General features: G+C 54.1%; 1 protein-coding gene and 1 long non-coding RNA gene across 2 annotated transcripts; one reads left to right on the top strand and one right to left on the bottom strand.

Moving 5' to 3' along the window:
* Positions 1-20,489: 20,489 nt before the first annotated feature.
* Positions 20,490-54,736, bottom strand: LOC106864743 (potassium inwardly rectifying channel subfamily J member 12). Its single transcript, XM_088174276.1, has 2 exons — positions 54,139-54,736; positions 20,490-26,382 (listed from the first exon to the last, which is right to left on the bottom strand). Exon 2 carries the CDS (start codon positions 26,222-26,224, stop codon positions 24,935-24,937), a length of 1,290 nt encoding a protein of 429 aa, XP_088030402.1. The 5' UTR covers positions 26,225-26,382; positions 54,139-54,736; the 3' UTR covers positions 20,490-24,934.
* On the top strand, positions 50,903-54,355 carry LOC148221876 (uncharacterized). Its single transcript, XR_015807177.1, has 3 exons — positions 50,903-51,304; positions 52,956-53,011; positions 54,023-54,355. It is a non-coding gene; the product is annotated as an uncharacterized LOC148221876 (long non-coding RNA).
* Positions 54,737-65,534: the final 10,798 nt, after the last annotated feature.

Here is a 65,534-nt window from a genome sequence, read left to right as displayed (position 1 = left end):
GAAGCCTGCTGCTTAATGGGGGATAAGTGGATGTAATGCAGTCAGTCAATAACTTTATGCACACATGCAGAGCCCTTTGGATTACTGATTTCCAAAAGGCAGAGTCTCCCTCAAAAACCCTGCACCACACTGAGTCAGCCCTGAGCCTTTTGACTTAATATTTCCTTCTTCACCTGTGCTTTTATTCTTCCTCCCCTTATTCATTTTTTTCCCACTTATTCATTTTCCCCTCCAGAGAAGTTTTCAGCTTGTCAAACGACTCTCCCTCTCCCTGTCTCTTTTCTCTTTGCCTTTTGCAGTGGGAGGAAATATAATAATAAAAGGAGCAGTTTTCAAATAAGAAGCCCCACGTGTTACCTGGGAACTGTCTCTCAGCATCCAAATACCTGCTGGGGCAGAGAGCAATGAATCCCTGCTGCTGTTTTGTACCCACCAGACACTGTTTGTATTTTGTCACATGTTCCTGTCAGGTCTGTCACTTGGTACAAGCAGGACTGACTGGGCCCTTGTAAAGTAGGATTTCCCTTTACACCTCCCTGCCAAGCACTCCTCACTCCTTCCCTTCCTCCTCACAGGGAAAATTGCTGCTCCAGCTGCTGCCATGGTAGTTCCCAGGCTGGGGGAATGGGTTTGGGAGTGTTTGTGCTCTTTGCCTCATTACTCCAAAATTCTCCTCATCTTGGGGAGCCCTTTATTCCTGGCTTATGTCTCTGTGGGGAGGGAAGGCTGAGATGAAGGAGTTGCTGAACCGCTCTGTCCTCAGTCCCTGCTCAGCTTCAGGCTGAGCCCTTCACAGGTCCAGCACTTTTTATGGCCTTACGGAACTGCTCCTAAAAGGAGAAATTTGCAGGAGAAGGAGTTCCAAACCAAGGAATTCCTGTAAGACCAAAGGACCTGAAATGGCTCCCTTGCCCCGCCCCCCCCCCCAGATGGGGAAGTGCAGGAGGGAATGGCCCACGCTGCTGCATTTATCCCAGGCCTCTCTGTTCCTCCCCAGACTCCTGGCTAAAAGGCTCATCTGACTTTTATAGGGCTGGCGAGACCAAGCAAACAAAGCCTCAGGGTTTAGTCAGCGCCGGCGGGTACAGCACGTGCCTTTTCCTTCTCTCCCCTCCTTCCTTTCCTGCTGACAGCTTTCCTGAGCACATGTGGCTCAGCTCGGGAGCCTCTCCTCAGCAATGAGCCTCAGCACTGGGGCACGAGAGCATTTCTTACCATCCCGAGTGGAGGCTGCTCTCTCTTTCACCCCCAGGACTTCTCAATACCTTCTGAGAAACTGAGAAAGGCAGGGAAAGAAGGGGAGGGATGCTGGAAGTGTCTTGGAGCATGAAGATGCTCTGTTGGATGGAGAAGTGATTTAGGCACGAGCCCAAAGGTTTACAGGCAGGACTTTCTCTCCCTGCTCTTTCCCAGAGCTCTGACTTACAGCCACAGCCTGTTCCTTCCACACCACCAGCGCTGGGGGTCAGAGGGATTCACAGACCTCAGCTTGTGGTCCCCACACTCTCAGTGTCCCCTGAGCTGAGGAGCTGCAGCAGAAAAGCTGCTTTCCCCACACACTGCTGGGTTTGTTGGCTCTAATAAACCTCTCCCTTTGCTGCTGGGACTGTGCTCTGGGGCTGGGAGTGAAGCATTGCTCCTCCTGCTCATCCTTCCTTACAGGAGTTTTGGGAATCTTTGTAAATAAGCCAAGAACACGAGAAAGAGAAATTCCTCCCGTTCCAGGCCCTGCCTGACACTGCACAGATCCTTTGTTCTTGGCTTCTTTCTCCCTCCCAAGGCCTCAGAGAAGTTCTTCTACCAGCACAGCCCCCTGCTCAGCCTCTTCCACCAGTTAGCAGCTATCCATTAAGTGACCAGGAATAATTCCATCAATTAGCCTATCTCTCGAGTACTCTTTCCCCAGGTGCTGGCAATGCCACTTAAGCACCAACAGGGAAGGAGCATTCAAGAGCTATAAATGTATAGACATGTTTGTATAACCTCTTTGTTCTTCATAACTTTGTGGTACTCCTGGTTTCAGCTGGTCCACAGAGAGATCAGGCTCAGCCCTTATCCAACTTATTCCTTGGAGATCTGCATTCTGGTCTGTGCTCTCAAAGTGGAATCAGACCTTTCTGGCATCTGTTTTCTTACTTTTTTGGGGGGGGATTGTGTGAAGACACACAGGAGGCTTTGAAGCCACCCATCCTGTGATCAGGCCAGGCATGATGGATCCAGGGTGGTAAGAAATAGGCTGAATGTGTTGCAAAGGAGACTGTTCAATAAAATAAATATCTTCAAAGGAGAAGGAAAGTAGCAGGAATGAGTAGAAGAAAGGATGTTTTCAACCCTTGAAGGAGAATCTGGAGAGAGATCCTTTTTAAGGTGTAAAATGGTGTCAGTAGGAACATAGTACTGTTACTGCTTTGAAGAGAGCAGTTAGTTGAAAATGGGAGGATGTGCAGGTTATCCCTGAACAGAAAGTGGTGATGGAGCTGAGGGAAGTTCCTTTGAAGTTTTCTGATCCTACAAAGGAAGGACACACTCCTGCCCACCTGAACCCAGCAGGAATCAAAGCACAGAATCCTAGAATGGCTTGGGTTGAAAGTGACCTTAAAACTCATCTGGTTCCAACCCTGCCATGAGCAGGGACACCTTCCATTAGACCAGGTTGCAGGGAATGTGACAATGCTCTGCCCATCTCTTATCTGGGCCATATTCTCAGAGCCCTGCCCAGCTGAGCCTTGCTGCAGGGGAAATGATAGAAAATTGTAAATTAAGGATACCCAAACCTAGCCTAACGTGGAGGACAGTGAAGGGAAAAGGATGTGATGTTCTATTCACATCTACTTTTTTGCTGTGGTAGCAGGGACTGAAAGTTGGAGGGTTCAGGCTGTGCAGCACCAGGTGGTCTGAGGGGAGCTGCTTCCATCAGCCAGGAAAGGAGTGCAGGGCTTTAAGTGCCCAGATACCTTTTGAAAGCTTTTCTGTCCTTTCCCTCTTCACATGGCCAGTTATTTCCTCATTCCCTAAGGGAAATGCTAAAGAGAGATCCGAAATCTGGTGAGGGAGCTGCTGGCTCAGTGATGCCGTTCTCAGTTCTGCTCAGGTAGCACAGTGGCTGCAAATTAATTACTGTTAACGATGCCACCTTCCTGCAGAGAACAGCAATTTCTGCAGCGGGCACAAAGCTTGGTTTTGTCAAGTGCCCAGCCTGCAAGGAGACCTTCTGGCATCCCTGCACTGCCCATGAGCCCATCTGTTCCCAGTGGGAGCCACGAGGCCATCAGGCAGTGCCGGATGGAAGCTTGCTTTGACTCATGGGTCAGAGAAGTCTATCGTTCCCAGTCACTTCTTTAATTGACACAGTGAAAGAAGCCACATCTTCCTGCCTGATTCTGACCAGGTCTGTAATTGAATTCAGCTCAACATCTCCGCTTCAGCCCCCCAGGGACTTGTCAATTAATGATGGATTTTTTTTCTCGCCTTGGGAATTTCTCCTTGCTCCCATTTTTTTAGTTAATAGGATCTAGTGCTAAACCTGGCAGTAGTAAATCTCCCACCCCCCATTTCCTACCTTTCCTAAAGGTGCCTCAAGAAGAAAAGGTCTTGGGCATGAAAAGAGAGAAGAGTGAACTTCAGGGACTGAAAACATGTGCAGCTTTCTTGTCTTTTGTTCATTCATCCTTCCTCTCGCTCCTCTCAGGTCTTTTGTTTCTCCTTGCCAAAACTGCTTGTGCACACTTCACTCAGGATCTCATGAGACTGCTTTAGAAACTGCAAAGCTGAATTGGATCCTTCTTTTTCCCCTCTTGGAGCACAATGTCTGTTTAACCTTTCTCCCTTGGCATCTGTCTCTCCCAGCAACCTATTTGCAACTCATGGTGGCAGAGGAATCCCAGTGCTGACTGGGTTTGAAATGGGGGTTGCTGGGGGCATGGCCAGGAGTATGAGATAGCTGTAGGGTACAATTTCAGGCTGGCTGCAGGAGGCAGCTATTCCATGGATCTGCTCAGCCTCGTCTCTCCGAGCCCTGCCAAGACATAGAGGTTTTTTTCATTGCTCTTAGAAAGGCAAATTTGATTTGCATGTCAAAGAGTGAGAAAGGACAGGGGTCCTCAGTTCTCCAGCTTCTTTATCCTCCCCTAGTCCCAGCCTCTCCCACACCCCCTCCCCAGCCTTCCTTTTGGCATTCCCGACGCGTGATCGCTGCGTTAACGCACCCAGTCACCATGGCAGAGATCTTGGGGTTCCTTGAGCTGTTGGATCCCGTTGAACATCCTCGTTCAACTTCGCCCTTGCTGCTGCGTGCGGAGCTGCCCACGCAGACCAAAGTTCTGTCCCCAGCCCACCGGCTCTCCCCCACAGGCGCTGACGTACGAGGCTGTGCAGGAGGCGGCGAGGGAGGGAGGGAGGGTGTTTGGGAGAACGTGTCTCTGAACAGTGACTGTTTGGTGAATGTGCAGACAACTGGGGTTGGCAGGGAACCAGGTGAGAGCACAGCGTGTCCCCACTCTCAGGGGAAGCCCGCTGACCCTGCTCCTCGTCCTCACCAGATGGTGATGGGTGGGAGGAAGGAGTGCAAGGGGGGAATCCCTCCCTGACCCTCCCCTTTGGTGGATGGACCTCTTGTGCTGCTTTTCTTGTGTGGGAAGGGGTGAAGTTGCCCAGGCTTTATAGAAGATCTGGATCTCTTGGGCTTGAGGCCTGCCTGAAGAACTAGAAGGCAAAGAGCTTTTCCTCTCCTTCCCATCACTCTGTGATTCTTTCCCAGTTTCCAAAAGCTTTTCTGGTTTGTTGTTGGACTTGTTTCATTCCTTGATGGCTTTTTTTTACATGTGGGTCAGACCACACTTCTCTGTGGAGATCCACATTCACTTCCTGGATCTTCTGAAGTGGGAGAATGAGGAAGATGCTCATACACAGCTGGGAAGAGTGTATAAACCTCAGGACGTTGCTTCCAGCCCCCTGCTCCTGAGACCATCAGGACAGTACCTTCACCTGATGCTGAGTCTGGTTACACCAAGAGCTCACAGAACAATTCAGCTCTGCAGAAACACCAGTGCCCACCACGACTGGCCAGAGGAACAGAACCACAGAGTGGTTTGGGTTGGAAGAGATCCTAAATTCCAACCCCCTGCCATGGGTAGGGACACCTTCCACCAGACCAGTTTCTCCAAGCCCCATCTAACACCCTCCTCTCTGTGCTGAGACCCTCTTTTAGCTGAAAACAACAGTCCTGCATGCAGGGACAGTCATTCCACCATGTGCTCGTGTCCTGCCTCCACCAGCTGTGAGGAGGAGGAGATCCTCGTTGTTAGGGTGTGCTGAGACATCACTGGGATCACTGGCTTAGGGACATTTAAGCCTTTGTTTTCTATTCACAGTGTCTCACTTTTCCAGGCCTGGCAGAGAGCAGGGAAGAGTCATCTGCAGCCCAGGCTGAGATCAGTGGGAGCAGGGCTGTCATCCTGCTCCTGTACAGGGCTGTTCTCACGCCCCATTTCCTCTGTGGACAGAAAGAAGAGTTATCAGGAGCCTGCACCTGCTTCCAGCTGAGGAGAGGAAACACTTCTGGAGGGAGCAGAGAGTGGTGGTGGTATCTCAGGAATCCAGGAAGGATCAGGGCTCTGTTGGGCTCAGCACAGTAGAGGTTGACACTGTGAGCTTGTGGTCAGGGTGGTTGGAAAAATCATTGCCTGTGCAGGAGAGGACTCGGAATTAAAGTCATCACCCTGATGGTTTGTAAAACTGAGCTGCTGGTGTGAGTGAGAGCTGCCCCAGGCCACAGAGGACACGTTCCCCAGCCCATGGATCAGTGAGGGCTGTACCTTCTCTCCTGCTCTCTCTGTGGCTGGCTGTTCACAGGTGAGGAGCACCTGGCCGGTGCCCAGCTGCCCCATCACCCTCCTGGCTGCCTTTGGGCATGGCTGGGGCTCTCTGCTCCATCCCACAGCAGTGATGTAGTCCTGGGGACACACAGTTCTGTCCTGGCTGTGTCCCAAAGGCCCTGGAGAGCTAAAGGTGTCCAGGCAGCTAAGATGCATGGCCTGATGGAAGGGAGAGCAAATACATCCGAGTTAAGTAGTGATCATGTTAATGTGGTGCATTAATGAGGAAATTGGAATAAAGGACTTCATCAGAGATGTAAAGTGAATCGGTGGCAGGCTGGAAGTCTCCTAATGAGTGTTGTCCCCTGAGTTTTCTACCCTTTTGTGAAGCCAGAATGAGCTGTTTTGAAATAGTGCATTAACTCGAGGCACTAAGAGGCTTCCAAGAGGTGGGAGGGGAGGAAGGAGCCAGGAGATGGGAAGGAAGGAGCCAGGAGATGGAGGGAAGCACTAGAGACAGCGATGCTGAGAGATGCAGCTCAGAGCTCATCTGGCATCTGAACTCCCCTGTGACTTTGGGCAGGACCAGGAGCCTGCACACCCCAGCACAACGAGATGTTGACTCAGTTCTGGACACAAGCCCAGCCCTTCCCTCACACCAACATGTCCTTGGAGGCACCTTTCCACATGAGGAGCTGGGCAACAGCACCACCAGGTCCCCTCCAGCACGGGGCACCCAGCAGCTCCACTTACCTTTGTGTAATGAGGTTAAATCACTGCCTCATTAGAGCCCTCAAATTAAGTCCCCACCTTGGTGGATCGATAGCATTTTCCATGATGTGCTTGTGACACTCAGCCTGGAGGATGGATTGATGCTGGGAGCCTGGAGGGGAGCAGAGTCAGACCAGCACTGAGCAGGGCTTGTTGTCGGGGGAAAAAGGGCAAATTTCCATGGAGAGCAGCAGCTGATGGCAGGGACAAGAGGTGTGGGGGAGTGGGGGCATGAGGACAGTGCCTGTGTCTCCTGGCACCTCGTGGGGTTTGGTGCTGGTTCCCAGTTTAGACTCTCAGGGCTGTTACAGGAAAAAGGTCCTGTCTGTGAGAAGCTTGTGGCAGAAATGGTCTCCTCTAGGTGTGTCTGCATTGGGATTATGGTCTAAAATGGGCTGTTCTTTCTACTCCCCATTCTCCTTCCCTCTGAGCAAGGTCTGGGAGAGGAAAGGCTGAAGGAGCAACCCCCATAGGGTTGGTTGCAGTGACATGAGGGTGCCTGGGCCTGCCCAGAGCCATGCTGACCCTCTGCACAGGGGGCACAGCCTTCCCAACCCAGCAGCCACATCACACCAGCTCCCTGTCCCACTGTCCCCAGGAACTGCCACCCTGCACTGACTGGGATGGGACCAGAAGGAGCCTCCAGCTGCCTTGAGCCTTCTGGAAAGATCTTAACAGGTGTCTCCCACCTGTTAATGGGCTCAGCTGGGGACTGGATCCAAGAGAGGAGCCCTCAGGGCTGAGTGTGAGGTGAGTTGGGGCAGTTTGGGATCCCAGGTGCCAGATCACTTTTCTCTGAGCTGCAGCCAGGCCAGGAAAATCTGTGGCCAAAGTGAATCCTGGCAGTCCCAAATCCCACCTCTGGAATGTTTGTACTTCTGCCAGCTCCCCACACATGGAGGCTTAGAAGGGACCTCTCTGATGAGGACCAGAGACCACCCACCTCATCCCAGCCACCTACCCCACTCCAGGTGCCAGGGTTAAGGTCACCTCTTCATCTCTTTTCCCCATCTCCCTCACCCAGTGCCTTTCCCACCTCCCTCACCCCCCCTTGCCCCTCAGGACCACTAAGCCCACGATCCCCCAGAGCTGGGTGCTTGTTCAGCTGGCTGGAGGAGCAGGAGGGCAGCTGGTGGGTGGTCAGAGCAGGGGCTACAACCCCTTCTTCCTGCTGCTGCAGCTGGACACCACAGGGCTGGGTGATGGGGAGGGGAATGGGACCAGTCTGCTGCATGAACTGGGTGAATTTAACTCTTCCAGGTTAAGCCTGGCTCTCTTGAATAGCTCTGTGCAAAATCAGAGCCTGCCTTTCCCAGCCCCCTCCTTGGGAGCAGGGGGTAATTTAGAGGAGCAATCACAGCCCTAAAACCATTCCTCACCCTCCAAACCCAAACACCTCCTGCCTGCAGGATGCCCACATTGCTGCCAAACCAGAACTCCTGGGTGCTGGCTGTATTTCCTTTCTAAATCTGTAACAGCACAATTTATTCGTTATATTTGGCATTTAAAAGTGGGATTCCTCCTGTTAATCCCTCTGCAGACACGCCTGGAGGTGACCTGGGGGCTGTCACAGCCTTTTAGTTAGGTAGAGGTGGAGGAGTGGGTTCCAGGCAGAGGCTGCTGCCCACCCCAAGGCATGAGGGGTGAGTGGGTGCCTTGGAATAAAACACAAAAGCAACAGGAGGAGGGCAGAGCTGATAAAAATGCCCAGAGCAGCTGTGGCAATGTGGGCAATGCGGTGACACCACAATTGGCTGTCACTTATTTTGAGGCTTAGCATCTCTGCTTTGTTTAAGAAACCTTGTTTTTCTATCCCACGAGCCTTCTGAGGAGCTGAGGCATTTGTGCAGCCCAAAAGTCTCTGACCTGCTTTCAGCAGGGATGCAGGAGAAACTCCAGGGTTTCAGGACAGAGCCCTAGTGAGGAGTGGGGGCTGCTGCCATTTGGGCTGAAAAGGTCTGATTTAAATGTGAGAGGAAGGAAGAGACTTTCCTGTGTCTCTGGCTCATACAGAGAGCAGTTCGTGAGTTGATCCCCACTCTTGGGAGCTCATCCCTGACCTGGAGAGCAGGGAGAGGAGAGGGCACACAGCTCGTGTGGGTGCTGCCAGGGCAGTGGGGCTGTCTCTGTGAGGCAGAGAGCTGAGCTCTTTGTTCATCCCTGCTACGAAGCAAGAGAAAAACACTCCTGCCGAGTGCATCCAGAAATAACCCAGGCCTCCAGCAGCCAAAAAGCTTCCAAGGGGGAATTTTAAAGTGCTGGGAATTTGGCCTCTCAGCCTTGTGCTTGGGGCTCCTCTGCTGTTGCAATGTCCCAGGCAGGGAAAGGCAGACCCTGAACACAGCCCTGATTCTGAGGTCCAGGAACCCTCATCTCAACAGAGAACAACTCACTCCTGGCCCTGGTGATGGGCACTTTCCATGTGGGATGTGTTCCAGAGGTCATGGTGCCCCAAAATCCCTCAAAAGCCCCTGACTTTGCTGTATTCCTGAAATGAGACCTCCTTGCAGGGACAGCCCTCTTGCTGGTGTGGCCAAGATTTTGGGAATCTGGAAGGAGAATATAATAAGGATGAGAGGTTCCATTGCCTGCAGAAGGGAAGAGCTGGGGGAATTTAAAAACAGGCCTTTCCCTGTCTCTGGAAAGGACAGCAGATTCCTGCACTATCCATCTGGGATTTGAGTCACCTCGTGAAGAGAACGGTCCCTCCCGTGACACATGTCAGAGGCTGCAGGGAAGATAATGTTGCTTCATTGCTCTGGCCCCACGGTTTGTTCACCCACAAGGATCTCCTGGCCAGCTTTTCCATGTGTCAGCATCTCCTCAGCACCCCAGAGCAAGGGCATCGTGTGGCAGATGCTGCACGGAGGGACAGACACCTCGTCACAGAGCAGCAGCTCGGGGCTGCTCCATGCCTTCATTTGGGGCTGAAAGCCAGCACATCGCTCAGCTTCCAGCATCCACAGGCAGGCTGCAACTTCTGGAAACCTCCTGGGCCCCTGATCTGATCCTGCATGCCCCAAACTGCTCCTCTGGGGCAGGACACCCACAGGGGATGACCTGAGTGGTCTGGGCACATGCAGGAGGTCGCTGAAGTTGTGTTGCCTTTGCAGGGTAGATCCCGTGATGGATACAGGATCATCTGTTTATTTTAAGTTTTACAGGGGGCATTTTCCCTTGCCAGGAGTCGGAGAATAGAGGGCCTGGGTACCATCTGCCCAGGGGACTGGTGAATCATCCTATTTTCCAGTTAACAGCACTTGTTTGCTTTGGGAGATCTCCAAGTTAAGGGGGAAGAAAAAGAAAACCCAGCCCGTGGATCTTTTCCCACACAATAAGAAAAATGCCTTGTTTTCTTTTTTTTTTTTTCCCCAAAAGCCAGTGTTAATTCTGCTTTTACTTAGCAGTGGGCTGGATATAAATAGACAGTGAAATCATGACGCCTTCGGAAGAACCAGGTATGGCCTGGGGAGAGGGGGTGAGAGGAGACAGGCTTTGGGGACAGGGACAAAACCCAGCACGATGCAGGCAGGCAGGGCCTGTCCCCTGAGAGCTGCTGGTTACCCCAGAGTCTTGTGACTTCCCTGGCACGTTGCTGGGAGGGGCAGGAGCCTGTTTGGTGGATGCTCCAGAGTTCAAGCTGCTGCGGATGGGGCTGCAGCCCAGAGAACACCAGGAGATCAGCTCTGTGCAAAGCCAAGGCATTCGGAGCTGGAGGCACTCTGGGAAGCAAGGGGAAGCAGCAGGCAATGGAAGCCAAGGGGTTGTGCTCCTGCTTTCTCCAGGACCATATTGCTGCTGCCTTCTCTCTTGGTTTTCTGCTCAGATCTGTCTTTTCCTCTCGTTTGATCGCCTTTCCAAGCTGAGAGCACGCTGGGCTCCTTGGAAGGAATGTGCCTTAATGTGGGGGAGACTTTGATGTGTCCTGCTCAGGGCAGGGCCCTGGAAGCCACTTGGACACCTGGAGCACGAGGAGATGCAGTTGGTGCCCATATTTTGGTTCTGCTGGTGGGTTCTCCTGTGGCAAAACCTTCCTGGGGCTGCTTATGCAGAGCTGGGGCGCATCCTGAGCTCAGCCAGGCTAGGGACTGAGGTGGCTGCAAGTAAAGATCCTCTGGGGCAGAGTCTCTGGTATTTCTGCACCACAGGACAAATCAGGGATGTGAGGGCAACTTTCCAGCCACACAAATGGATGTGAAAGCCCAGGACATACCACAGAAATGTTGAGTCCCTCCGTAGGGCTGGTTTATCTCAGCTGTGTCTTGGCTGGGTGCTGAAGAAGACCCCAAATCGCTGACTGTGGTGTCCCCTGTGTCACCACACAGCTCCAGTGCTGTCCTGCCAAAGCCACTGCCCCAGCTTTGGACTTTTCCAACCAAGCACCTGCTTAGGTCACCACTGAAATGAGTTTGGCTGGCCTCAGCAAACCTTTCCACAGGTATTTCTGCACATGCTTGGCAGCTCCATGGAAGCTGCAAGGAGATGCCAATTTTACGTAGCAAAAGGCTGCTGCCCAGCAGGAGCACTGGGCCCTGCCAGGACCAGGGGAGCTGGAGCTTCATGCTTTATATTTTCAGGATATAATGTGAAGGGGGTTTTTTTGCCCTTCCTCTTAAACAAATTAAAACTTCCAAGAAAAAAAAAATTATTGTGGAAGCTTTAGGCCTCGCCCCACAAGGAAGGAACCTTCTGTAAACAGGAAAATTCACATTTGGTGAATGTGAATGTGAATTTTCCCCACAATGATGGTGAAAAAAAATCCAAGCATATCCTTTGCTCTTCCACCTGCTCCTGAGCCATGGTTTGTCTGCAGCAGAAGGCTGGAGAGGCGTGAGGGGAATATCTGCATTTCTCTGGGATCAGTCACTGGAACCATCATTATCACTGGAACAATGGGCTCAGCCCGGGCCGGCCGTGCCAGGGCGGCTCCACTGCAGCGCTCCCGGGTTTATTTTTGTCCGGGCTTGGAGCGGGGGTGGCGGAGATCAGGTGACAGTGCCCGAGGAGCGCTTGGCATCGCCTGTCCCGCCACCGTGTGTGCACATGTCACTGGGAGCAGGGAGCAGGCAGGGATGGGGAGCGGGGCTGGGCGGGCAGGGTGGCTGCTCCTCCTCACGGGATCCTTTCTCTTGGATGCCCTGGAGTCCCCAGGGAGACGAGATGCTCTCTCAGCGTGGAAACCATTGATGGTCCCACTTGACCTGGCTTAGAGCTTTGCAGTCCAGTCTGAGGGAGTGAAACAGTGCCTGTGCTTTGGTACTGGGATTAGGAGCTGGAAACCAGTTTCTGATAGAATGGGGTCATGGGCATACAGGAGGTGACCAAAGAGACACAGAAAGAGCCATGATGGAGCCAGGGAAGCCCAGCTTCCCAAGGACCACTGCAATCTTTCCATCTCTGAGCTTGCCTGTTTTTCCATATGGTTTCCATACTGGGTTGTGTTTGAGCAGTACCAGAGACCCCAGTCCATTCCTGGTGCCCCCATGCTGTCCCAGAAGAACAGTCAGCCTGGCAGATGTAGCTGTGATAAACTTTGAGTTGACTAATTTGGCAAGCTAGTCAAATCTGCCTACATCCTTGGCCACCCAGGAACACCTTCCTGACAAGAATCCAGCCTGGATCCATCCCCAGCCTCAGCAGAGGCGAGTGTGGCACTGCCAGAGAGTTCAGCCCCTGCTTTCTCCATCACCTGAAAACGATCTGCAGCACTGCAGAGTTTTATTTCCCAAGGGGCTGAGGAAGGAGAGGAGCCTGGAGTGAATCAAAGTCTGGAAAGTGTTTGGGAGCAGCTGTGACTGGAGGAAGATCACAGGCTCTGTGCTGGAGAGAGAGCAGAGCTGCACTGGGGTCTGGGACACGGGGTGCAGAGGGATGGGGTCTGTTCAGAGAGTGGCCCTGTGGGAACACAGGAGCAGGACATTAATTTCTCAGGTATGGGATGGGGAAGAGGGACCAGGGTGCTGTGCCCCAGTTGGGGGTGCAGGGATGTGTGGATCACTGTTCAGAGGCCTGAGCAGCATCACACAGCCCAGAGCCCTGTGCTGTGACTCAACACACAAGTCCAGCCTGACCTTAACAGGAGCCAAGTGCTCTGTGGCAGAGGCTGGGGCTCTCCCTGATCCCAGAGGTGTTCCATCTGTGGTCTGCGAGCCACACACTGCGAACATTCCCCTCCATGGGTCAGGCTGTCCTGCAAAGAATCCCCTTTATATAAATCCCAGCACATGAAGTGAGAGTGGAAGGAGCCTACCCTGTCCCAGCAGGTCATTTCAGGCTTGGCTGAGCTTCTTTCCTCTCGAGGGGATCTTTGCCAGCATCTCGGAAATGGCCCTGGTGAGATCTGCAGCCCCAGCACAGCACTGTCAGACAAGGACCTGCTCTCTGCAGCTCAGGGCAGCAAATCCCTCTTGCAGCAGGAGGATAGGGATGGATGATGTGGGAGCATGTGGAAATCTGGCCATGGGTGTATTGAGCCTAACTCAAATTCCAAGGGTCTGACCCTGCTGCTGCCTCCCAGCTGCATCTCCCTGGATCCCTGTGTCTGGACATCTCTGATGTTGAGATCAAAGAGCCTGTGTTCATCCACAGGACTGGAAACACATGGAAGGGATGCAGGGAAACACAACACTGAAAACAGTGGAAGGGATGCAGGCACAAAGCACCGGCCTCTCCTGCACTCACAACACAACCATACCTTGCTGTGTGGACAAAGGACACACACACAGAGGAGTAAAGGTGTGGATATCATCTCTCTGTTTTCCTGAGGGGGAAGACTTCCAGACTGCTCTGCTGGGTGATATTCTGCAGACATTTCGCCAACAGGAGCTAAATCCAGCTGGGATTTGTAGTGAGGTCTGATCCATCCCTCACTCTCTGGAATGTCACAGTCAAGGCAACGTGTCCTTCTATGCTGATTAGGGAAAGTGTCAGGGACCTCATAGCCAAGACTGACAGGCCAGGGCTTCTCCTCTCACTCTGCTGTGTTTCATTAATTGCAGCTCTGCCTAATTAAAAATCAGTGATGTGGCTTTGGCAGCTGCAAGTCAGGTCCCCCAGGCGAGCCTGGGGCAGAGTTTGGGAGGTAGAGAAGGATGGAGCCATCCCTGGAGCCTGGTACATTCCCTGCCATGCTCGGGTGCTGCAGAGGAGCCAAACATCCAGGAGAGTCCTCCAGAGGAAGAACAAAACCAGAGCCCACATTGCCAGAGCAGTGGGGCAGCCCAGGGTGTCCTGGACCCTGAGTTGTTGTTGAGCAGGAGTGAAATGCTCTGTGCCAGCTGAAAAGTCCCTTTCCAGGCAGCAGTGGTGGCTCCACATGGCACTGGGAGCTGGGGCTTTGCCACAGAGATAGCAAATCCCAGGACGCTCTGGTGAGCTGGCAACACTCTGCCTCTCCCAGGGGACAGGAAGGGCCAACTCGCTGCCAGGCACTTAAAATCAGACAAAATAAAAGCTGGATGATCTATAGAAGTGCAGTTTCCTCTTGGCTTGTTGGTTGCTGATCTATCAGCTCTTTTTCCTTCCTTGTTTCCACAGGAGGAAACAAGTTTTGTTTCAGGTGCCTTCCCATGGGATAATAACATCTCCAAGCAAACTCACTGTGAGTGAAGGCAGGAGGAGCACCCAGGCAGCAGCACGAATGTGCAATGTCAGTGACTCCAGGGTGATTTCATTAACGAGTTCTTGTGCTCTCATTGCATCAGTACAGACTCACAGACACCAGTGAATGTTCCATGGGCAGGAGCACCTTCCACTAGACCAGGCTGCTCCAAGCTCCATCCAACCTGCCCTTTTCCTATTTATACCTGCCCTGTTTGGAAATCCATGGGTGAAGGGGGTATCAATCTATCAGGATGTGAGATAAGGACAGGAATAAGGACAGGACAGGTGATGCTTTGGTTACCTGGAGGAGTTGTAGGTGGGAATGGAGACATCAGCTCATCTCACCTTAGAGGCTGCTAGAGTGAGTTCTTGGGAGAGGGTGAACAGCACAGCAGCCATTTCAAGGGGATGAAACAGGGAGGGTCCAGGAGAGGCAGGACAGTCTGATCTTTCTGCTGGGCATGTACATCATCCAGGAACTGGCAAGCAGACTTTGGAGAGTGGCTGGAAGCCTTCAATGTGGTGGTCTACAAGAGAGCTGGAGAGGGACTTTGGACATGGGCCTGGAATGACAGGACAAGGGGGAATGGCTTCAAACCAACAATGGACATGGCTAGTTGGGATATTGGGAAGAAATTCTTGACAGTGAGGCCCTGGCACAGGTTGCCCAGAGAAGCTGCCCCATCCCTGGCAGTGTCCAAGGCCAGGTTGGACAGGGCTTGGAGCATCCTGGGATAGTGGAAGGTGTCCCTGCCCATGGCAGAGGGTTGGAATGAGATGATCTTTAAGGCCCCTTCCAACCCAGATCTCTCTAGGGAAACAGGGAGGATCGTGCCCAGCTCCCCTCTCTGGCCCACAGCCAGGGAGAACTTGCAGATGGAAAGCTCGTGGCTGCTCTGGATGGGCTAATAATACCCCTGGGAGAAGGTCAGGTGGGCAGCAGCACGGGCAGCTCCCATTACAGGCTGTCACACATCACCCTCAGCTGCCAGAGCCTCCAGAAAATTTCGGGATGTCTTAGAGGAGAGCTGGCAGTGCCACCCCTCCTCCTTTGGTGGATTTCCAGGGAGATGGCAGCAGGTGGCTGCCAGGGGTTACCTGCACCATGGCACAGAGAATTTGACCCCCAGCACCAGTCCCTGCCCTGCATCCCCCAGGTCACCACATCCTCCCCTGCTCCCCCATCCCAGCACGATCTCGCTGCCACCGGGCAGGCCACCGTGCTGTCCCACGGCCACAAATGTCCCAGCAGAGAGGGTTTTTCTTGCTGAAAAGCTGCTTAGCAGCTTATGGAAACAATAAAAGTAGTATTATCTTCAGTGGTGAGGCAGATGGTTTGGATGATTGGTTTGACTTTTAAGCTGGATTTGAGCTACGGATATTCTGATTTTTAACAATTTTTGGCTGGTCAGACTCTGGCGGCGTAATCCCCAGATTCCTGCTCCCATAAATCCAGTCTGCTCTGCTCTGTGGGATGGAGACCTGCCCTGGGAGGGGCCCTCAGAGACCTGCATGTCAGGGGGCACCCAGACCCCTCCACTGGGCTGGCAGCCACCAAATGCCACCTCAACCATGTCCCCCTGACCTTGGGGGGACAATTCCCCCTCTCTGCTCCCGTCCCGCGTGGGTGGCTCTGCAAATCCATCACTGGCAGGAGCCCAGGCCTGAGCTTCTCCCCGCAACATTGTCTTTTGCAGAGGGATTTATTTCATTTTTCTCCTAATTATCAGGAGCCGTGGACTTCCTGCCACCATCTGAGGGCTGGTACCAGCCCTGAGTGCTCCTGCTCCCGACAGAGCCTGTTCCTGCTGTCACCCCCGCAGCAGTGTCAGTGCGGAGCTGTTGTGTGGGGCTCTCAGAGATGACATCCTGCTCACCAGGACATGGCCAGGAGCCTTCTCCATCCCTCCTGCCAGCCAGGAATCCCCCCAGGGCTAAGGGATCTGCCTTGCTCCAGGACCCCTAAGAAGCCTCTGGGGTTGCTCTGTAACCACGGGTTTGGGAAAGAAGGGATTTGGGAATGAGATCCATGTTCAGCTCTGTTGGGGAAGGCTCCTCTGAGGGCAGTTCCAGACAAATAAAAGCCATGTCTGGGGGTTTGTGGTTAACCCTTTGCTGAGGGACGTGCAGCAGTGTCTCAGGTAATGAATTACCTGCCCCAAACCCTGCAGCTGCCCCACCTGAGAAGAGCCACCACATCCAGAACATCCTGTGTATTAGAATGGTTTTTATTTAGCAAATCTCCAGAGCATTAAAATAAAACTCCTGTAAAACAAGGGCCATCTTTGTGTGTACATTGAAATCAGAAACTGTGAAAAAGCGGAAGACTTCTACAGAGGTCAAAGATCACCCAAAACATCCCTTCAAGAGAAATCTCATCAGTTTTCTGTTCCCACCATGAGCTCCAGTGCTGGTCAGCAGTCACCAGTGAAGCAGAGGAGAGGAAGGGAAGGAGGGACGGGGATGAAGAGCCTGGGAAATCTTTACACAGCTTGGTTCAGTCCTGCAACCAAAACACTTCCCTGGAACACCAGGGGGAAAAAAAAAAAAACTGCCGTGAAACACCCGGGGTGATTTTAGGTCTGTTTGTGAGAGGCAGAGGGAGGTGAGCCCGGGAAGGGCGGGCCGGGCGGGTCCCAGGGAGGTGACAGCAGGGATGGGGACGGGACCGAGCTCGGTGCCCGATCCCCAGCAGCCTTTCCCCTGCCGGCTCCCGCGGGGCCTGGCAAAGCTCCGTCAGAGCTGCCAGGCTTATCTTTAGCTCTGTTCCCTCCCTCGCCCCCGCGCCCACCTCCTCGCCGCGCTCCGCGTCCCGGCCCCCGCCAAAACACGCGTTATATAAGCGCTCACAGAACCATCTGGGGCTGAGTCAGCCGCGAACCCAAACGGACAGCAAACCCCCGAGGTGGGGATGCCGACCCACGGATATCGGGGTTTTGGGGCCATCCCCCCGCTAGTGCCACCCCCTGAGTGTCCGGCACCCCCAGCCTGGAGCAGGGAGCCCGCAAAGGGACAAGAACGCCCCAAGCCGGGGGACGGGAGCGATGCTTGGGGTCGTCAGGCAAAGAGGGGAAGGTTTAATTGCGTCCTAATGAGGTGTTTCCAAAATAAATGTGCTAGCTGCAGGGGAAGAGGAGAGGGAGTGTCTGGGTGGGGAAGGGGTGCTGATCTGTCAGCTTGCACGCATCCTCTCCATCCTTTTCACCCTTAAATCAACACCACCAAGCCCAGTTTGATTCCAAATTTATTCATTTGGGATTTCTCCCTTAAGCCCAGGGTCAAGACAGGATATGTCCTTCACCTCCTTCTTAAAAATCACCGTTTTTCCCAGTGAGCAGCATCTCCGGAGCGGTTGTGACCTGAACTTTGCAGTGTTGTGCTGATTCACAATGGCTTGTCACAAAAAAACTGCCTAAAAGTGGCAGAAAAAGGGACGCTGACTCATGTGTTTGCCTTCCCCAAGCGAGGAGAAATGTGAAAGGTGAACAAAGTACTTAACGGGTGATAATTACATTCTGCACTGAAAAAAAATCAATCCATATTAATAAGCCAGAGTGTTATTGCTAGTAGAGGCATTTTACAATTAAAAAAAAATTAAAGTATTTGAGGTTTTTAACCTTGACAGTGACCTGCTAACAACAAGTGTAAGGAAACCCCTAATTTTGTCCCAGTCACAATTATAAATCTGTGTTAAGGAGAAACTCCAGCTGCCACCTTCCTGGACTCCCTGCAGCATGCTGGGGGCTGGTTCCCCGGCAGGATCCTGGTTTTCAGTGGGATGAAAGCTGCTGTGGGATGGAGTGGAAGAGCTGGCCCCTCTGGGAGAGCTCTTGGTATTGTCTTTATGGAGGGGGAGAAAGGAGCTGGAGAGGGTCCACCTTAATGTAGGATGAAGAAGCAAATTGCCAGCAGGAGAGCAGAGATGCTGCTCCGTTACTATGGTTACCCCCAGAGATAACCCAGCATCCCTGGGTATCGCCCTGAGGTACCCGAGCTCCTCCCGGACACCTGGAATGGCACCCGGGCAACTTGGGTGGGCACGGGACCAAATCTGGGGGAGTCTGTAGGGTCTGGGGCTCTTGGAGCAGCCTGGAGAGAGGATGAATCCAGGTTGGATGGAGAAGCAGCATCTCCAGTGAGGCCAGGGCAAAGTTCCTTGCCTTCATCCCTGTGAGATGAGGTCCTGCTGGGTACCCAGGGTTCCCAGCCCCTCTGCCCACTCTCTGCCTCTTGGTGACAGACTGGCTCAGCTGGTTGGAGCCAAACCCATCCAAACTGATGAAAAGACAGCCTGCTTTTGGGAAAAAAAATTCTGCAAAGGCATAGAGAGATGCTCTGATCCCCTGAATGCAGAGGGAAAGAGGCAGGAGGGCAGTCAGTGAGGGCTGATGCAATGCTGAGTTCAGAGAGGATTTTAGCCCTTAAAGATATCTTGAATATTAGAAGTGGAGGTTGCCAGCTAAGAAACAACCCCAGACCCATTACACTGGTGCCCATCCCTGCTGAAAACTTCCCAGCCAGGCCTGTGAGGTGTAAACAAGTTCATTCCCCTCAGAGCCACCCACTGCCTTCCCATCCCTGCTGCTCCCCCTTTAGTTCAGCTCTCGAAGATGAGGATGGTTGGAATGGAAATAAAGCAAGGACCAAACACCCCGGCAGCACATTTCCCGTGGTGCCAGCATCAGCTCGGCTCCCTGGGGGATTTCTGTACAAGCAGCCACTGAGGGAGGAATTCTGGAGGCAGTGGGAACCATCCCCAGGGAGCTGCCGGCTCCTGAATCATTAAATGCTTCCAGAAATGAAGCGCTGGGGTTTGTAGTGCAAACGGCTGTGCGAGGAGTCAGTGCCGCATGGCAAAGCAAACCCTGAGAGCGGAGGCACGGGAGCCGTGGGAAGCTGCTGCACGGGCCCCTGCGTGTCCCCAGGAGAGATGCTGGCAGGGCCCTGCCACAGCATCCCCCGCCTCCTCCCTGGCATTTTCCTTCCCGAGATCCAGCCCGTGTGTTTTGGAGTAGATTTTTTTTTTTCCCATCTCCTCTCCTGCCTGCCTGTAACAGGCCATTACCGTCCCCAAGAACCCCCCGCTCCTTCTCCTCAGCAAGAAAAAAAGCTTCCAGAAAAGCATCTGGTCCAGATTTAAAGGCATTAAGAGACAGAGATTGGTGGCTTGTTCTAATAGCTAATCATTATTAAAAGATCGCTCCTTATTTCCAAGATAGATCTGTCTGGCTTCAGCTTCCAGGAAGAGGTGGTTATTATGCCTCTCCCTGCTAGATTAAGTTACCTCTTTGTACCAGTGTATCCTCCCCTTGACAAATGCTGTAATCAAGTCACCTCTCAGTCTCCCCCTTTGCTAAATTAAACAGACTTTGCTCTTAAATCTTGCTTAGCCCCAGACCTCTCTGTGATGATTAGAGTGAGTGGCTGGCAGGGATTTTTTTTTTTTTAATGAGTAAAAAACTTATTTATGGTAAAAGGGATGGAACTGATGGGACCCAACAGATCATTAGGGGTGGGTGGAAATGATCAGCCACTGGTCACCTGAACTGGATTCAGCCCCAGCCTGGGGAATGGTGATGGATCATTTCCCCAGGTTGTGTCAGTACATGAGCCCCGTTCCCTGTGGCAGCCAGGTGTGAAAGCCAGGAGGAAAATCCAGGACGGCAAATCCAGGGGCTCTGTGTCCACCAGGCCATTAACCTCTCCGTAAATAGCATCTCACACACCATCTCAGCTTTCCTTCAGCCGTGAAGTACCATTAAAGACATTTAAATTGTCACTTGGACACGGCGTGATGTCCCCTGAGGTCCCCGCAGGAGGCAATGCCCGTAGGAAACAGATCCTGGCAGGGCCCAAAGGGACCAAGGTCGCTCTGGGAAGATTTGTTGGGTTGGTTTTGGATGACTGAGCTCGTTCTGCCTGGGCTCCAGGCACATTTTCCCATCTCCGGGCTCCCTGCATGGCTGAGCTGCTGTGAGCTGAGCCCATCAGGGCAGGGCACTGGAGCGAGTGGTAGCCAGGGAGGGGCTGTGATTCTGAGCATTCCTGCAGCAGGGAGGACATTTTTCCTCCCAAGAAAAATTCAGGTGTGTGTTTTCTGCTCCTGCCTAAAGGCAGCAGGATGGATATTTGCTAAAAGGCTCTTAAAAATAATCTCTGTTTGTAGTGCTGGCCCCAGTCTTGCTCAAAGTTTGCTCCACATATCCTGTATGTGTGACAACTGACAGACTTGGAAACACGTTGGAAGTTGGCTACAGGCAGACATTTCACTATGATCTTTAAAATATACAGCATGACGCGAGATATTTTAAATAGATCAAAATACATTTATTACATATTTATATTATTTTCTCTAGTCTATTTATATCTTTTGGAGACTCTTATATATAATATATATAATATATTTAAAATAACATAAAATTGGCCAGTTTTGTCATCTGAAATACATTTTACAAATATATATATACATTGTCACATATATCTCAAATATATGTGCAATGAGACAGAGAAACACCGGAGGTGGAAAAGGTACAGATACTTCATTGCATCCCTCAGCTTCTCTACCACCATTGCCCCAGCGATCAGACTCGGCGTTTTACCCCCGGGAAACCAGTGCTCCCAGTTTCCAACCCGCCCCTGTGAACTGGTGCCGGGTGTCCGTCCCCAAACCCGCGCGGGGCCAAGCCTGGGGGAGCACTGGGGTGTGTTTGGGGGGGAGATGGAGGGGACATGGTGCCCTGGGAGTGGGCAGCAGGACAGATGTGCACAGCTGGTGGGCGAGGGGATGGGTGGCATCGGGTCGGGCGCTGCTCCACGTCCTGTCCCTGCTCGTGACGGGTCTGGATCCTGCCCTGTGCCAACCCCCCCGTGGCAGCATTCCTGAATTGGGGGGTGGGAGAGCAGGATGTGGCCGGACACAGCTGCCACACGCTCACTTGTGTGTGCAAGGAATGGGAGAGGAGGGGGGACACACACAGGGGACTCTTTTGGTTGTCAGCACGAGAGGAAAGGAAAGAGCAAGAGGGTTTAAAAATAAACGTATTTGTTCTGCCTTATTAAAGATAGAAAAGGTGGCTCTGAAATCATCTCCTACAAAAGGTTTGAAGGTCAAGCAGGCACCGAATCGCGAAAGGTTGAGCGCTAAGTGATTGTCCCAGCCCTAAAAGACAAAGTGCACTAAACTCGGTGATGAGAAGCTAAGGCTCGTCCCGATGGCCCCCCCGGCCCAGTGAGGACCCCCCAGGGCACAGGATGCTCTTCCCAGAGGTGCATTTGGGGCGCGGGGATGCGGCTGTTTTCTGCTCTCACTGGGGACGTTTTTTAGGGTGAAGCCAAGTGGGAGCAGCAGCAGGTCCAGCCCCGACCCCCAGTTTGGGGAGCTGCTGCTGCTGCCCCGAGCCCGGCCCAGGGCAATCCCTGCGGGATGCTGGCCAAGAGGATTAGCGGCTCTCTCCTTTCTCGGACTCCTGCCATCCTCCAAGGATCGAGTGTAACGCCGGAGTAAACTCCAGGGATGGAGCTGGCTTGCTCCAGGAAATGGCCGGCGCCTGTTTTTTATGGGGGGGACATTTCACCTTGCTCGTCTCCAAGCCCCTTCCCACAGGGATCCCTCTCCACAAAAACCCAGAGCATCCCTGTGCCTCCCAGCCCCCTAAGGAAACCCAAGTGCTGAACCTGGGCTTTTTCCACCCTTTTTTTTTTTCTTTTTCCCCCCTTTCTTTGACAATCGATGGGTTTTAAACTATGTCTGGGCAGCCTTCCCGGTGCTCCCTGATGGGAGGAAAAAGACCAGGAGCTCTGAGCTCTCACAGGTAGGCAAAAATAATATTTATACACTAGGTACCGGCGTGGTCCATGGTCAGGACAAGGACTATACAGTAGATAGAGGACATCTCACCAGAGCTAGACCCTCACCAGCAGGGTTTGGAGAAGGGGAACAGGGGCCAGGGAAGGTCCAAAATCCCCTCACGGTGCCAGCCACAGGCGCTCCCTGTCCCAGTTCACATCCTCCTACACAGCAGTTTAAAAATACATCTGTATATATTATTCTATTCTCCCAGGTAACACTGTACAATCATAGAAGTTTCTTTAAAAGCAATAATTTACTTAAAGACATCTCTATTTCTCTTTCGTTTTTATACAAATATTTACTGTGATATATATATATATTTATAAAGAAGTTAACCCTCTGAGAACTCTACAGCAGCAAGATGTGCACCTTTTTTTTTTAATAATAATTATTATTTATTCAAAAGAACCTAAAACCACTTAAAAGCATTTGTTTTAAAAAAATAAATAAGTAGTGCTCACACAAAATCTCTCTGTCCCCCCTCCATCCTTCCCACCCCCCAGATGCTGTGGTGCAAAAAGCAGGGGGTGAAAGCATCCCCCCAGGAGCAAAGGGACTGGTGATAGGATGGCATCCACCTTCTCTGCCTCAGAAACATAAATGTCATGGCTGGAGCTCGATGGCACGTCCCTACGTGTCCCCACTTTTGGGGACAACGCATTTGGGGCACTCAGTGCTGAAAAGCTGCCTCCCAGTGCTGCCCCTGGAGTGGTTTTTAGTGGAAGCCAAGAACAGAGCAGCCTCTTGGTGGGCAGTGTGGGGTGATGGTGACAGACACTGGTGGGAAGAAACTCAACAGGGATGATGTCCCAGTCCCCAACACGGTGCTCGGTGGCACAGGGCAGTGGGACACTCGGGACAGCCATTCCCCAGAGCCCTTGGCAAGAGGAAGATGGGGACACAGGACAAATCCTGCTTCTGCCACATGTTTGGACACGCCACAGCAAGTCCTGACCCCAGGACACGGCTTCCCTGGTGTGGGCTGTGGGGAGAAAAGCACCGGGAGCCCATCACAGCCGAAATGCTGTGCAGGACCCCACTGCTGAGCCCTCTCCCCACGGGCTCCATGGCCAGGGGCACATGAGGGATGCCCATGGGTACAAAGCCTTTCCCATGGCCACGGGGAGCAGGGAGCCGGATTTTGGCTCCCAGAGCACCAACGAGCAGCACAGCCAGATGAAGGGACCCACAAACCTGCACCTTCCTGACTCCTTCCCTGTGTGGGGAGGAGGGCAGGGGCAGAGGCTTCCCGTGCATGGGGTGCTTCGCCTTGTGCCAGAGCTAAAGCTAAAGCAGGCTGTCACCAAGGCCAGCCTGAAAGGCGGTGGATGATGGGATGTGGGTGCTGCAGAGCAAAAGGGGCATCACCCAGAGGGGGGGATGCAGGATGGGGGCTGTGGAGAAGGGCTGGGACACGGGATGAGTTCGCATCTCTAAGGCACAATCCACCTCGAGGCTGGGACAGGGATGGGCTGAAGCGCAGGACGGGGTGATTTTTCTCAACTGGCATCTGTTGTTTTGGGGGAAACATCTGCCTCTGAAGCAGGACTCTCTGGTGGGTTGGGAATTCATAAAGCCCAGGCTGGCACGGACACAACTCCAGGACTAGAAGTGCAGCCCAACAAGGTGACTTTCCCATTCATTTCCGCATTTGAAAATATTCTTCAAGGAAGAAAAATACCAAATAGGTCAGAAAAGTGGGGAAATACCCAATTTTGAGACCTCTCCACTCTCATTTTTGTGCTTTTCACTGTTTTGTCCTAGCTGTGGTGAACTTTATGAATTCCCCATCAGAGATGTTGGGGGAGACCCAACACTTCAGCAGCTGATGCTCCAGACCCCATTTCCGCCCCAAAATCCAACATTTCTAGAAATCTGCTAATTACCATGTTTACAATGCTTTTTTTTCTCTCACAGCCCTGCTTATCCTTATTACCTCCTTTGTCAATAATTCCATTACTTTCATTCACTGCCACGGACCTACAGTCACTTACATCTGTTTTCTGCCTATGAAGCCATGCCAGTGGTAAAAAAACACCCCAGAACTGGATGCAATCTTAAATTTTAGCTCTTGCATTTACCCAATGAGTCACCCCCTCAAAGGACCCGGGTGGCTTCTTCATTCCCTTGCTCATTTTTAAAAAATACTGAATGACTTCTTTCAGATTTAATAATATTATTATTATTGTTATAATTATAATAATAATAATTATTATTATTTTGGTAAACAGTCTCCCAAACCGTGTGGTGAAAAAATTAAAAACCCTCTCACCTCCCTCCCCCGTTTTTCCCCAAATTAAAAAGATGTACGTTAATGTTGCATGTTATTTCAAGTGTTGTTCTTGTGCAACTGAACCAGACCGCCTGCCGAAGGAGCAATTGTTTTTGTTGTTGCTGCTCAGTTAAAAAATAAAAGGAAAACAAAAAAAAAAGAAAAAAAAATAGAAAGAGAGAGAGTAAGATTTGTTTCCTGATATTCCCTCTTTTTGGATCTCGCAGTGCTCGGCTCCAGGAAAACTCTGGCATTTTTCCCGCAGGGAGAGCAAAGCCCCACGGGGCCACGCGGGGCCAGCACTTGCCCATGACCCACAGACCCTCCTCTCCTCATCCTTCCTTCTGTCCATCCATCCATCCATCCTTCCATCTGTCCATCCATCCCCCAGAGCCGTGGGCCCTGCCGCGGGCGCCGGGCGCGGGGGACGCACCGTGGCCTGCCACCGTCCCCTCCTGCAGACCGCTCAGTGGTTATTGCGATGAAACTGAAAACTATGAACGATACTAATTTCTCAAGCATTCCTATGGCACTTGCATTGTTCTGCATAATTTGAGCGGGTTGTAGGGGAAGAGATTAGAGGAGGAAAAAAAATACCCTTGGAAAAGTCAACGGAAGGACCAAGAGTCATATTTCCGACTCCCTCCTGTACGACCGCTGATCCAACGCTATTGTGGCTTGAAGCCTGTCGAACTCGTGCCTGTTGTCCGGGCTGAGGTCCTCCAGACCCCGGCTGTCATCATCTTCCTCTTCCTCATCGCGGCTCATGAAGGCCAGCTCGTTCTCGTAGCAGAAGGAATTGGTGCTGGGCAGCAGGAATTTGTTCTCCACCAAGTCCTTGGCGCTGCAACGGGGGGTGGACGGGACCTCGTAGGTTTTGTGGAAGTGGGAATAGTCTACTTTGTACTGGTTTTTCTCCTCGAACAAGACGGGCTCGAAGCGGTGGCCCCACAGTATCTCACTGGCCAGGTAAGAGCTCCGAGCTTGCGTCGTCATGGCTGTGGCCTCTACCATGCCCTCCAGGATGACGACGATCTCAAAGTCATCAGTCTCCAAGTCCTGGCGGCTGATCCCGAACAAGGGGCTGTCTTCGTTGATCTCGTGGAGAATGGTGATGGGAGACACCAAGAAAATACGGTCCAAGCCTTTATCAAACCCCACGTCAATGTCTATTTGGTCGAGCGGGATGTACTCCCCTTCCTCCGTGATCCTGGGTTTAATTAGCTGAGCTCGTACATGGGCTTCTACTATGTGGCTTTTCCGTAGGTTCCCAACTCTCCACATCAGGCAGAGTTTTCCATCTCTCATTGCCACTACTGCGTTATGGCTGAAAAGTAATGTCTGGGCCCGTTTTTTGGGCCTGGCCATTTTTGCCATTATTGCACCAATCATGAAAGAGTCGATTATACAGCCCACGATGGACTGAACCACCACCATGAAGACGGCGAGCGGACACTCCTCGGTCACGCAGCGGAAGCCGTACCCGATCGTCGTTTGGGTCTCGATGGAGAACAGAAAAGCAGCCACAAAGCCATTGACCTGCAGAACGCAAGGCTTGAAAGTATCATCTCCACCTGGGTTTTCTAGGTCTCCGTGAATGAGTGCAATTAGCCAGAAAATCAGCCCAAACAATAACCAGGACACCAGAAATGCCAGGGAAAAGAGCAAGAGCATATACCTCCAGCGGATGTCAACGCACGTGGTGAACATGTCTGCAATGTACCTCTGTGGCTTGTCATCCATGTTGGTGAACTCCACGTTGCACTGACCATTCTTCTTTACGAACCTGTTCCTGCATTTCCTCCTGGTGTGGATTTTCCCATTGCCAAAGCCGTTGATACCTGGCATGGTGGTCAACCTCAGCCCGTCTTCCTCGGAGGACACGATGCTGTAAGGGTTGACTCTGCCTGTAGTCATCCCTGAGCCAAGCCCACAGTGAAGGTGAAGGGTCTTGCGACTCCCAGTGTCCCCCTGACCCACCCCTTCCCACCCCCCAAATTCTGCTGTGGTGGAAGAGAAGTCCCAAACTTCCACGTCTTGGCTGCCACGTCACCACGTGGATCCCGTGAGAGGCTCTGCAATGAGAAAACAAAGACAGGGACGTTACCACTCATGGCACAGGGACCCGAGGGGCTGCTTGGCCAATGTTTCTGCTCTAATTCTCTTTTCCTTTGCTGGGTTGCTCCCAAAGAACACACAGATGAAAGGGAGAAGGTGTTAGAGTTTGTTCACAAAGTGGGTGAACAAATATTACTGCATTTGTAGGACACTCAACAACTCCAGCAGATGAAAAACCTGGAGTTTCTCCACTTCACTTTTCCCACGAGCTCTGCCACCAGAGAGGAAAGCAGAGAGGCCGAGCTGTTCTCCTTGGGACACAGATACCAATAAAGGTACTCCTGGAAGCGGCTCCATCAGTTCGCATTGCCCGTGCCAGATGGATCGACGCCCAGCCCAGCGCCGACCTCAGAGCACCAGCTCTTCTGGGCTCGAGGGAAAGCACAGGGACATGTGGATTTAACCTCTGTCCCCCTGCCCAGGGATGGGAGACGACACAGCCAACGTGCATCCGGTTGGAGAAGGCTCCAGGAAGGTACTTGCTCAGGGCAGATGTTCTGAGGAGCAACTTTCCCAACATATCCATTGGGACATGGAGCCATCCACGGTCACAGATGGGTTTAGCTGGCCAAGTCTCATGAAGGAACAAGTGCCACTGGGGAATGGGGAGCTGTTTTGGTCCCTTCTAGAAGGCTCAGCTGCAGGGTCAAGGACCTACACTCAACTTTGCTTGGGAGAGAGGTGACATGGACATGGGAGAGGTGGCCCAAGCCTGATGGGCTCCCTGGTGGAGGTGAGCACGTGATGAGGGAGCCCAGTGACACTCTACCAGGCTACTGGACCCCCCAGCCCCTTGTGGAGCTGCATCAGGGAGTGAACAGGATTGTGGAGAAGCCACGTGGCACATCCCAAGCACTTCAAAGAGATGGCACCGCAGGAACTCTCCACACACCACCCCCCGCCACAGGTCACCCTATTGTTTAGCTCCACTGAGGACAGAAGTGCCTGGTTGGTAGTGAGACGTGCACAGGGCAGCAGTGTGGTGGGGAGGGATGCAGAGCTCCCCATGATATCCCAGCTCCTGCCTGGAGCACAGCGAAGCTGCGGGGCTGGACAGGCTGTGCCGGATCTGCCGGCCCGATCGATGCGTTCGATTCCTGCAATCAGCTCCAGTGCCCGGGGACACGCTGGGACAAACACACCCTTTCCATTACACAGTGTCCAGGGCCAGCCAGAGCCAGGGAGCATTGCCAGGCACATCCTGCCTGGGGCTGCATCATCCCGGCTCACAATGATACCCTGCACTGCCTTTTACTGAAATGCTCCCCAAATCCAGCCTGAGAGTCAAGGAACCCTCCAGAAGCACTGCACCGCAAGTAGGGGCACTAAAACCTGCCCAAATCTCCCAGGTACTGGACACAGACCCATGTATGCCTCCACCTTACACCAAACAACACATTTCCCCTTGCTGCAATCCAAGCACAACCATTTTTATCCCCAAAGTTGATTTTTCAAAAGCCACGTTGGTTTGTTGGCATCTCAGCAGACCAAGGGATTGCTCCCACACGGAATGAGAGCTTCTCCCTCTTTGGAGCCACAGGGAAGAGTAAAATAGGCACAAACAGTTAATGTTAATAGTAAATATTTACAATCTTATAGTCCCTGGAAGTCAAACAGGACCAAAGTGGCCTTGCAGAGCTGATCTGTCAGGCCAGCTGCCGAACACCAACCTGGTCTCCCATCTCGAGTCTTCCTCCTGTCCATTCTGGTTGCATCCATTAATGTTTCTCCTCCTTTTTAAAATTAGATCTGAGCATTTTGGGCCGGAAAAAGCTGCTCCTCTATCACCCCTCTGTCTCGCCCTAGGGCAATACACTGAATGTTTTAGCCACTGGAGGAATTTAGAGTTGGGTTTTTTTAATTAATTCTAGATGCATTTGAGAAGTGAACAAAATGCAATGAGCCCCCAGTGACCTGTGAGAGGATTAGCTGGGGTCTGGATTAACTGTGCTGGAAGGGGAGCTGTGCCCGGGTGACAGCAGAGGCAGCAGCGCTGCCTTCACCTGGGGTGGTGCTTCCAGGGACCCCCAGGATCCCCATCCCTGTCACCATCACTGCTCCCCCCTGCCTGCACCCCTTTCCCCATCCCTCCTTCCTTCTCTCCACTCTTGTTTGCTCTGCTTCTTCTTTTCTCTCTTCCTTCCTTCCTTCCTTCCTTCCTTCCTTCCTTCCTTCCTTCCTTCCTTCCTTCCTTCCTTCCTTCCTTCCTTCCTTCCTTCCTTCCTTCCTTCCTTCCTTCCTTCCTTCCTTCCTTCCTTCCTTCCTTCCTTCCTTCCTTCCTTCCTTCCTTCCTTCCTTCCTTCCTTCCTTCCTTCCTTCCTTCCTTCCTTCCTTCCTTCCTTCCTTCCTTCCTTCCTTCCTTCCTTCCTTCCTTCCTTCCTTCCTTCCTTCCTTCCTTCCTCTCCCTTTCCCTTTCCCTTTCCCTTTCCCTTTCCCTTTCCCTTTCCCTTTCCCTTTCCCTTTCCCTTTCCCTTTCCCTTTCCCTTTCCCTTTCCCTTTCCCTTTCCCTTTCCCTTTCCCTTTCTCCCTGTCTCCTTTTCTCCCTGTCTCCCTTTCCCATCTTTCCCATGTCACACAGAGTTTCAGGGACCCCTCTGCTGCGGGGTGATGCCAGGACAGACCCAAGGAGCCGGCTCTGTTTTGGGTACAGGGAAGTTCTTGTGACACAGCCCGTTTCCCATCTGGGACCCCACATTCCCGGACCGAGTCGTTCCCGAAGCTCCTGGGGGTACAGACCCCCCCGTCCCGCAGCCTGGGGAGACGGCAGCTAAATAAAGGCAGCAAAGTGGATGTGCCGGAGCAGGCGGCCGCCTGCGGCTCGTCCTTTATTTAGCACAGTTTTGTTTGGAAATACACTTTCTCGAGTTCGCTGAAAGCTGAATTTCTGGTTTAGTTTAAATTTGAAGGCTGGAGCCCCACGCTGCCGCTGCGGGAGGCTCAGGCTGGGAGAGCGCTCAAGCAAACACATGGAAACCCGTGGCTGGACGGGCTCTGACAGGGGACCAGCTGGGGACAACATCCCCGTGGTCACCCTACATCTCCTCGGCTCAGGAGTGCATCCTCCAGCACCACCCTGGCATCTCCCCACAGCCGGGACACCCAGAGGTGTTCCTGGAGGTACATCCCCCTTCCTGCCCGCTCCCTAGGAGTTTCACAAACCTGCCTACCACAATTTCCCCTGACAGGAACAAAATCAAAACTTCCCCTGACAATCCCTGCCCGTTAATCCCGCTCCCAGCCCAGCTCCAGCGCGGACAAACCCACGCTGGGCGTGGGGCAGGACCGGGACCATCCCCTGCTGTTCGTGCCACGCGTCCCGTGCAGAGCTAACAGTGTTAACATGCAGGAAACAAAACACGCTCATCATATGAGTTTCGGGAATGAGCGGCCCCGGCTCCCCGCGGTTCCGAAGGCAGAGACGCCGCGGACTGCCCCAGCTAATGAGCTGACAACAGAGGCAACAACTCCTGCCACGAAACTGCAGCAGCCCAGCTCCCACCGCGGAGCGCTTCCCCGCCGAGAATCCCAGTGCCTCCAGCAATCTGCCAACTGCACAGTTAATTTTATTTATTTTATTCTTTTTTTCTTTCTTAAAAGGGGATTTTAAATGTTACAACAATATTCGGAACAGCCAGCACGCTGGGAAAATATGTTGTGTGCCGGGGAAGTCATTAGTTAGAGCCGGCTGAATGTGCCAATGTGATTTATCATCACACCTTTCTCCGCACCTCTGGAGGGGGACGCGTTTCGGCTGCCACCCCCCTCTTGCAGCCTCCCAGCGTGGATTTTCTCATGGAAGCGTGCACAGAACAGGGCTGTGCTCAGGTGGGGACTCGGAGGAGCCGAGTTTGGGGATGATGAGGTGGCAGATCCCCTGTGTCCGGGGCAGGAGAGGTGACCGGCCGGGAGGGGATGGCGTGAGCGGGTCACACTCGGGGCTGCTGCCTGCCCTGCGCCCGAGATAACGCTGCCCTGCGCCGGGAGATAACGCTGCTATCTCCCGCGGTGATGCCCTTCATGCCCCAGCAGCAGGACAGCAATGTCAGCGGCGAGGAGGGAGCTCTGTGTGCGGCACAGCCGAGGGAGCCCAAATATTCCCTGCTCATCCCGTCCCGACAAAGCCACCGCTCACCGGGCACCCACAAACCGAGGGGAGGCAGCTCAGGGGCTGGAGACTCCCCGAGCCATGCCGGGGCAGCAGCAACGCCTGAATAACTCCTTCCACAGTGCCCTGTCTCTGAGAATTGCCAAAAAATTAAGGGTCAGCACAAGGCACGCCAGGTCAGGATATACAAAGAATAAATCAGAATAAATGGCCCCCTGTTTCCCCTCCACTGCCAGGGAGGACAGGAAAGAGGTTCTCACCACAGTGCATCCCTAATGAGAAAAAACTGCTTTGTTTTGGCAGGGACACGGGAAGAAAACCAACACGGGTACACACCCCTCCCCAGGACCCCACATACTCCCCTATTTCCAACAAGCAGCCAAGAAATCGCTGTCTGCAAGCCTTGGTGGCACATGCAGAAGGGAAACTGAGGCATGTGGGACAAAGAAGGCCCTTGGTGGCAAGACCTGAGGTGACGGGGTGCCTGGAGAGGTACTGGCCCATCCCTGTCCCCCTGAGCCACGTGTGGACGCCACGGGTACGGGAGCAGAACAAAAGGGGCCACGTGCAGCATTCGTCACCACTGGGGCCAGGTGGCCTCTGCAGGGTGATGGGCTTGTGCTTAAGCACTCTAAAACTCCTGCTAAATGTGCCCTGGATCAGAGAGATCCTGGGAAAGAGCCTTTCAGAGGCTGCGCTGAGCATTCTTTTGGCCCCAAACTCTGTGGTGTGAAGTGGGGACTGAGCATCTCAGTCCAGCTGCCTCCAGGTCTGCTCCAGCTCTGGCACCCATCCCTGTTCCAGCACCCACACCCTGCGGGGACAGGACCCCGGGGCTGTGCATCCACCCCTGCTGTAGGACAGTGTCAGAGGGATCCGGGAATGCCACAACATCCACAGTCACCCCAAACCCACAGCCAGCCCTGCCACCCCCCAGGCCTTGAAATCCCACCTCGTTCTCCTGGAAATCACAGGCTGTTTTTCCATCCCTTCACATCCATACACCCGGACAGCAGGACATGGCTGGGGGGAAGGATGAGGGCAAGGGGGTTGCAGGCCCTGGCAGGGACCACCTGCACCAGAGGCTGCCAAAGGACACCCCAAAACCCCAGGAGACGCAGCCAGACTGCTCTGTCCACATGACACCCACCCAAACCTTTGGGGTACCCCCTTACCCCTCCCTACAGCCCCCTGCAAACTCCCACAGCCCTCTCAGCTGCCCTGGCTCAGAGGATGGGTGTTAATATCCCAGGAAATCCCCCTGGGAAGGGGCAGAGCCCCAGCTACTCCCCAGGCAGGGGGGGCTCTGGCCGGGTCCCGGGGGAGGGGTCAGCCCTTACCTGGTGTGTGCCCGGGGGGACCCCAGCGCTCCCCGGCCATGGCTGCAGGGCACAGGGTGCCCCGGGGCCCTGCTGCAGCCCGGGAAGGAGACAGAGAGTTTTAATTGAATTTCTAGATTATCCTGGGGGAGAAATTGTAATCTCCTTAAATCCAACCTCTGGTCGAGTCCCGTAACCTACTGTCCTGTGCCGGGGAAGGGATTTAGAGAGGGGGAGGGGAGGTTTCCCAGCCTGCTGATGCACCAGACCCTGCACCCAGCAGGATTTGACCCGCAGGACGTCAGAGATCTGCTCCCAGCTGCCCCAGGGCCCTGCAAATTAAAGTTCTGCAGCAGCAATGCCCTGTCCTTGTGTCCTGCCATGGTAACAGTGTCCCAGGAGCCTCAGGAGCTCTGGTGGTGGAGATGGCTGGTGCTGGATCAGTGAGGCTTTTGGAGGGTGAAGAGGAGCCCACCTGGATGGGACTCATGGCTGGGAGGTGTCCAGGGCTCCCAGCACAGCTGTGCCAAGGTGCCAATGCGTTGTACGAGTCCCCAAGCAACTCCCGTTCCCTGCCCAGGCTGTGGTGGGCACTTCCCTCACAAAAAAAACCCATCCTTGGATCATGTAGGTCCAGAGGATGCTCTTGGATGGGTCAGTGGCCTTGGTGTGTCTCCATCACACGGCTCTGGTCCCTCCTGCATGTTCCCAAAACTGGGTAAGTGCTGGGCTCCAGCTCCAGCCCCAAGTCCCCCAGTGATGGGGCTGGGGCAGATGATGGCAGAGCTGGAATCTGTCAGCCTCGCTCCTGCCTGCCATAGCTGGGGCCTCTGCAGGGACACGGATTTCCTTTGGGAATGGCAGGTTCCCATCCAGCACATACCAAGAGGCTCAGGGGAGAGGCAACATCCCTGCCCCAGCCCTGGCCCTGACCAAGGGGGGAGCATCCAGCTGCTGAAAAACACCGTGGGAAGAAAGGGAAAAGAGAGGCAGAAAGGGCAAATGTCTCTAAGTGGATTTTATCACCAACCAGACAGAAATGAGCTAAGGGCCGCAGTGCTGAGGGCTTCCTATCCTGAAGGTAACACCAGTGATGGGAAGCATCCCTGGGATATCACAGGCACGGATTATTTCAAGAGCCCTCTCATACCTCAGGGTCAGAGGCAGGAGATGATGCATCTGCATCCATTCATCCTCGTTCAGCAAGACTAACCCTGTACCTCCCACTTGCATGGTTCCAATTGAGGCCTCTTTCCCAAATCCCATTACTCCCAAGGCAGGTTTTCACTTGTTCTCACCTAACACAACCCCCCCCCCCCCCCCCACTCCAGGAGCCGAGTCTCCCGCTCCAGGGAAGTCGCGAGTGTGGGCAGAGCCGCGCCCAGGAAATGTTTATCCTGAAGGCACAACACACGGCAGGTCGGGAGCGATGGAGCTGCCAGCCGGAGCCAGGAGCTGTGGGGAGAGCCATGGCATCTCCCCACGGTGACATTCCAGCTGGGAATCTGCACGGAAAGGAGCGGGATGACCATGAGAACCAGCTCAGGGTACACACACCCCTTCCAGCCAGGAGAGTTGGGATGTAAGCAAGGCTGAGCCATCAACTGCTCATCAGAACCCTCCGCCCTTTTTCGGACCGTAAACCCCCTATCATTCCTGCTCCGTCAAAACATTAACAATTGCTCAACTCTCGGTGAGAAATACAGCCCGTGTCCCACTATCCCAGGCAGTTTTCCTGGCTCCATGGCCGTGCCAGGGTAAAGTTGTCATTTCCACCCCTGCAGTGCTGTATTTCCAGTGCTCTTTGGCACCGCCGTGGGTTAAGGTGTCAGCAGAGCCCTAAACGTGACTGTTTATCTCAGGAGGGAGGGAATGGGAAGGAAGGACATGCCAAGCTCGGGGAGAGCCGCCCTCCTGGCTCTACTTACCCCTCGGTCGCAGCGGGAGCCGCAGATGCTGAGCCCGGTGCCGGCGGCCGAGGGAGCGGGAGGGCGGCGGGGACTTTGCCGATGTCCTGCCTAATTGCTCCTGAGCTCAGATTACAGCCTCGCTTCTTCCCTACATGTACAGGACATGGCACCTCGGCCGCGGCCCCGGGGAGCCACGGCCAGCGAGGGAGATGTGCGCCTTCAGGGGCATTTCCAAGGGACAGGGAGGGGAATCGCAGGGTGACAACGGTGGGGAGCCCAAGGTGCCTTAGTGGTCCCAGAGGTGTTGGAACAGAAGCAGCTTGGAGGGGATTTCAGAGATTTTTGGGAAGTGAAGGAGCAGCCAGAAGGATGAGGCTCATTCCAAACTGGTGGATCAGACAGGGGTGCCAGGCAGTCGGTGTTCCAAGGCAAGACCACTTTGCTCTTGCTGTTTAATGATGGCCATGACACAAACCCCATCTTCTCAGGAGAGGAAGAAAAATCCCCCTCCTTTTCTGCTGGGGGTGTCCAACTCTCCTGGCACATTCGTGATGCTGTCCAGCATCTTCCAGACAAAAAAGGCCCTTGCACTGTTTTTGCAGCTAGTAGTTTTCCTCCAGCTCATGGTTCTGCCAACACCAGTTCATGAGTTTCAGTGTGTTCAAAATCCTGTGAGGGCTCCCTTTACAGTGCTCATTCCTCAAGCAGAGCCTGTTTGGAAGAAATCTCCTTTCCAGGGAGTAACAGGTTTCTGTCCCAGTGTTTCTGCCCTTTCAACTCTTCTTTGCCGTCATTGGAGAGTCAGACAAGCCCAAACTTCAGGCATGACCCCAAACCCAAGTAGCTGAAGGGCAGCAAAGGCAGGGCAGGGTATTTTGGGGACCGTCTTTATCTGCTACATGAAGATTTAGCACAGGCGTTGCGTAACGCTGGGGGGGTCACTGCTCTCGTCCCCTCTCGCCGTCAGAGATCAGAGACTCAATTAATCCTCCCTCATTCCCTGCCCACGGGGACCAGCCATGGGTGCCCTCTCAGCCTGGCCCTGGCAGCAAGAAGTCAAATCTCTGCCCGACGTCAGCATCCAGTGATGCTGGTAGCCCACAGCCTGGGGGTGAGGTGCTGTGGGACACTCCACTGCCACATCCTAGAGCACCCATTGCCACCACCCAGGGCACCCATTGTTCCTCTCAGGCCACTCACGTTGCTTGGAAAGCCCTGTTCAAATTGAGGTGGCCATGAAGGAACCAGACAGACACTGAGGTCCCTAAAATGACTCATTATTTCTGTATCCCAACCTCAGGTTCTGCTGTTAAGGGGCTCAGCAGACACAGACCCTGTAGCAGAGATCTGGGCATTTAAGGCATTTAAAAGGCCATTTTTAAACCATCAAGGTTTGGTGCACATCTCCCTGTGCTCCCCCTCTGCTCCTTTGCACAGAGCAGGTCACTGGTGGGTGGCTCGCTCAGGCACACACTGCAGGATCACAACAGCAATGAAGGGATCCCTATTTTTTTTTTGGCCAGCCCTAAAATAACAACCCCCACGTGTGTCCTTGGGCAACCCTACAATGAACAAGGCGAGTGCAAAGCCCGGCGTTGGCGAGCCCGGGCACTGCTGTGTGTGCACACATGGGCTGACAAGGAGAAGGGCACCAGCAGGCAATCCCAAAACGCTGTCACGGGAAGATTTGGGGAGGTAAAGTTGGTGTCACACTGCTGCCACCCACAACAGCCTGCAGAACCCCTGGGGTCCTGGTCCTGCCCACCAGCATCCCTTGAGTGGTAAAAATAGACATCACACAGCATCCTGGCATGGCTGGGTGGCCGTGATGGCAATGGGAGGGCACAGAGCAAAAGGACCCCGTGGCTGGGGCAGGGGGCAAGTCTGGTGGCGCTGGGGAGGATGACAAATCCGGTGGCATTGGGACACGGTGACATGCCCCTGGTGAAGAGCCTCATGGAGAGTTACACAACGCTGCCCTTGGCTGTGTGTGCCGTGCGTGCTCCTATCGACACGGCCCCGGCCGCCCTCCGACATCCCCGCGGGCACAGAACTCTGCAAGTGGCGTAAATGCAAGTGCACGTGAGCAGGGGACCTGCTCCAGCCCCCTCGCAAAGCCTGGGCCTCCTGCAGTGCTCACCAGCCATGCACCAGCATGCCACTGTCCCCTGGCTCAGCTGTGCCATGGCAGGGGCTGCTGTGTGGAGCAGGGGGAACAGGGCAGACATCCACCCCCAGCATCCTGCTGGGAAAACACAGTGGCTAAGACACATGGACCCCACCCCAGGGACTTTTAGGACATCAAAAGACCAGCCAGAAGGACACAATAAATTCAAACCTGGGGGATGCAACACCAGATTTGGGCAAGGCAGCAAGTGCTGCGGGCAGAACCTTGCTTCTTTGGTCTTGCCACTTGAGGAGATCTGTGACCCAAAACCACCCTCAAGCCTATTCCAGGAGAGGAAGAAAAGTCCTCCTCTTTTTCTGTTGGAGGGGAGAAACACTCACTGCTCCCATAGGCAGCAAGGAGCCCTCCCCTCAGCACAGCAGCAGGAGAGACAGGGATGCTTTTGTCCATAGAGATGGGGAAACTGAGGCACAGTGGCTGGAGGAGCCTGAGCGTGGGGACTGGCAGCAGCCCCTGTCACCGCCTTCCCCCCTGCCTGGCCTGGCCCCAGGTCGAGATATTTATAAAGCCGATAAGGGAGCAGAAAGAATTTTCCAAACGCCGAAGTTACGTAACCTCTCCTCGCCCTCCACGGACATCGTCTTTAATTATAGGCTTGGGATGGGGGGGAGCCCTCCATGGTGGGGCCACCACTGCCACAGTCACCCCAAAAGGCTTCACCCTCCTGTCCCTCACTGCAGAGTCCCCAGGCCAGGCACCAGCCTGTGCCACCGTGTCACCCTGGGGAACCCCATCCCTGAGGGACCCTGATGGTTTTGTGGCCAGTCTCCCCAATCCTGTGTAGGGGACCCCAGGTTTTTGTCTGGGTTCTGGGTGGCTGATCCCCCCAGGGTGTGCACACCCCTGCAGCCCACCCCAGCACGTGCTGCGTGTCACAACAGATGACAACCTGAGCACAGCTGGCATTGCCATGGTGACAATCGATGGCTGCTGCTGGGAGCACTCGTGTGGAGGTGCTGCACCAGCCACCTGCCCCCAAAGTGCTGACCCCACCCCAGAGACTGCAGGTACCCCCTGCCCTCCACCAGCCCCATTTCCACCACTCTTTACCCCACTACACCCCATAGGCAACTTCCAAACCCTTCTCCATCACCTCATGGCTGTCTCCAACTCCACCAGCTCTGCCTCAGTTTCCCCAGCCCTGCGCTTGTTACCCCAGGGGAGGATGGAGTCCCTTCCCTGGGATATTTTTCTCTCGCCCAACTTCGGCCAAGGCTGCGGAGTTGGAGGGATGCTGAGCAAGGCTCCGTCGCTGTGGCAACCCGCGGCGGCCGTCTCCAGGCGACCGCCCAGGGATGCTGCAGAGATGCTCTGGAGGCAGAGCGAGAGGGACCAGGGCGGTGGGGGATGTATCCATAGGGATGCCACCCCCCTCCTCCCCTTCCCTACCCAAACCACAGCCCGGATCTTTGTAACAGGGCGTTAAAGCACCCTGAACACAGGCACTGATTTGACTCAGGCAGCCGGCTGAGCACTGACAAGCTCATGGCAGCACAGGCTGGCTGGTGGGAATACCAGCACGATGCTCCGGGGTGGGAGCAGGGCCACTCCGCTTCCAGGGACACCTGCAGAGCTGTGGAAATCATTGTTGGAAATAAGCCCGTTAGCTTCTTAACCCTCATTAAGCAGCTTAGGGGGGACACGCGCCATCCTACGCAAACCCGGAGGCAGAGAAGGCTCTTGCCAGGGCGAAGGGGTGACGGGATCTCAGTGGGTGCTGTGGGGGTGGCACGGGGGGCACGGCCCCGTCCCTGCCCTCGGCGAGCTGCGCTCCTGCATCCAACCCCCTCCCTGTTGCTCCTTGCCAGCCGGGCCCATCGGCAGCTCCCGAGAGCGCTGAGCAGCGGGCAGGGATGGTGCTGATGGCATGGTGATGATGGGATGGTGATGATGGGATGTCACAGCCGTGTGACGAGTGTGGGAGGTCTCAGCCGCAGCCCCGCCGGCGGGGGGAGCGGGGTGGCGGTGACAGAGCGGGGCTCGGCCCGGCCAGCGCCCGGCACCGCGGCTGCGGGATGGATGGAGCGGGACGTTTCTAATCACTCCACTTGGAAACGGTCCCGTTTTTGCATTTGTTAAATTAAAGGATGACAGCGTCTGATGCCAAGCCCAGGCTTCCTCGGAAATTTAAACTAATGATAGCGAGGAAAATGAGCTGAAACCAGAGCACAGGCGCTCCCACGTTATCCAGCCGCACCAGCCATCTCCGTGGCGGGGTTTACATGGCAGATTGCAAAGCACCAACCACCACAAAGATTTCGGCTTTCTGCCCCAAAACCCAACCTTGCTCACTCTGCTCTGCCAGAGGTGCATTGGTAGCACCGGGGCAAGCCAGGCTGCTGTTGGGGGTCCCAGAGACCCTCATCCTCCTCATCCTCTCAAAGGGCAAACATCTCCCTCTTTCCAGGGTGCCGCTGCCCTGGGCAGTGGGGTTTATCAGCACGGGGTGGAAGTGGGAGAGCAGATTAGCGAGTGCGATGTCCGGATTTCTCCAGCTCTGATGATTCCTACAGCCAGCTCCATCCTGCCTGGCCCTGTGCCAGGTCCTGGCAGAGCGCGGGGGCTGCCGCCGTCACACGGCCCCTCGCTGCCCCTCTTCCCCACGGAAATACCTGGGCTCAGGCGAGGGCTTCGCTCCCGGCGCTCTCCAGGCTCCGCTGGGGTGGTTTTGTGCTGCAGCTGAGTAAAACCACAGAGTGGTGGTTGTCTTTTTTTTTTTTTTTTTTTTTTTTTTTTCCTTTTATAATTTTCTCGGCGAGATAAAATTAAACAAACAAGCCCTTCTGGGAGCAGCGCGAGGAAGGGAGCCTGCTTCCCTACAGATGTGCGTGTCCTCAGCTATTACAACCACTGAATTAAGCTTTCCCTGTGGCTGGGACATTTGCACAATCCCACTCGTTCGCCTCCTGTGGTTTCACTGGTAGGAGACTGGCTCACTCTGCAGCCTCCCTCCCCATGAGGTCATTACCCAAACACCTATTTTTCACAAAAACATTGAGAATGTTGGGTTTTTTTCCTGACCTCACCATCTTGCCATCAAATTCAAGTGGTTTGGAGTGCGAGGCTGGAAGCGCTCAGCAAAGCAGAACATGCTGAGGAGAATGGAATGGAATGGAATGGAATGGAATGGAATGGAATGGAATGGAATGGAATAGAATAGAATAGAATAGAATAGAATAGAATAGAATAGAATAGAATAGAATAGAATAGAATAGAATAGGAAATCATAGAATAGGAAATCATAGAATAAAAATGCAATCAGACATTCCCCAGGGGATGGGGCTGCAGAGGAAGGGGAACACTGTCGGTCAGGAGGGCAGGGGGATCTCCCAGCTGCACTCCAAGCCCTGTCTGCATCCCCCAAACCCAAAAAAGAACAATCCTGGCATGACACTTGCAAACACACCTAAACTTCCCAGCTTCATCTGCCTCGGGAGCCAGCACAGAAGCGTTGCCATAGCTTTGAGGACCACCGGTGGGTTTTGCAGCACAATCTGGACCAGGGATCTATGCAAATCCCCAAGGCAGGAGTCTTTATGGAGGCATATGACAACCGAAAAAGAATAGCGCTCAGTGCTCTACTCCCACACGCCACCCCCCAACTTCACCATCATTTAAATCAGTCTTAAGTTGGAAGAATTCAAATCAACACTGTCGTCACAGAGGCAAGCAGAGAGGTGACACAACTTGGATGCTGCCAGGGAAATTGCCCCCCTGAGACTCCAAACTCATCAGCCCATCACTTTTTTTGAAACCCCATCGAAGAAAACAAATGAACTGCCAACTTGCTGCCCCCAGCCCTCCATCGCCTCTGGCCAGGGCTGCTGGAGAAGTTTCCAACCAGCCTTTCCCCTGGGATCAACAGGGGACCGGTGGGAGAAAAAAATATCTAAGACGTGCTGTTGAGGCTAGAGAGCAGCAGTTGGAAAAGAAATCAAAGCTTCTACAGAGAGAGATGCCAAGGAGATATGTTGTTCCCAAGAGAAACAGGACATTCCTCTCCCAGGGGGAGAAAATGAGGAGGAAGGCTCGTGCCACCTCTTTCAGCTCCCTGGCATAGGTGCTCAGCAGTCTGGGCACAGCTTGTCCCCGCTGTGCCACACTGCAGGCACAGATGGCATCGCAGCTACTGATTTTTTTCATGTGTTTTGTTGGGGTTTTTTCCCCCAAATGCACATTTTCCATTTGGGGGAAAGGTTGCTGGGTCCTGACAGACCCAAGGTGGATTGTGGAGGCACTCTTTGGGTTCCTGGAGACCTCCCTGCCTTTCTGCATCACACAGAATCATCAGGGCTGGAAAAGGTCTCTAAGATCACCCAGCCCAACTGTTAAGCCAGCACTGCCATGGCCACCACTAATCCATGTCCCCAGGTGCCTCATCTACACCTTTAACCATGTGCCCAGACCTGCTGCTGTCTCAGGGACATGACTTGGCATCAGCAGAATCCTCAGGGCTCTTATGGGAGTCACAAAGAGAGGAAGCTGTGGAGGAGAATTTACATTTTGCTATTACCAGAAACACCAAAATCAGGTTCCTGGCTTAGCCCAGAGGGAGAAGGATCACCAGGTTAGATTTTTCCCTACAAAACATGTTTGAGTTACACAAGCAATGGGATCAGGCTGGAAGCAAGAGGGTGAGATCATCTCAGCACAGTCCTGGTTGATCCCCTGAAACCACCCAGTTTGGCTGGTTCAGCACAATTCCTGCAGCACGTTGTTCTTGCAGGAAGTTTTCTACCTGGGCCCTTGAGCTAATTCTTGACAGCATCTTTCATTGGGAACAAGCTACCTGCCTCCTCAAGGCAACACCTGGGGATGTTGGAGGGAGAGGAGGGTGGGAGCAGAGTTGGCCTGGTTATAAATAATCCCATGGAAAGGAAACGGGAGAAAAAGCAGCAGGCAGAAACCAATAAATCCAGGGAGATGTGTTCACCTACAGGCACTCAGTGTGAGCTCCTTGTGCTCCATGTGATCCCATAGAATCAGGCACAAGAGAAAATGGGATCCATTGCAGCTCAACAGAGCAGGATCCAGCCTTTCCTTGAGAAACTCATGGAAACCAACCCAGAGCCCTGTGTGCAGGATGCAGCACATGGCTCGTGGCAAGACCTCATCCACTCTGCTCCATTAGAAAAGATAAAGTTGAGAAAGGGGAGAGTTAAATTAAGGAGAGTTAAATTACAGAGAGTTAAGTGAAGATGCTTGTTGGACCGTGTTAACACAGAGCTGGTCTGGCTCCTGGTGCCACCAGCACTGAACACCCAGCAATCCCATTCCCAGCAAGCTGGGAAATAGCCTGTGTTTAAGGCAATCATTATTTGCAATCTGTGATCCCAGAGAAAAGGGCAGAAAAAGCAACTTCTCATTTTCACCAATAAAAGAGGAATTGCAGAAGCTCAGCAAGCACAGTGGCCAGCAGGTCACAACCAGCAGTGCTGGAGTGATTCATCCTAAACAAGCCAGATTTAGTCAAACTAGCCTAGAATAAGGCAGGGGAACAGAGTTTTCCCTGCTGGTGCCTGCCAGTTATTCACCCATGGGAGCAACAGGGCCAGCAAAGAGGAGACAGAGCAACATCATCCCCACCACCACTGTCCCCTCCAGCTCCAGGACAATCAATGAAAAAGCTTCAATCCCAGCTCCCACACCTGCATACTGCACAAAAGCCCATTAAAGAGGGGATTTTTTTTTCCTCTTTTCCCAACCCATCTTCCCAGAGTGCTTCAGTTCCCAAAGGCTGGAGGACCAAGGGACCAGGCACTGCTCCGCAGCATCCACCGGACTGGTTTTGCCCATCAAACCATGTGAGCAGCTTCACTTTGGCTTGTGTGTAACTTATTATTAAAGCTGAGCAAATAATTCAGGGCAAGAGCTCCAGGAGCAACGTTTTGCCTTTTCATTTTCTGCTCTCGAGCTGTCTGCAGTTTTCCCAGAGCTCGGGGATGATTTAAAGACCTGTCTCCGGACGGGAGCGTCTCGCTGCGACGCCGGCTCCGAGTGTTTGATGGCCCGGATTTCACGTGTGTGTTTGAGGACACGCCGGACACATAAGGATGGATGAGCCTTTCCTGGTACCCTAATTAGATGAGCAGCATTTGCAAGTGGGTTCTGGGGGTTTTTTTATATTTTTTTTCTGTGTTGGAGACCTGCAAACACTTCACGCAGAGTTAATGACCGCCTGTTCGGTAGGCGGGGCTGGATGAGAGCTTTGCTTTGTGGTGCATCATCTTTCCAGTCAATGGTGCCATCCTGGACAGGAAATTTCCTTGGAGCAACCCATTCCCAGCTCCTCTTTGCACCCCAAACCACTGAGGATGTGGGAAAGGACGATGGGGCCATAGGCAGAGCCATGGGGCTGTCAGGCTGTGACGGCTCCGACCGTCCAGCGCTGCAGCCATCCCAGGAATTTGTTTCCTCATTAGTGGAAAGGTTAGGGAGAAGGGATGTGCTCTGTGCAAACTCCCCGTGGTGCTCATGTGACGCGGGCTGGCAAAGGCAGCTCACCCCAGTGCTCGGGCAGTGCCAGCCGAAAGAAAAGCAGGGAAGGGAGAGCCACATTCCCAGGCTGTGGAACCCCAACAGAGGTCCCCACACTTGGAGTAGAGCCTGTCCCCCCCGCACACCGTCTGCCTGTCCCTGGGAAGCCCATCTGTCCTCAAGGCCGTATGAAATGCTGACTCCAACTGCCTCCACCCTTTTCCTGGAGGAAAGGGCTGCTGTCAGCTGCTGCTGTGACCCCAGCCACTCAGCACAGAAGCTGAAGGGGCTGAGAAAGGGACACCCCTCCTGAAGCCACAGTGGAAGAACTGACATTGAGGACAATCCTGCCTCCTTTAGGGACTTGGCCCTAGAAAAAGGTTTGGGCTCCCAGGATTGGGCCAGGCAGCCGCTGTCATTGAGTTTGTTGCTTTCAGCATGGAGCAAACCCACTGTAAAACCCCTCGGAGCAGCTCATGTGCTGGACAGAAGGAGCCATTTAATGAACCCCCAGCACCTGAAAGGGGCCAAGGATACTTTGGGGCCATCCCAGGTGACCAAGCCTGGGGCTCCATTAGTCCTGGTTGGAAACCCCTCTCTGGTCAATCAACATTCTCCTCCCATTGCGTAATTGCACTTTGTTGAGCAGACCCAGCCTCTGGCAATACATTTTCTCCAGCCTTGCTGCTCTCCTGCAACATTTCCCTTATTCCTTTTGCTCTCTCTGGACAGTTGCTGAAACACGTGGAGAGGGAGAGGACAGAAAAATCCAATGCTTGTCTCACCCATAAAGCAAAACCCCGGATGGGAAAAGGGGGGAAAAAAGCAGGGAGTGGTGTGAGATGCTTCTCCCCAATCCATCCCCTCCCGGTTTGCCTGTGGGGGTTTGACAAAAGTGTTTTTTGGCTGACAAAATGATTACAGGGTGCCGAGACAGTAAGTTGCACATGGGTTTCTTTCCTGCATTTCAAACAGGGCAAGGACATGGCTGCACTTCTAGGGGGGGGGGTCACAGTAGTAGGGGTGAGGAAGTGGAAATTTGGGAAAAGGAACAAGGAGCAGAGTAGGGATATTTTCTGCTTGGGAAAGCAAGGACGGAGCAGGCGGGAATGTGTGTGAGCAAAGCCAAAAGCAGGTGATGCTGAAGATCCGTGATGGGATGGGGTTGAGTTTGGGAGGATGCTGGTGGCGGTGTCTGGACCAGCCCAAGGTGGGGAAGGGAGAAGCTGCAGCCACAGCAGGGTCAGATCCTGTGGCCTTGCTACGAGGTGAGGCAGTGGCACCACCGGCAGAGAGAGCGGGGAGAGAGCTCCGGATGGGAACACGGACTGCGCGGAGCAGAACGGGGTGCCCGGGGCACACTCGGACCCGCCGTGCCTGCAGGCAGTGGGTGCTGGGCAGCGGGGAGGAGGAGAGGAGGATTTCAGCTCCCAACTCAATCTGTTGGAGAACTTGGCCTGCTCCCCGTCAAGCTGAAAATAGCACACATGTAAGGACGTGCACGCAGTGCTGGCTGTGTCCTCTCCGAGCGCTTCCTTCCTGCTGCGCTCCGCCTGCGCCTCCGGCCCCCCGCAGCCCCCCGAGCCCCCCACGGGGGCAAAACGCTCCTTAGAGCATCCTTATGCCATAAATCAGGGCCGGTGCACAGATGCAAGGTCCTTTCACCTTCAGCTGCTTTTCACATGTACCACGAGGTCCGGCCGGCGGCGGCTTCCCCGCCGTTATCATCTGGAGCGGGCGAGGCTGAGCGCGGCTCACGGCGGGAGCCGAGCTTTATTAGGAACGGGCATCTGGCTTTAGCCCTCCCTGCAGCCCCCGGCTCGGGCTTGGGATCAGGATGGGGCAGAGAGCACGCACCAGTGCCCAAGCGGCAGGCAGGGAACTTCCACAAGTCCCCGGTTTTTCTCCTGATTTTATCTCCCAGCTTATATTGGCAATGGGAGAATAAAGCCCTGGTGCTCCGCTGCAGGAGCAGGTGCTGCCCGGTCGGGGTCGAGCCCCAGCCCTCGGAGGGACGGGGAAGCAGCAGAGCGTGCTGCAAGCTGGAGGATGGAGATAACCCTGGCAGCAGCCAGAGCTGATTCCTGCAGCGGAGAAGGAAGAAAAGAGGCTGAGATCCCCATGGACATCAGGCACAGGAATAAAGGGAAAGCTTTGTCGGGACATCGCTGCAGCTCTGAGCACAGCTTTAGCAAAGTGCTGCTCCTCTCCCATCCCTGTTGGGAATACCTCTAAAGAAATGTTCCACTAAAGGGCAAGTACCCCGGGATGGAGAGAGCCTTATGGGGCCGTGACTGGGGGACCTAGGAAGTGCAAAAATCAAATAACACCAGGGCTGGGGAGGGACTTACAGGGATATACAAGGATGTACAGGTGACCCACATGGAGCTTGGTGTTTGGAAGAGGGGATTGTTAGAAACACAGAGGTTGTTCTGTGCTCAGGGTAGTCAGGGTGAACTATACACAGTAAATGGGGTGATTCCCTGTGCAGCAGGAGCCAGCAGCCCTCCAGTTTCCAGGATGTCCCATGTCCCAGGGCATGGCTCCAGAGCAGCACCCAGCAGGATGGGCAGTGCCTCGTGAGGACACTTTTCTTCCCCCAAATCTCCACTTTTCCAGGGTTCTGCTTGATGCCAACAGCGGCCTCATAGTGCAGTGCTTGGCTGGGGACAGCAGCAGGACACCAGGGAATATCAGTGGCTGACATTCAAGACCACACTCACAGCACACCAGATCTGCACCTGGGCATGGCCAAAACCTCTCTGCTTCCCGAAACCCTCTGAGGAGCAGCGTTAGCCAGCGTGTGGTATCAGCTCTCCTGAAACAAAGCCATTGTGGTTGAGGCAGGATCCTTATTAATTCTTTCCTCTCTTTAATTTTTTTCTCAGTTCCCTTTCCCATTGCTCAAGCTGGGCTTGGGTAGGGCCCTGCTGCTGCCAGCCCGCGTCCCTGTGGCACGGTGCCACTGGTGCTATTGCTCTGTGACACGGGGATGTGATTTGGGGTTGATGGTGAGATCAGAGGCATGCAAAGGGAAGGGAGCCATGGATGGAGCAGAGAGCCCCAGATGGAGGGGAAGGGGAAGGTGGGGAGCACCAAAATAATGGCCCATCAGCACCAGGCAGTGGACTGGGAGGGATGCACTGTGGGTCCCAGCCCCATCCACCATCCAGCTGGGGGGATGGAGACAGGAAGCTGCCACCTATTGAAACAGCTTGGGTGAAACTTCTCCCCAGACACCATTCCTAGGGATGGGCCACAGGGAAAAGAGTAGGACAGGACATCCTCAGCACTCACAGAACACAGCAATCACCTTTCCCACCTCTGCCAGCAGCACCTTCCTCAGCCACCCATCACCGACACACCCCTTCCACCCTTGGGTCATCCCACCACCTTCATCCCCCAGGATGCTGAAAAGCACCGTTTTCCCCATTACAGCCCGCATCCACCACTCCTGCAGTCCCTTCCAGCACCAGCCCTGCAACACCGATTGCCATTGATGCCATCAGCATGTCCCCAGCTCGAGGGGACCCCAGGCAGGGGCCAGCGCATGGAGCCTGGATGGCTCCAGGCGTGGTTACATAAACACCTGGGCCCGGGACTGTTTGTGTTTGTGCTGCCTTCAGCGCTGTGCTCCTCAACCCTATTTGCATAACAAATAATTAATAATAATTAATGACTAGGAGAACGGTGTGGGTTGCCAGATTGTGCTAATTAGTGAACAAACGCCATTGCACAAGCGAAGGCAGGCGTCACATGGCCTCGTGTCCTCACCAAGTGTGGGGACACTATGGGGACAATGTCCTGTGTGACTCTTCTGGGTGGGGAGGAGGCAGCGCTGTGGGTGGTGGGGTGGGTCACTGGTGCTCCCAGGTGGGTGCCGAGGTGCAGCCCCGCTCTGTGCCCACACACGTGGCATCCCACAGCATCCCACAGCATCCCACAGCATCCCACAGCATCCCATAGCATCCCACAGCATTCCAAAGCATCTCACAGCATCCCAAAGCATCCTACAGCATCCCACAGCATCCCACAGCATTCCAAAGCATCTCACAGCATCCCAAATCATCCCAAAGCATCCTACAGCATCCCATAGCATCCCACAGCATCCTACAGCATCCCCTAGCATCCCACAGCATCCTACAGCATCCCATACATCCCACAGCATCCCATAGCATCCCAAAGCATCCCACAGCATCCCACAGCATCCCATAGCATTCCAAAGCATCCCACAGCATCCCACAGCATCCCACAGCATCCCACAGCATCCTACAGCATCCCACACCCGGCTCTCTCTGTTAGAGCCTGGGACAACACTCCGTAATTGTCTGGCGATGGCGCCGCTCCACATCATTAACGAGCAAACCAGCACCAGCTCATTAAGGCAAAGCCTTTGCTCCGGCAGCTCTGCAGCCAAATCGTGCTGGGGGCACTCTGACCACAGGGTCCCTTGCAGGACCCTCCCTGGGCTGAAAGCACACAAAAAAAAAATCCCCCTGTGCCACCAATGCCGGAAAACAAGGAGGAGTGAGGGTGTGAATGATGGCGTGGCCTGTTTGGTCACCTGGACACCTGGACCCCACACACCTGCAGCTGCCTGGGGGGCTGGGAACATGGAGCATGAAAGGGAAAAGGGGAGAGAAAAGGAAAAGCAGAAAAAAAAACAGAAGGGGAAAAAAGATGAGAGGAGGAAGAGAAAAAAGGAAAGGAAAGGAAAGGAAAGGAAAGGAAAGGAAAGGAAAGGAAAAGGAAAGGAAAGGAAAGAAAGGAAAGGAAAAGGAAAGGAAAGGAAAGGAAAGGAAAGGAAAGGAAAGGAAAGGAAAGGAAAGGAAAGGAAAGGAAAGGAAAGGAAAGGAAAAAAGGAAAGAAAGGAGAAAGGAAAGGAGGAAAGGAAAGGAAAGGAAAAAGGGGAAAGGAAAGGTAAGGAAAGGAAGAGGAAAGGAAAGGGAAAGGAAAGGAAAGGAAAGGAAAAAAGGAAAGGAAAAAGGAAAGGAAAGAAAGGAAAGGAAAGGAAAGGAAAAGGAAAGGAAAGGAAAGGAAAGGAAAGGATATTTGCTTGTCTTAGATCTGCTCAAGCACTGACTGCAGGTCACACAGGGGAGCACTGGAGCAGTGGGATGCTGGAGTGAGCAGTGAGATGCTGGAGTGAGCAATGGCCAAAGCTTGTGGATCTGTGTGGCCAGAGGCAGACTGAGAGCAGGATGCCTTCCTCCCTGGGAGAACAATGGATTGGAGCAGAGCAAAGCCCTCTTCACTCCCCTCCATAAAACTCTGCAGGTCCCAACTCAATTTCCCCAATCCCTGCAGTGTCCCAGACAAGCCCTGGATGCCAGCAGAGCTCTGGGGCCATTCAACCTCGTTCCACTGCCAGCTCCAAAGCAGCCCCTGCTCTACCCCCAGCAGAGCAGAGCTGGGTGCAATTACACTTCACTGCCTCTCTTCTCTCCCTGTAATTCCTTTGCTCCGCTGAATTGCTTCCCCTTCAGCACCACACAATAATCCATTGCACTGTAATTACACGGGGAATTTTAATATCTGATGTATTTATAAGATGCACTTAATTCATCAGCCCCTTTAACCACACTGTCATTCCAGCCTTCAGCACGGTGGGAAGGATGGACTCGCTGTCAGATGGAGATTAGCTGGCCCGTGTGTGTAACGAGCTGGAGGGTGTTCTCAGCCCAGCTGAGAGCCTCACTGCCAGATCCCACCCTGGTTGGGGAGCAGGATCCCACCATGCCAGGTGTCCCAACCCTCCAGGGGGTTATGCCAGGGCTCCAATGTGCTGCTGCAGAGACAAAGGCAGCACGATCCAGAGACTTTTCTCGAACATTTGAACCATCCAACGGTCGGAATTTGGCAGAAATGAAGGGTCTGTGTTGGGGTGAGTTTTTATCCCTACAGCCCAAGCACTGGGGTTCCCCAAAGGGCTCCCTAAGGTGAGGGATCCACATTCAGATCTCATGAAGAAAGTAGCCACTACTGAAGGCTTATTTTTCCTGGCATTTGTTTTGGTGGCTCCTTTCCAGCCGTGTCCTAAAGGGAACCAAAGGCCTTTGAGCCTCTTGCAGGGAGCACAATGCAATGATTTTCCCAGCCCAGGCAGGAGGGATGAGCTCACTGGCGTCCTTGGTTCCCCCCAGCATGAGGGTGCAGGGTCCCTGTGCCAAGCACAGCAGGATGCCCATGAGAGCACCAGGCTCAGCAGAGTGCTGAGGGTGGCTGGGCTCCATCCCACCAAACCCTGGCAGAAATGCCAGCTGAGCCTGGCAACGAGGGGCAAAGGAGGAGAGAAAAGGGTGGTCTCACTGACTCGGTTCCTGGGGGCACCCTGGCTCTCACTGGTGGGTGATAGCACATATTGCACACTGGGATCCCACTGGGTTTTCCCACAGCCCTGCAGTGACATCCATGCTGCCCTGCCAGGCATCCCTGTGGGCAGATGGCATTCACAGGTGGTGGCATTGTCCCCATCTCAGCACTGGCCAAGAGGCACCAGGGAGGCACAGTCCAGCTGCTGGGGGCACTGAATGCCCTGCATGAGCAGGATGGGCCAGGGACCCACCAGGTCCCCACCAGGTGACCACTGGGACACAAACCCTCCTCCTGCTCTCAGTGAGCTGTGCCGGAGCAGAGCTGTGCTGGAGTGGGACTGTGATGACATTTCAGATGGAGAAAGACCTCCAGCAGTACCACCCGGAGCCCCTGGGCTGCTGTCAGCACCCTGAGCCCACCCACAGCCCTCGGGCTGCCAGGGCTGGGTCAAATCCCAGGTGCACCCTGGCACTTGGGAGTGGCCAGGCACGGTGACACACTGGTGACACACTGGTCCCCCACCTTAGCACAGCCTGGCAGTGAGGTCTCTTCCCACAGCTCCCTGCTCCGCCACTCTGTGGCTCCCTGGGAACTCAGGCTGGGGTCACGAAGGGTGCTGCAGCCAGCCTGATGTCCCTCCGTGCCCCACGTCATGTCACACACACTCTAGAGCTGCACCTCCCTGTCAGGCTTCCCCGAGTGCCAGCAGGTCCCTGTGCCCATGTGCCAGCCCTGAGTGGGGACACCAGCTCTGGGGGCAGAGCTTGGGCTGAGCTGCAGCATCTCACACCCAGGGTTCTCTGAGGAGCTGGCAATTCCCCATCCCCTCCCCATCCAGAGGGTTCCTGGTACCTGCTCCCCATGGGATGTCACAGCCTCCTGCCTCAGTTTCCCCACCTGCACAGTGCTCTCCCAGAGGATAGAAGCAGGACCATGGGTAGCAGGGGGTGCAGGACCAAGGCAGGGCCCTCTCTGCTGTTCCCATCCCCAACCCTTCCTTCCACAGGGTGCTGCCACCCAGGGGGAATTCTGGCCCCCAAGGTCACTGATAGAAGGGGCTGGGGCCAGACACCTCAACCTCATGCCCAACCAACCACCTCCTCCAGGTCCCGGCCACTCCCTGAAGCTCAGCTACCCCGCAGGTGTCCCCCTCCCTCCCTCCTGTCCCCAAAAAGCAAATATCCAGGGAGATGGGCTCGGCGCTGCAGCTCTGCCGGTGGCACTGGCGCTGAGCAGAGCAGACACTGCAGCACGGACGTTATGTAAGCCCGAGCCAGCTCTGGGGATGTAGGACACCGGGGTTATCCCCCGGCCCCCCCCCGGGGCTGCCACCCCCACCCCGCCCCAGCCACGGGGCTTGTGGAGCTTGGGGGAAAACCCCACCAGCTCAGCCCACACTACGAGGGCTGCAGGGGGAGCTGGGGTGGCACTTGGGGTGCTGAGTGGCTTTGCCATGGGGGGCACGCGGTGGTGGCACAGGGGTGGCAGTGGGGGGACAGGATGGTTGTGACGCTGTGGGGCAGGGAATGGGGTAAGCGGTGGGGTGGGATGGGGCTGGGAGGCAGCGGGTGTTGCTCCCACGTCCCACTGAGTCCTTCTGGACTCTCCAGGGCTCACTCGTGCAGGTGAGAGCTCAGGGAAGGAGCCAGGTGGGCAGGCTGTGATTCCCGGCCTGTGCCTCCCTCGGGGTGATTCATGGAGCAGGATGAACACGGCCAGGGCAAAAGATCCAGCCCTGATCCCTGCTACATCCACATCCCCATCCTTACAAATCTGGAGGGACAGTATCCCTAAGGACAGCCTTCCTAGGGCCAGTATCCCTGTGACAGCATCCCTGAGATCAGCCTCCTTGGGATCAGCGTCCCTGGAACAGCATCCCAGCCAAAACATCCCTGGTGCCTCCAGCACAAGCTGGGGAGCCACCATCAGGGTTTCCCAGAGCTGAAGGGAAGATCCTTCCCCTGCGGGACAGCCCCGGCATCACCTGCCCCGCAGCCCTGCGGGGAAATGGAGGTGAGGGATGGCACAGCCGGCATCACCCGCATCACCCATCCCCAAAACAGCCATCCCCCGTGCCGGGGGCACAGCGAGTGGGCAGGCAGTGCTGGCAGCACCGGGGCTCCCCCAGGATCAGCCTTATCCTCGCTAACAGACCACTGGGATGCCGGCAGCATCCCCTGCCTTGGTGCGGGATGGGGACAGGGATGGGGACAGGGATGGGGAGCCCACGACCCCACAGTGAAGTGACTTCTCTCTGCCTTTCTGTCAGGCACAGTCTGGATCTGGCCATTTCTGTTCGCTGATTTCAGGGGGGAGAAAAGCCCAGACTAAAGGTCCTAGCAATGGGAGATACCAGAGCAGGAAATTAATGTTAATTAATTCATAATGACACTGAGATAGTGATACCAGATGCTTCAAAAGTCCAACAGGGGAATCTTAAAGAGCTTTGCAAGAAATCCATCGCCCACCGGCAGCCCTGCCTCGCTGCAAACCGGGAACGGGGGAGCGAGCTGGGAACTGGGATCAAGCCGGGGCTGGAGGACCAAGCTGGAACAAGGGAGCAAGGTAGGAACAAGTCAGGAATGGTGAAAGAGGGGCACATTCCTGTGAGGTGACAAGCCCACAGTCACCCAGAGCTGTGGAGAGCAGCACTGGGACACCCCCTGCCACCTGCCACCACACTCCCACCTTTCTCCCTTCCACCTCAAGCTGGAGTGGAGCTGGAGTGACAAGACACCCATCGTGCTCCACTCCCTGGGGCACAGGGGCTTCCCAAGACCCTTAATGCTGTTTTTTTCTCTGTCCTTTCCTCCATTTCGGGCACACCAGGTTCAGGGCAGGTGGCTGGGTATGCACTGGGCGCTCAGGGGCCCACAGGGGGATGGAGGGACAGGCTCATGATCTGGGACAGGGACACAGGTCCTTTGCCACCCAGTGTCCCCACACCCAGAGGACAATTTCTCCCTCCTCATCCATGTGAGCCAGCCCTTGCCCTGCGCTGCCAAGCCCAAACCTGGCTGGACTTTAGGGGTGCAAAAAAACCTAGACAGGGGCTTGAGCCTGGTGCCACATCCCTAGGGCTGGGGATGCCAGAGCCAGCGCTGGGAAGGGTGCAGCCATGAACTCTGCAAAAACCACAGGCAGACCCCTGGGTTTGGAGCTGTTTGCCCTGATGGGGGATTATGCTCCTTCCCACAGTGATACAGCAGCACCTGCACCAAGAGGGGACCCTCAGGACGGGGACTCAGTGAGGTGGCCGAGGCCAGGCAGGGCCTGGCAGTGGCAGAGCAGGGTGGCACGGCCGGGGCACGGCGCTGCCATCACTGCTTACATAAGGAGCCCCCTCCAAGGGCCACACATCCGAGCGGTGACAGGAGAGCAGGACACAACTGTCCCTCCTGTAACCCCCCACAGGGACAGCGCTCCCACTCTTCCTGGAGACAGCACCCCCAAAACTGCCAACCCAGCCTCCTTCCCCCTGCACAGAGGTTGGGAGAGGCTCCCGTGTCTCTCACACCCTAAAAGCCCCTAAAAGCAGATGGGAATGGGGTGGAAATGCCGGCTTTCAGCTGGCAGTGCAGTTCCCCCGACAGCTCCTCTGAAGTTTATCCGCAGCAGGAACGGCTCCTGCTGCTCTGCTGCTGGAGCTGCCCCAGCCAGCAGGGAGAGGGGAAAACCCCACTGTGAGCACCGCGGAAAACCACAGAGCACCACGGCACCACCAAAATTTTGGCAACACCAAAATCCCACCCCAGCTACTCCCAAGGGACTTGCCATAAACCCCCCCGGGTCATTCCAGGGCTAAGGAGAAAACTACTTGGGCTTCAATGGTAAAGCAACTCTTTTGGGTAAAGAGCAGCAGAGGAAACACAGGATTTCAAAGTGTGTTTTGGATCAGAGGCAAGAACTAAAGTGGCCTTCACGGTGCCTTCCCCAGCAAAGCCGGAGCTTTATTAAGCTTATCTGGCATGGACGGGAATGCTCGCTGTTATTACAGGCCTCAAAAGAGCAGGCAAGGATTTTTAATTTATTTTTTAAATTTTTTTTTTAGTCTTGTTTTCATTATTTTCTGGTGGCTTCACTGCTCTGTGCTCACACAAAGGGAATTTCACCTGCTGTTCCAAACAAAAGGCCCTGGAAAGTTTTGCAGAGAAGGGGATGAGGGGAAGAAGCAAAATGAGTTGTTGCAGGGCTTGCTGTGAATTTTTTTTCACAGTGACCTGTAAAACATCCCCAGCTCTTTGCTGCTTGCAGAAGACCTGGCACCAACATGTGAGTCCCCTGTCCCCACCAGTGTTCTGTCACCCCCGGGATGGGAATGGGAAGGTCTCAGAAATTTGGGTTGGTTTGGGGTGCAAAGGGAAGGCAGTGGCACCGCTTCCCATCTTTTTCACGGGCAAAGTCACGCCACGCTTTCTAAGAACAGGAAAGAAAAAAACCCAGCCCTCGTTTGCTGACACCACAGCAAAACAGGTGGTTCAAAATCACAAGTGCAAGGGGGGAAGAAAATAAAACCCTATTTGGTGATTTTTGTGCTCATATTCACTGCAAAACTGTCCGGGAGTGTTGCTAAATACACACCATTTTCCCTCTCACACTCTTTGCTCTATAATTAAGGGAGACTTCTAAAAATACAAACGGCCTCGAGCAGCCAGTGAAGGCGTGCAGGTGCTGCTAACTGGAGGCACTTTAGTACAGCTCATTTTCTGGAGAATTTTACTCGCCTGGCTCGTGCTCAGCGCCGATACTATTACAGTGATGCAATTATGCTGCTGCTGCTGCTGCTGCTGCTGCTGCTGCTGCTGCTGCTGCCGTGGTTGCCTCGCTCGGCTTTTTCCCTGCGCTTTGCAGTTTGCCTTGGAAGCCCCCCCAGCCCCGCAGCTCCCGGGCTCGCCCCAAGCGAGTCCCCCCGGCAGGGCCCGGGGTGCCCGGGATAAGAGGGTCAGCAGGGTGTGTGTCGCACCGACCTGTGAACATCCCTGTGTGGGCATCGAGGGGCACAACCCCGCCTGGGCATTGCCCAAAACAACCGGTGTGCAAAAGTTTTTTTTTGGGTGAGGAAGCGAGCTGGCTCCAGAGGGGAGCAGGAGCAGAGAGAAGCCCAAAAAGCAGCAGCAAAGCCTGAGTGCTGGCTGGGCAGGGAGAGGGCCCATGGCATTGGCACGGTGATGCCGCTTGGCAAAACATCCCCCTCCCCAAAAACAATTTGGGGCACGGGGGTGAAGGGGAACTTTCCCCGTGGAGCCGCCGCTGCGAAACTTCCCCGTCTTATTTCTCCATTAGGGCTGCAATAGGTGGAAGTGATTGACTCACTATGAGACTGCTGTTTTTGCCTCTGACTTGGGATTAAGACGGAGCTGGAGGAGCCGTGGTGGGCAGGCACCGGAGCCGGCACTTACCTCTCACTGCATCCAGCCCCTCCGGCCGTGGGGCTGCAGCTCCTGGAGAGTTAGCTGGCAGGGGACCCCACATCCACTCGGGTTTCTCCCAGGACCGACGTTCGGCTGCTGCTTCTTAGGCACAGACCCAACCCCTCCATTCCAACCACAGGGAGAAAAAAAAATATCTTCTTCCAAAAGAAAAAAAAAATAAAAATAAAAATTAAAAAAAAAAAAAGGAGGGAGATTAAAAAAAAAAAAAAAACAAACAGGCAAACACGCTTTTTTTTCTTGGTTCTGCTTCCTCGTGGAGAAAAAAAAGAAAAATAGATAAATCCCAGCGACCAAGAGATCCAGACTCAGGTGAATTTAGCTTCAAACTCCCTCTGCGCTTTCAGAGCCTTCACCCTCAAATGGGCTCTGGAAGATGCTGGGGGACCCATCGTTGCCAAAGTGTCATCAAATATCCTTCGGGCTCAACTCCGCTCCTGCCCGGGGAGGGTGGACTTCTTCCCTTCTTCCCTGCTTGCTGCGTGCTGTGGAGTTGGCAGGGACCTGCCTGTTCCAGCCTCAGCGTGGAGGGTGGGTGGGTTGGTTGGTTGATGTGGGTTGGTTTTCTCTCTCTTTTTTTTTTTTTTTTTTTTTTTTTTTTCTCGCCGCTATTGGTTTTCTTGCTATCTGATCCTGAGCGAGCGCTGCAGCTCGCCGCTTCCCTGCTTTTTTTCCCCCCCAGCTCCCAGGCTTTTGACAGGGAATGAAACACAGACACCCAGTGAGACAGGCTCCGGCTTCTACAAAGCTCCACTCCCTCCTGCTGCCTTTGTCCGCGAACAGCAACTCCTCCAACTCTGCCCGTAGACACGAGGGAACCTCTGCATCAGCACTTTCCTAATGGCTGCTTCGCCCCAGCCCTTCGGCCCTTCTTCTTCTTCTTCTTGTTCTTCTTCTTCTTCCTCGCTTCCTCTCCTCTACCTTGATGGCTTCCGCTTGCTTTTTCTATCCCGGCCGCGGCTCCGGCAGCCACAGAAGAGGGAAGGAACAATCCTTCTTTCCCGATGGATCCATCTCAGCTCCCCCGAGCCGGCGGCTGCGCTCGGGGGGCAGTGGCCCCGCAGACCATCACCGTCCTTCCTGCGCACCTTCCATGAAAAATCGATGGTGGGACAGCGTCCCTGAAGGCTTCACTTTGGGCTGGGTTAAGGGGCAGGGGGCTGCGTGTGTGGAGAGGAGATGGGGGTAGAGGGAGGGCTGAGAATTGGAGCCACTTCTTTTTATTGCAGGCGGGGATTATTTTTTATTTTTTTTTAAAAAGGTTGACTGGAGTCCAAGTTTGTTTCTTTGGTGGTGAGCATTATTTTAAGCTATTTGGGAGGCTTTGGGTGTCTCCAGGTCACACTATCCTTATAATAGCGAGGCCTTTTTGGAGAGGGTCAAAGTGAAACCTTGCTCTGGCAGCCTTTCCCCCGCAGAGGGGACCGGGAGGCACAGGGATGCTGCAGTGGGCTCACAACCTCGGCTGGCTCCCAGCCAGAGGGAGATGCAAACCAGCCACCGTCTGTAATTTTTGCTACACTTCCTCCACACTCGGTCACCCGCGAGATCCCAGGGCTGCTGCCTGCTCCTTTTTTGGGGATTCACAGGGCTTTGTTGGAAAAAAAAAAAGAAATCACAGCCAGGAGACCTCCAGCCTCACCAGCGATGCTGCTCAGCGTGGCTGTCACGAGCTGGCAGGTCACAGAGAAACCATAAAGCCCCCCAGAACACAGCACATGAAGAGGTTGCCTCCTCCCCTGCCCTTTGCCAGCCTCTTCCTCACTTTTCCTTGTCTCCCACCACACCTTTGGGACCAGAAATTCCTCCCTCTCCCCTTTGACAGCATCCTGGAGCAGTGACTCTCCGGAGATGGAGCTTTGTTCCCTCACTGCTCCCAAACACCCCAGACACCAGAGCACCTCAGGGCAATGCTCCCAGTGCTGCTTCCACTCTCTTTTCCACATTGGCTTGTCCTGTCTCACCCCATCCCACAAACCTCAGAAACACTGAATTTTAACCAACACCAAAATCCCAGGATGAAAAGCACCGCAGGGCCTTGCCCCAGCCCTGACGGATACTCAGTTAACAGCAGGGATTTGGGATTTGCAGATCAGAGGGTACCCTCACACACTGGGCATGGTGGTTTTGAGCAAGGGACAAGCTGACCCCAAAACACTGCTCCTTTCTGTCTGTCAGCCAGCCCCCACATCCCAGCTTGCTCCTCCCTGATGCCTCCTCTGCTGTCACCCCACCATGCCCATGGAACACTTCCCAAACACCTCCCTGCCCCGATGCCCAGCCACAGGTGCCAGACCAGAGTTCCTTTCACTCCTTTTAAAAACAGAAGAAAGATTGGCTGCTGAGCTGGGGTGGGAGACTGGCCATGGACCAGGGGCACCCACTGGGGTGAGGGGAGCAGCTTCAGCGTCCCCAGTCCAAGACTGGGGCTGGCTGGGAGGGCTGAGGGGAGCTGGGCAGTCACAACTGGCCAGGTTGGTGTTCCCATCACCTGCCCATGCTGGTGGCTTATCCCTCCCTCCCCAGTTTGCTCCAGGAAATGCAAATTGATCCATCCCGGTAAGCCCCAGATTCCCTCTGCTTTTGGGCTTAAGTTCCCCATGTTTTCCCAGCAGGGCTGGGGAGAAGCTCGCTGTCCCCTTCTGTCAGCACAGGAGCGCAGCTCTGGGGACCCCCCACGTCCCGTGGGCTCCCAGCCAGGGAACAGCCCCAGCCAGGATGTCCCAGGCCATGTGTGGCCACTCTTTTAGGAATTGTCCAAGTGAAGGAAGGGGGACGAGGGGGTGAAAGGAGGGGTGCTCCCGGCGGGGTCGAGCCCCCTGCGAGCTCCCGCAGCGCGGCTGCGCGGGGCCAGGAGCGAGTCAGCACCGAGCCATTAGGGCTAATTTAATCAAGACGGATGGCCCGATTGGAGGGCTGCCGTCCATAAATCCCCCACTCCCGCTGCATTAATGTCAGGGCTCCCAGAGGAACAGGCCGAGGGGGAGGTGCGGGGGAGCGGGGATGGGGAAACGTGCTAAGTCACCCGTCCTCCCGATGGCACCGGGCTGCTCGGATCGGGTGCCACCACCCCGTCCCGCACACCGTGGGGACACAGCCACCATCCTGCAGTCCTTCCAAAAACCGAGCAGCTGCAGAGGGTGGGATTTCAAGCAAACTGGGTTTTGCCAAGCCCCAGAAGGTGCAAGGATGTTCACAAATCCTGCAGGGCAGGGGTTTGCTCCCATGGGCATCTCACCCAATTGCTCCAATGGGTTTTGCAGCAGGAGGAAGGTGGGGTGCTGGGGGAAATAGGCTTGGAGCCTCATCGTAGGGCCCAGTGTGATAACTGAGACTTGGAAATACAAGCTGAGAAAGCCCCAAGGCTGAGGGATGCAAAGCCCAGCAGGACATACAGAACTCAAACCACACCGAACCATGACACCACTGTAGGACATCCCCATGGAACACCAGCTCCTCTCTCCCGGCACCCCACTCCCTTCCCATTTCTGCTCCTACAAAAGGCCATTTACAGGCTCAGGATTGCGATCTGCTGACCCAAACATGTCCCCCCCCCAGTCCATTGAGCAGTGGGAGCCACACGAGCCAGCTCAGGAAATCAGCTCTCATCCATCCAGGTTAAAAATAGCCGTGAGCTTTGCCATGGACACGCCTGGCCCTGACGCTCTGGCCGAGCTGGCTCCCATGTCCCCTGCCCAGCCAGCCCACCCTGCCCTCAGAGTGGCCGTGGGGAAGGGTCCAGCCGGCTCCACCGTCTGCTCCGGGCACTGGCAGAGGGAACGCCGGCTCTGCCAGGCCGTGCTGCTGGCCAGCAAAGGGATGCAGAGGGCCAAGTCCTGGTGGGATTTGGGAAGACAAGGGGCCAGGGGATGCAGCAGACACACGGGAGGATGGCCCGGGTTTGTGGGCATCGCTCTTGCCCCTAGAGCCATCACACAGGTTGTGACAGGGGAGAAAGCAGGGTGATAGCCCTGTGTAGAAGAAAAGATAATTGTGTTACCAGGGGATCTCAGCCTGGGAGAGCAGTCAAGGATGTCCAGGAGCAGTTGGATGATGGAGAGAGGGATGCTCAGACCTACCTTCCGTGTCCAGAGCATCTCGAGGGCTGTGCTGGCACAGCACAACCAAAAGAGCTCAGGGTTGCTGACCCCAGGGCATGAGGAGCAGTGAACTGTGACACTGCCGCGGATTTATCTGGAAACAGAGGAACGCACATCCCTGTGCACCTCTGGTTTCTGGCTGTGCTTCAGCAAGACCAGGAGGGAGGGAGGGCAGGGAAGGAGCCCGACTGCCGGCAGGAGGAGCACAGCAACTGAGATCTTTTGATTGTGGTGCTTTTTTGGCACTATGAGCAAAGTCCTGGGGACCAGAAACTGCTGATGGGGACAAGAATTGGCCATTGCCATGCAGGGATGTGGAGCAGCTCTCCATAGGTTGGTTGCATCATGCCCAGCAATTCTGGCTCTCTCAGCTCAGCACCTTTGTATCCTTTCACCCAGGAAAGAAAAGCAAAGGCAGGATTGGGCCTGAGGAACCATCAGCCAGGAGCAATAATCTGTTCCATGAAAAGCCATGGAGCAGGTGAGCCATTTCTCCCCAGAATGGCTAGCACAGGGGAAAAAAAAAAAAAAAAGACATTTGTATTTCTGCCAGTTGACAAAATGAAATGCCACTTGTAGCCAGTGAAACTCTGCAGATTTTGCTAATGAAGGACTGCTCCATCCAGCTTCCAGCTGGATCCCAGCCCCAGCCACAACACGGACACTGGCACTATCCCCCGTCGCATCCCAGCACTGGTGCCACAGCACAGGCTCGGGCTCACTGCAAACCCAAGCACTGCCCCATGGCAGGGACACAGATCCCATTGCCAGCTTTGCTCCCACCCCTCACTCCCCTGTGTTTGCCCTGGGGACCGTGCTGCTGGGATAGCACCGTGTCCCTTGGGAGGCTCTACCATATCTTAGGAAATTTTCCCATTCTACTCAGCTTAATTTCACCCATTAGAGCTTGTTTCAGCAGGGTCCCGAGGGAATGTCACTCCCCAGCATCCTCCTCTGATTCTTCCTCCCCTTCTCTTCTTCATGTGCACACAGCTCACCTCAGGATGGCTCAGCCTTGCTCCACCATGAGCAGTGCTGCTCCAAACAGCCATATCCTCCAGAAAACATGCCCCTCCCTGCACAACCCCAGAGGATTTCCCAGCTGGTCATGATACACTTTTTAAGAGTTGAAAGGTACTGACCCCACCCTGCTGCACACAGAGAGGTCCAGCCCATGGACAAACACCTGAGGAGACCTTGGTCAGTGCATTTCATCATGGCCAGAGGTGGGAGCCTGCTCCTTATCCTCAAGTGAAGAGCAAAAACAGTTTGGGAAAACCATGCACCTCCAGCATGCCACCATTCCAAGGCCAGGCCAGAGACTCCATCAGTCTGGGTTCCTTACTGGAAAAAACGTGGTAAAGCAGGAGGAAAGAAGCTTATCTGCTGCTGTCATGGCCTGCAGTGTTTGGGGGGAGGATTTGGGGCAGCAGATGGGAATTCCTAGACTTTGTGCACAACCCCAGTGCCAGCTCCATGACCTGGGCCAGTTATGATGAGCACAGCTTTGGCTTTTTACCATGAGATGCTCCAAAAGGAACAGCAAAGGGCAGCAGCCCTGGGGGCTCCCAGCAGTCAGGAGAAACCATGGAGCCCTTTCAGCTCTCCTCACTCCACAACCAGCTCTCAGCTCCCCTCTCCCTCATCCAAAGGGTGGATAATTTCAGGAAGGGAGGAGGAAAAAGCAGCAGTGATGAGCTGACCGATGGCTGCTCACAGCAGAACTCAGACTGGACACCCCAGGGCTCAGACAGGCACCTCACTCGACCCAGAGGTTTGGCTGCAGCCAGAGAGCCCAACTGGCTTCTTACATAAATGACCTGAGGGCAGAGCCTCCGAGACCACCAGCACAGGCAGCAGATGCTGCGAGGCCAAATCCACCCAGGCCAGGGCAGACGTCACCTAATCAGCACGCTGGCTTCTTCCCAAGGCAGTCTTGGGGCACACAGTAAATATCTTATGTAAGCACCTCTGGCCTGGGGCTGAGCCAGTCCAGCCATGCCACACAGCCATTCCCTCCTGCACAGAGGCACAAGAGGGGGCCTGATGAGTTTTCCCCATCATGGACCTGTCAGACCCCCTTGGTCCCATCTCACAGATTTGCCAGAGGAGACTCCAGGAAAAGCCCTCGTGTGTGGAGAAGAATTGCCCATCCCCAGGGGCAAAAAAAAAGACAGAAGAAGGGGTGAAAATGACAAATCGCTTCTGTCCCCAAACTATCTGTCCTCCAGGACTTTGGTAGCTGAGTGCAGAGCTGGGAAGAGCCCAACAGCCTTTCCTCCAGGGCCAGGGCTTCCAGCCCAGCCACAGCGGGCTGGACCATGAGTCCCTTCAGTGATGGACACATCACACCAAGCCAGGAGACTCTGCCAGTGCTCAGCTCCCACCACATGGGAAATTTCTTGTCTCAGTCTCCCCAGGGGCAGGTTAGCCCTCAAATTTCCCAGCACTGCCAGAGACATGAGAGAGAGAGAGAGAGAGAGACATTCCTTTGTCCTGAGCAGCCTTCTGGAGACAACTGGAGTTGGGAGGTTGGAGAGAGCCCATGGATGGACAGAGCTGGGGGTAAAACCAGCTGGGCTGGGGCACTAGCAGGATGCAGAGGATGGATAACCTGTGAGCATCTTCAGCACTGAGGCATCTTCACTCACTCCAGGCTGCTCAGGGAGGTGAAACCAATGCTGAGGGCTGTGCTGGCAGATACTGTTTCCTCCCTCTCTCTCTGGGCTCACACCTTCAGAGGATTTACCCACAGTGGTTTGGGCCAAAGAAAATCCCAAATAAGCGGCCTCGAGCCTCACTATTGCCTTTAGCTGTCAGCAGCAGCCTTGGGGGATTTGCCCATCCATGGGACATCCCCTCTGTGCCTAAACCAGGTCACACGCGAGCTCGGTGGGCTCAGACATCAGCTGGAGGATGCTCGGAGGCACAGACAGCAGGAGGCAGAGGGAGCAGACAGGACACGACCCTCCCCAGCCTCCTGCTCCTCTTTGACAGGTCACAAACACTGCAGCCACTGAAAACCCGCCCCGTCTTTCACAAGAGGCATTTCACACCCGCCCCCGCTGCTAAATAAAGCAGCCCCAGCGTTACTGCACCTCCCGGGGCGGTCCTGGGCACCGAGCAAGGTTAAATTCATCCCTGCAGAATCAGCAGCAGCAGCTTCTCCATCAGCCCTGGAGCTCCAGGCTGAGCCAGCCCTGCCACCACCAGCCCGGGGATGGAGAGGGAAAGAGAAGCAGGCAGAGAATTTGGGACTCTGTTGCTGCAGAGGGGAACATATGTACAAATATTTGTGCTCTCCTGCTCTTGGCAAGGCCTCTTTGCCCTTTGCTGGCAGCTCCCAGGGTTTGGGAAAGGGCAAAGGGGTCTGGCCAGCAGCTGCCTGTGACAGCTCGGATCTGGGGGTGGCAATAAAGGTAAAACCTTCAGGATTGCTCAAGTCCTGTCCCCAAGCACGCAGCACTAAGTGGCAGCTGCAGGCGCCAGAGTCAAGTGCTTGTAATTTATAGAGTGAAGAAACACTCAACACTGGCAAACCCCCTCCAGTTTTCACCCTCTGCTCAAAGCCACGAGCAAGACCTGCACCAAACACCAGGGCTGTGCCAGGGAAGCCAAGAGGCCAGTCTGGAACAGAGCTGCATTTTGGGATCACCTGCCTATGACGGGTTTCTGAAACGTGGAGTCGTAGAAAATAGAGGTTCAGTAGTGCCCAGGGCCAGGCACATGAAAGGTTGAGCTATTGTTTGGGTTGTGGAGCAAAATAAAACTATACACTTATATAGAAACAAATTATTTTTAAGTGAAAGACTAAATTATAAAGGGTTTTTTCCATGAGCCTCGAAGTGGTTTGTTCAATTCAAAAGGAACCAACTCCCCAGCAGGTTGTTGAACTCATTTGTAAATCACAGTTCTCCTTTAGACCATTTAAAAGACATTTTCCAAAGCAGAAGAGGCAATTGAAAAAAAAAATTAATTTCCAAAACAGAACATTCTGACTCTTCCTGAAAACTTCACATTTCCAAAAGCCAAGGTAAAGCACGGTGATCTCCCCAGTTGTTTCTCTCCCCCATTTTGTGCAATCACATGTAATTCCTGAGCTCTGCATGAGTTTGGGATGGGTGCCAGGCTCTGCAGTGCCAGTGCCGAGCGCACGCAGCTGCTGGCACGCTCCAGATCAGAGCCACAGCACCCAGCAAAGCCGAGGGCAGGCAGCTCCTGAAGGGGTGAGGAAATGCTCTTTCCCTTTTTCTGGGGTGTTTGTCCCTGTGGGGTGAGCCAGGGAATTCCATTTGGGATGTGGGGGTGGCACAACAGATCCCATCAGGTGATACCTGCTGCTCTGGGATGCTCCAATGCAGCAGCTCCCAGAGACTGCACAGGAGGGGTGATTCCCACATGGAGCTGCTGAGGAGCTTCCTAAACCCTTCCTTTTCAGAAAGGGCCTCACCCCTCTGCAATGCACAGGTGGCACATACACCTCACATGGGGATGCCAAAGCAAGAATCATCTCACAGGTGAGGTGGAATGCCCAGGGAAGGTGTGATCCAGGACTCTGGGAGGACAGGAAACTCCTCCCGCTGCTAGAGCAGCCCATGCCTCACATCCAGTGCCACTGGGATGGAAATTTGGCTGTCACCTGCTGTAAATGCCCATGGCAGGGCAGAAGTTATGCATGTCCTTCCCTAAGGACTGCAGCCAGCAGGAGGGCACTGCCTGCTATGCCAGCACTTCGTGCTTCCCAACAAAGATGCTTCTTAAGAATTCCTTTTTTCTTCCTCTCTTCTCCTCCATTCTGGATGCTGGATGATAAAAAACAAAGCAGCAAAACCTTCCCAGAGCCCAGTCCCAAGCGACCCCCAAGCCCTCACACCTCCCTGGATGTCAGCAAGGTTCCAGTGTAAATTACTGGCTTGGTTTATCGGGGATCAAACTGTGCCTCTCCCCAGGGGGTCTTCCACTTCTTCTCCATTAAGATAAAAAGGAGAAAAGTTTTAAAAGCCCACTGTTTAACAAGGCAGCTGCAGGGAGGCTACTCGACTGATTGAGTTTTTACCTGGTCCTTACAGGCAAGCTCAAGTACTTAACATAGAAATGAGGTTTAGTCACAGCGAGGCATTTGGGATTAGAGCTGGCTGGAGAAACTCTGATGAAACCACGTTCCTCCAGAATATGCACTCTTGTCAAAATTGAAATGCTTTGTGAGATTGAATAGGTTTAGCCAGAAGTTCATTTCCCAAAGAAAATCAGGGACAGGTTGCAGGAAAATTTGTTGAATGAGAAAAAAGATGTTCTTTTTCTTTTGAGCCATGCTGAGGTGTATGTTTTTGAAGAGGTTTTTTTCTTTTTTGTTGTTGTTGTTTTGAGGGTTTATTTTTAAGTCATGTATTGCTCAGGGAGGAACCTGAAGAACTATTTTCTCTCTAATGACAAGTTTACCCAAACTCAGCAATTCCCTGCTCCCTGCTGGCTCACAGACTGGTAGCCCTGAAGACATTTATGGCTCTGCAAGAAATTCTTGCTATCAGACTCCAAGGACAGCACGACTCAATAAAGACAAGCTATCAAATCCCACCTGGAGCGATCCTGGGGAGGCAAGGGAAGCCAGGCAGGACCAGGGCAGGCAGGGAAACTGCCAACAGCATCAATGACCTTCACTAAGGTGAGTCCCCAGCAGTAATTGGGAATTTCTCACCCCAGCCCCACACCTTTTGAGGAGTATCACCACACTGAAGAAAAATAAAGGATGGGATACCCCTCAGCATGGAAAAAATGGGTGAGTAACTTCCATACGGGATGACAGACCATGGGGGTTTCTGCAAACCTGTTGGTTTCAGTTTTCTAAGTTTTCTTCTGCCAAAATCTGTCACTGCTCCTGTTAGATAAACCTGTTACTTGAGTCTCTTGGTTAAAGTTCATGTTCTTGGGTCCAACAGGTAAAATCTCAGGGTCAGGGTTTCATTGGGAGGTGAGGATCCACTCGGTTTTTGGGCTCTGGTTTGAGCATCAATGGACCAACGATGGCCTGGGCTTCTCCTGCTCTGAGACAGCATCCTGGAGCACCTGCTTAGCAGGCAGGGGAAGGAGCATCGGGATTTTACAGTGTTGGAGCCAGCAGAAAGTCCCAGACCAGTCACAGGGATTTTGCACAGCCCTCCCCTGTGATCACACCCAAGGGACTGCAATCACCTCCAGGCTTGTTTAGCATATGCCAACAGCCTCCCCTGCTCAGCTTCAGGAGGTAGGAACTCCAAACTCCCTTAGATTGGCAGCAAGCTGGTGTCTGAGCAGCCCTGCCTGCAGCAGGTAGGCTCAGAGCAGACACTTTTCCAAGGGTAGGAGTACAGGCAGAGCTGCTGGACCCAGACACAACAAAGGATCCCTGTTACAACTCAAACAACAGCCCAAAACATCTTCCTCAGGTTGCTCTGGAATGCTAACTATACAAGTGGATTTTGGAGAAACAATCAACAACCCACAGCCCAAAGCAGCAAATTGAGAGTTTTCCTCCAGCCCTGTTACAGCCACTCATCACCATTCGAATCCAAGGAGGGTTTGTGCCTGACCTCAGAACCCTCTGACTACTGTCCCTGTAGCCCCAGCTGTGAGCAAACCATCCAAAATCCAGCAGTACTGGGGGGGCTTTGTTTTTGTTCCCCCTCCCCTTGCTTTGGGATGAGAGGAGCTTTATAAAAGACTTCCTCTTTACGTCCCTGCCAAGCGGACATCGCCGGCTCCTGCCGTCACATCGTGCTCTGGACACACACTGAGTTTTCTGCCCTGCCTTAAAAAGAACATTGTTTGCAGAACAGAGCGAACAACACGTGAAAAGGAGGAGAGAAAAAAAAAATTAAAAAAAAAAAAAAAAAAAGGGGGGGAGAGATCTGTGATGTTTGCTGGAAGAAAAACTCGCTCATTTGTTTGGACAAGGATTCTCAGCACGTACAATCTCAGGAACAAAAGGAGATGCTTGTTCTCTGCCGTGGTTCTGGGAAGAGTCCTGTAAATATTATGGGGTGTTTGTGCTGTAGAGATGATCTCCAACTCACCCTCGGAAACTCCCAGCACCCCCAAAATCCCTGCTGAGGGGGTCAGCCCTCACACAGCTCCACCAATCCGGACCCTGAGCCCTTCCCTTTATATTCAGTAGCAGCCTGTTCCAACAGAAGTAACTGCAACAAGAAAATTCCTTCGGGAAGAAGTTTTGGGAAGAAGCACAGCTCCATCTGACCTTGCTGGTACTCAACAAGATGTAGGTCAAATATT

The sequence above is a fragment of the Sturnus vulgaris genome, chromosome 16 (assembly GCF_052056855.1).
Source record: "Sturnus vulgaris isolate bStuVul1 chromosome 16, bStuVul1.hap1, whole genome shotgun sequence".
In the NCBI taxonomy this organism is placed as follows: Eukaryota; Metazoa; Chordata; class Aves; order Passeriformes; family Sturnidae; genus Sturnus; species Sturnus vulgaris.
Note: the sequence above shows the minus strand (reverse complement) of the source record. Positions and strands in the feature narration are given on the sequence as shown.

Excerpts from the sequence above, each read along its gene's own strand:
- LOC106864743 (XM_088174276.1), bottom strand. The coding sequence starts at position 26,224 with ATGACTACAGGCAGAGTCAACCCTTACAGCATCGTGTCCTCCGAGGAA.